Source organism: Anas acuta, chromosome 13, assembly GCF_963932015.1.
Source record: "Anas acuta chromosome 13, bAnaAcu1.1, whole genome shotgun sequence".
NCBI lineage: Eukaryota > Metazoa > Chordata > Aves > Anseriformes > Anatidae > Anas > Anas acuta.
In genome coordinates, this window is record NC_088991.1 from 20,496,142 (window position 1) to 20,566,299 (window position 70,158).

Sequence of the window (70,158 nt, forward strand, 5' to 3'; positions counted from 1 at the left end):
TGTTAAATACTGATTAATTATTAAATTAGCCATTAACTATTAATGGCTGGTTTCATGAGTGTTAACGACAGCCATGTGCAAGGAGATCTGTGTCTGTGGCAAACCTGCTAAACCTCGGGGAATAAATCCTCGATAATCAATATGGCATTCGTTCCATTTGCAATTCTTGTCTCATTTGGTCCGCATTTAGCATGCACTTAAGTGTATTTTATACAAATGTAAAAGCCAGTTTTATGGCTGGTGGAAATTACTGTCTCTCAGCAATAATGGCAGAACCCTTTGCTTGCCTCTGAGGCCCGGGAGGAGCCGCACCTGCAGAAGTTTCCCTGAGCCACAAGTTCTCATCGCATCCCAAGTCTCCGTCCTACCTCTGGTGGCTTCTGTTCCGTTGGTGATGTTTGGAGTGAGCAGGAGCAAAAAAGCTCCTAGCTTTGCTGCTGGCTCATCCATGGCCTTGCCCTCTGCTTCCTCCTTCCTTGGGGTGCACAGCGGGGTGAGAAGCTCCATCACTCTCCCTCCGTCACCTCGTCCCCCCCAGGCTGAGGTTTCAGCCTCTCCAGTGAGGTCATGCTGGGCCCCGAGGGCTCTGAAAACACCCTTGGCTTCCTCGCCCATCCTCTTCCTCCTGCTGGGATGGATCCTGGTGCCCCTGCCCACGCCAGCGAAGGGTAGTGCTTTGTGCTCGCAGCAAGCCTGGCATTGAAAATGTGCTTGCTCATTGCGGTGACCCAAATGTTCCGTCGGTGCTGTTTTTGGGATGCAATAATGCACCACTGGGGAGAAGTAAGGTAGGATTTATTTTTCCCATAAAATGTCCTTATTGCTTTCAGATCAGTAAGATAAGACTATTTCTAAAACCAACAAACTCCAGGCAGCCAGTAAAGAAGCGAATACCTTCCAAAACCACCCTGGGGTCCCCGGGCACCCCGACTCCTGCCCACCTCTGTCCGCTGTCTCTGTCCCTTGTCCCCAGTTTTCTCCCAGTGACTCCCAGGGCAGGATGAGCTGGGAAGGGCAGGCAGAGGTGACCACGAGCTGTCCTCAGAGTGCTGCTGGGCACCTCCAAGGGTGCCGCAAGGGAGGTTGGCCAGGCCTGGAGGTCCGTGGTAGAGGCAGAGCAGAGAAGCAGCAGGTCCCTGTGCCCTCCCAGGGGACACGGAAAGAGCGGAGGGGATGTGGAAGGGGAGCAGAAAGGGACACGGGGCTGGAGCCGGCCCACGGCCAGCCTGCAAAGCCAGCGGCCACAGGCATCTCCGGAGCAAGGCTTTTGAAGCCGTCAGCCTTGCCCCAGGGAAGAGGTTTTGGCCTGGGGAGTGTTATTTTGACTGGTGCCTTTGCACGGTCCCAAAAAAGCAGCACGGCTTTTCAAGATGCCCTCAGAGGAGAACCATTGCTGCTCGAGAGAGAAAGAGGCTTGGATTATTTTCTCATGTCAATTAACGGGGCTTTCCAAAGGAAACCCAGGCTCCTCTGAATCCAGAGCACGGGACCCCGGCCAGGCTGCTCCCCCCGAAGAGCTGGAGCTGGAGGGAGAAATCAAGGCTCTTTGGCCAGCGAGCGGCTGGGCTGAAGCCAGCAAATAAAATAGTCATAACGAGGCCTTTTGAGATAAGTTTGGAGGCTTGGTTTTCTTCTTCTTTTTTTTTTTTTTTTTTTTTGGTCTGTTAGGGAAAGCACTTGGCCCAGGGGAAGCAGCAGCAGACTGCGAGCGGCATCGCGCTGCGGGCACCCCAAAAGTGCATTTTGTCCCCCCAGCAGCCGGTGCACTCCAGTGGCCGCAGGAGCACGGAGCCTTGCTCTTGCTCCAACAGCCCCCTGGGGTAAATTCTTGGGGACGTCCCCAGGGATGCACCAAGGTCCTTCAAACGTGGTGATTTTGGAGATACCCCCCTGGCAGGGTTGTGCTGCTCTCCCCAGGCGCGCTGGCCGTGCCTCTGTTGTGCAAGCCTTCCTGCCCAGGACTGAGCGCAGTGCTGTCCTCGGTGACTCGGGGCCATCCGCAGATGCTGTCAGGAAGATGTTTTCAAGCAGGACGCAGATGCCAGCTGGCACGGGGATGGCACAGAGGCTGGCCACAGGCAGGGATTTCTGGCCCCAGCTCCATGGCACGGTCCCGCTCCAACGGGTGATGCCGTGGGTCTTCCTCACCTGGCTGAGCAGGACGGAGCTTGTGCTGAAGGTCTTCCCAAGGAGGCTCCACAGCCTCGTTAACAGCTTGATCCAAATCCCTCCCGGAGCATCGGCTGGGGTTTGGCCCAGGGCAGCTCGAGGTGGGGAAGGGAGGTTTGCAGCAGGGCTGTGTTGAGGGGGGTGTCCGTGTCTTCTGGCGTGCTCTTCACCCCGCTGTCCTCAATGCTATGTGACAAGGAGCAGGATGGGCACTGTCACATGCAGCTGCGGTGGCTTCTCCCTGGTGCAGCACGGCGAGCTCACTGCTCAGCTCCTTGGGAAGGAAAGCAGGGTGCTCGCTGTGCCCACAGCACCGGAGACACAGGATTCCTGCTCCGAGGGAGCAACAGCCCCCAGTGCACCCCCTCAGCTGGCTTTTCACCTTTCACAGGCTCCCTGCACCCTTCGCCCTCCCCATCCGTTCCCTAGCACCCCTCTCCTTGGGTCGTGCTGCCTGTGGGGCTGCCGAGCAGCAGCAGCAGATGAGGCACGGCCCTGAGAAGCGGGATGCCCCCCCCCGGCCCCCATCTGCACGGGAGGAAGCGGAGATGCTGCAGAGCTCCGGAGATCAGAGGGACCACGGGAGGGCTGCAAACCCACCCACGGCGCCGGGGCCGCCGCAGCTGACGCCCGTCCTTCGGGGAGCCTGGGTGCCCCCCCTCTGCGATGGGTGTGAACCCCCCCAGCCCCTTGCTCCTCCACCCGGGGCCTCTGAGGCCGTGTCCTCGCCATCCCGTGGGTTTCTGGGGGGCTGCGGGCAGGGGCTGAGCTGGGAGCCCCCCACACCGGGGGGGCTGTGCCGGTGTCTCCCAGCCTGGCGCTGCAGGGGACGCGCTGCGGTCAGCTCTGGTGACTCCCCGCGGTGTGAAATGCGGCACCGGCGCGAGAAGAAAGGCATCCCGGCTGGCAGCAGCAACCCTCACTTGAAAGACGATGACCCCGTTTAGGGTTTCAGAACAAATGGAGCGACAGATAGGCTCAAATCAGGCTCTCCGAACCCTCTTCCTGCCCCTGCCGCCCATCTGAGCGAAACCTCTGATCTCTCTCCAATTCCCTGCATAGCGCTGGGGGCCGGGACCGTGAAACCACGCCGGGGGCGGCAGGGCTTTGCAGCCTCCTGCCTGCCCTGCTCGAGGCTTGCTGGGGCCGTGACCGTGGCCCCACAGCACCCTTATGGGACGAGGGCAGCTGGGAGCTCGCCCAGCCCCTGGGAGAGGGGCGAGGGGGGAAATCCGCACCCAGCAGGAAGGGGAAGAGCGAGGGGAGCATGGGCATGGCCTTGGATGAACAGGGTTCTCCTCCCGCAGCCGAATCCGAAGCCGGGGGCTGGCTATTGGAAGCAGGTGTGCCGCCCCGCCACGCGATGGGAGCCATTAAGGAGAAAGCCTCGAAATAAAATTTATGCCTGTCTCTCCTCACCCCTCTCTCCTGAAACACATTACGCCGCGCTCCTGCCCCGCGCGGGGAGACCCTCTCCGTTTGGCCCCCCCTGGGACATCCCGGGGCTGGAGGGGGGGGTGATGGGCATGGAAATGCACCAGGCTGTCCCGGCGGCCCCCAATTCATCTCCCTGGGAGTCCGTCGGGTTGGGAGGATCCCACGGGGGGGATCCCACCACACCTGGGCTGCTGCTCGCCCCCCGGCCGCCCGCTTGGCAGCAGCCCCTCTCTGGGCGGGGGGAGCTGGGGGGGGGGGGCAGCAGCTCCCCCCATCACCACCGCTTACCCCGAGGTTTATTATTACACAAATGTGAATTCCAGAACCGGCATCTGGGGAGCAGCTGCTGGGAGTTAACCCCTTCTGGGCTGCGAGAAGTGGGGCGGGAGCAGGGCCTGAGCATGGCCCTGGGGGGGTCCTGTGCCAGGGGGGCACGCTGGGACCCCCCCCCGTGTGCTGCAGGGTGCCCCAGCAGTGGGAAAAAAGGGCATTGGCTTCGCAGGGACACGAAGTGTGTATGGATGGCGAGCTGGGTTCCTCCCTCTCTTTCTTTTTTTTTTCTCTCTCTCTTTTTTTTTTCTCTCTCTTTCTCTTTTTTTTTCTTTTTTAATAACACGCACTTCTGTTTCCATTCAGAGGTTTTATGGGGATTTGCTCTGCCTCCTAGGCAAGGCCTGAATTTGCAGTTTGCTTTGGGACACAGCTGCAGGGGATGCTGCGCTTGGCTCCCGAGGAGCAGCCCCGAGATAAGGGGTGAGAAGGGGAGGCCGGGCGCTGCCTCGCGGAGAGGGCTCAGCCGCACGCCGTCGCTCTGGCTAGCACATTTCTGCCTGAAGACGGATGTTTGGGTAACACCCTTGCAAAGAAGACAGCTCCTCACAGCTCCTACCGTCCTGCCAGCCTTTATGGCACCTTTGCAAGGCTTTAGGGGCTGCTCAAAAAGACCGACATTTCTGCCACTGTGAGCGCCCTGCTTGCTAAGCTCTCCCCTGTGCCCCCCAGGGTCACCCACTGGCTGACCTGCCGGGGCTGCCCAAGATGTGGAAACCTCTCCTGGCTCCTGGGAGTGGGGCAGCAGGGACGGGACAGCTCCTTGAGTCCCTCAGTCCCTCCTGAACTGCAGGCTCCCGCTGCGGCTCTGCCCACAGACCCCCTCCAAGCTCCCGACACCAAAGTGGAGCTGACAGGGAGACTTGACAGACAAAATAACAGCAGCCAGAGCAATCACTGTCTCCCGAGGAGGTGTTTATAATGCGAGGAACCCCTGAAGGGATCTGAGCAGGAACGGGAACAGAAGCTCTTTTGCCGGGGCTGAGCTCCTGCCTGCGAGCCGGAGCGTGGAGCCCAGCCAGCCCCGCTCTGCCCACACCGCCCGGGGCAGGGGGAGCGGGGCTGGCAGCAGCTCCTGCAGCTCAGCAGTGCCTGCAGCCTGTGCTGCCGTGCCAAAAAAGCCCCTCCTCGCCTGTCAGGCAAGTGCCTCGTCTCTGCGAGCCCAGCTCCGACTCCTGCCCATTCTCCTCATCCTCTTTGTCCCCTTTTCCTACCCCGAAGCTCTCTCTGCCTGTTTTTCCCAGCCTGCAAGACCTTTGGGGCAGGGGACGAGCCTCCCCCAGGCTCCACGCAGCCGCCCTGTGGTGCAGGGGTTCGGCTCGGATGGATCTCAGCATGCGCCTCAGCTCCGGCAGCGGTGCCCGCGCTGGCGTTCCCCGCAACGAGCTCATCCCGCTAGGCAGCAGGGGCAGGATGACAAATTGTTCTGACTAATAGTCTAAACAATGTGGAACAATGGGAGTCAGGGAGCAGCACGTCAAATATGCAGCGCGCAGGGGGGGCTGGGCTATTTTATTTGATTATCAGATGGGTATTCCAGCGCCGGGCTCCATCGGGAGCAGAACAACGCGTGTCCAACTCAATAACATCTCAGGAGGGGCGGTGGGGGCTGCACGAGCTCCTTCCTGGGTGCAGCTGGGCAGCCTAGCCCCGAGCCAACACCTCTCCCTGGTACATGGGGGCTTTCGTGGCACCGTCCCAGGGAGAGGGGCTGCGAGGGGCTGACCCTGTCCCAGGGCTACCCAAAGGGGCCGTGCAGACAGGGCCCACAGAGGATGTGTTTGAGCACACAGGGCAGGCTTGCTGTCATCTCTCCGAAATTCCTTTGCATTCGGAGGCATTCTGAAAGTCAAAAGCTGTTAGTTTCCCCAGGATGCCCAGGGAGGAATATCGACTGGGTTTGCTCTGATGATATTTCTCTGCACAGCTGTTCGTGCCATCAGCAGCGGGGTTTCTCTTTAAAAAGAAGATATTTTATCCATTAAAAAGAAATCTGTAAGTGATGGATATGTATTCAGCCTAAGCCTGAGTGATGAAATCCTCTCGGAGGTGCAAGGATCCATCTCTCTGCCTGTCCTGACCCCTGCCAGCTCTCGCGGAGGCTGCGCGGCTCTCGGAGAGCCTTGGGGCTGGCAGCAATGTGCAGGGCTCAGGCCAGGAAGTTTTCTCTCCCGAGGCTCCTTTCACTTCCCGTGTCGGAGCAGGGCAGGAATGCTGTGAGAACAACCTCTCAGGAGCTGTTTGGAGACTCGTGCTTCCAGCTGGAGGAGAAAGCGTCGGGTCAGCAGAAGGGGAGGTGGAAGAGCTGCTGGCGGGGAGGAGCGAGCACTGCTCTCTGCCCTCTGCGAGGGGCCCCGCTCCCCCTTGCCCACCCGGAGCAGAGAGCTGCTCGGGCTGTCACCGTGCTGTGTTCCCCTGGATGTGTCCTGGACCCTGGAAATCTGCTGTTCCCGATGTCCTGGGGGCACACGGGCAGCAGGGTGCCTGGGCTGCCTGCCCCAGAGCCGGAGCAGGGCAGGGGGGGTCTGCTCCCAGCACACACCCCCGGGGGTGCAGGAGGTCTGATGCCATGCACAGGCACGGGGGCTTCTTGACTCCCACCACTTCTGCCTCAGAGCCTCACGGAGACCATCTGTGGGATCTAACACCTTCCTCCCCCCACCCCAAAGGGTGCTATTTTATTCCCATCGCCGTAACTTGGCCTTTAAAAGTCTGCTGCTTCGTTCGGGGGATAAATGCAAGTGACCTGAACCTCGCACGTCCCATTGGCACGCAACGCCTCCTTTCTTGTTTTACACTCCTCGAGTTTTCATTTATTTTTGAGCTAGGTCATTGATGTTGTATGGAAGGATGTGCCCTGGAGCTGGCAGGAGCACCAGCTGTGCTCGGCATGCCCTGCTGTTTGCAGTTGTGCCAGAACCGATGGTGACAGTGGCAACAGAAGAGGCTCGGTTTGACCACCACCCCCTCTTGTTTCCACCTCCTAAGAGGCAAAAAGGAAATGCCACGGCTCCTGCCGTTCCTCCTCCCTGGGATGGACTCACCTGGTCGGTAGGAACGCCAGGTAGGGTGGTGGGGAAATACCCAACACCTTCCCCCGTCGCTTACAGCCCCTCCTGCACACACAGCAGGACCTTCACCTCCTGTCTCGCAGGTGTCTGCATGGCTGGGGCAAGGGGAGGAGAAGGCACAGACAAAGGGGGCATGGGAGAAGCAGGAGGAGAGCAGAGAGCCAAATCACAGGGGCAGGAGGGGGATTTTTTTCCCAATTTCTCCACTGAAATTGGGAAGGAGGGCTCAGAGTTCGTCCCTGTCTGCGCCTGATGCAAATCTGCTCGCTGGAGATGTTGGGAGAGCAGAGCATTGTTCCCGATATCACAGGTTTGTGTCGCACACAGGAAGATCCCAGGCACGGGGTGATAATAAACAAATAGGAGGAAAAAAGCCACAAACAAAAGGTCGCAAACATCGGCAGCGTTGGAAAGGGAGCGCTCCCCTCGGAGGCAGGCAGGCAGCGTGGCAGAGCCAAAACGCTTTAAAAACCTCCCTTTTATATGGCATTTGTTCTTCAAAGACATAAGGGCTTGTAAAAAAGCTCTGCCATTTACCTCTGCCTCTGACATGTTAATGGTTGTATTTTTGAGTCATTAAAAATTGAAATGTGTAACACTTTCAGCGGCTGCCAAACCTCTCCACAGCCCAGCTCTCCCCCTTCTGCTCTCCTCCACCAGCCGCCTCTCCCTCTGTTTTCCCCATGTGCTCTCTCCTCTCCTCTCCTCTCCTCTCTCTCTCCCGTCTCTTCCTCCTTCCCCTCCCTGCCTCCTCCTCTTCCTCTGCCCCCCGCCCTGCCTCCCCCTGCCGCTTGCCCCTGGCCCCCTCCCCATCGCTGCTCTGCTGGAGCTCCCCGGCACAGGAAGCCCTTGATAATCTGCTGCTTTAATATTCGCACCTTGCCGCTCCCCTGTTCAGCGGGACTTGGAGAATTCGAAAACGTATTTATCTAGGTACACTGGAGAGCAAGAGAAACAAAGAAACCAGCAGGGCTTTTCTAACGAGGAATGACTAATATGGCCCAGGAGGGCCTGTCTTCTTCCAAGCACTCAATTTTCCCCGGGTTTCGCATCCAAAGATAACATTGGCAATGCCAGTGGCAACGCTGGGGCACCTGCCAGCCCGCAGCTACTGTGGGTACTGTGCTCCCCGCGGGGGCTGCCGGCAGCTGCAGCGAGCCGCTGTTTGTTTTACCTGCTCTGTCTGATGTGACACAACCTGCCGCAGCCCGAGCCATCGCTGCACAGCCCGCAGGAGCAAGGGCTTGGAGAAGCCACCGTTTGGCCGCTGGTGGCCCTGCCCGAGGCTCTGGCACCGCTGAGAATTTCAGGTCCCGAAGCACAGCCTCGGAGCAGCTTCTGACAGCGCGAGGACCACAAAGGAAACGCTTTGGGGTTTTCTCAGGACTGCCCATGACAAAAGCCTTCGTGGTCCTCGGCGTGGCCTCTGTAAGTACCCGCAGCAACCACCACGTGCTGCCCCGGCTGGGTCTGCAGCCTCGGAGGACATCCTTTGGCTGGGATCTCAGCAGGCTCCCAGCGTGGTGGGCACGGTGACCCCCATCTGGACGGGCTAAATGCCTGCTCGCCCCTGGGCTCTTGCTGGAGCCAGGCTCTCTCCCTGCCCCATTTTCCAGCACCCATCTTGCATTGAATGCATTTGAAAAGGTCTGAAGACATCACGCTTTGCCAATTAATTTGGGATTTTTATTGAAAACGAGGAGCTGGGATGAGATTTACTGACTTGAGGTGGGTACAAGGCATCGGTGGATTTCTTTTTCCCCAACAGAGCAGCAAATGTGGTTTAGTGGGCACAGGCAGGAGAGCTGGGTCTAAGAGTTTTGCTTGTGTAGTCTAGAAAAATACAGAGGCTAAGAGGTTTGTACGCTGGGGAGGAAACACCCGGGAATGTAAGGAACTCTTTAAGCAAGAGGACACCGTCAGCATAAAGCTAAATTGGTAGAAACCTGTCACGAGTAAATGTCAGCTAAAAATTAAAGGTTTCTCCTAATCATCAGTTGAGGGAGTTTATAAAATAGCTTTCCAAAGGGGTAATTGAGGGGAGAAATGTAACGAGTTCAAGATGGGAGCCTGACACTTTTCTGAATTTCACTTCGGGATGGAGCTGGATTTGACAGCCCAGCCCCCCGACTAGGTCCCTCTCCAGCCTGCGACCCTCTGCACGTGTGGATGGGGGCTCGGTCCTGTCCTGCAGCCTGCCGCGGTCCCAGGCCCTCCCTGCTGGCCAATCCCTTCCCTGCTGCTCCTCTCCAGCGCACACGGATGCTCTTGCACACAGATGTTCATGCACACGGATGCTCGTGCACACGTGGATGCTTGCACCCATGCACACTTGCACCCACAGACACTGTCACCCCCCACGGCAGACCCTCCTCCTCCTCCCTGCCCCATGGCACAGCAACCACGTGCAGCCCATGCACACCCCCCCACCCCCCGACTCACCTGTCCCCAGCACAGAAGCTTCTCTGCTGGTTAATAAGCTGTGGCATGCCAGACATTGAAAGAATGAAAATTGGCCAATTTTTTAATATTTTAAATCCCATCACATGTGCTTTACAGGTCCGAGCAAAGCGCTTTCTGACGCCTTAGCAAGGAAATGGGAACTATCACTGGGTGTAATCTACCTGAGCTGGATTGCCCCCTGATCCCTGGTGGCTGCAGCTGTGACACCGGGGGTGCTGCCACTGAGCTGGCCGGTGTCCTCCCTGGCAGGAGGGAAGGAAGGGCTGGGAAGGGGTCCCAGAGCCCAGGAGCCCCTGACCTGGTGCGTAGGGCAGAAATGGGGCTGGCCAGGGGTTGTGGGGGCTGGCCAGGGGTTGCTGGAGCTGCCCGGGGTGCAGTGATGTGCAGGCTGTGAGTGCAGCCTGCTTGTATTTGGGTCACCAGAGAAAGCGGTTCCTTCCTGGAGGACTCCTACAATGGGGTGCAAAAAGCACTGGAGAGAGGGAAAGGAGGAGCAGGGGTAGAACAGCAGATGTCTCTGGCCAGCCCTTTTTTTACCGTGTTTTACTCATCCTTCCCCTTCGCTGCTGTTTGCCCCCAGCTCGTTCCCCGTGGAAGGGCTGGGATGCAGGCAGGTGATGCGCAGAAGCAGGAGCGATGCCAGGTGAAACGCAGGAGCCGGGGCACTGCTCCCTCCTCCTGCCCCATCCCAGGAAGGGCTGAGCGAGACAGGCTTCTGTATGGGCTCCTTTTTTTGTTTTAAATCAGGGAAAGGTACTTTTTCTTCTCCCTCTTATTCCACCCTGAGTGTTGTGCTTTACCACTGACAAAGGAGCAGGAATTCCACGCATTTCTTTGGCTGTTTAGCAGAGCTGCTGCCCTACTCTCCCCTGTCAGACACTAATCTCTCCTAATATTTAACAGTCCCAGTAGGCAGCAGGATTTATCCTCTGGCCTTTCTACCTGTCATTTCATCCCTTCTCACTAAGGAGCCCTTTGATTCCCTTCCGAAAAGAGGTGCCAGGGCCAGCGTGATGGATCGGCTCACGCTGGCAGTTAGAGAACCAGCTCCATTTTTCTCTGTTCCAGCTGTCGGGTATTTATCTGGGGCAGCTCGGCACAGCTGGGGAAGGCCCTTGTGCCTCCTTGCAGGGAGCCAGGCGGATGGGCAGGCTCGCTGAGCAGGAAGGTGCCGTGGGTGTTAATGCTCCAGCTCCTACAGCCCTAACCGCAGGCTCGGCGGTTTTAGCTCCCGGGTTGATCTGGATCTAATAGGATCATCCATTCCAGGAGCAGCTCCCCTCCCACCACCTCCAGCAGCCCTCATCCCATCGCTCTGCCCCTGCATCCCGCCCCTCAGCATCCCAGACAGCATCTCCCCAGAGAAAGAGCCCAGAGGATTGGTACCCTCAGAGGGGAGGAGGCTGGTGCTGGGACCTGCACGTAACCCAGCACAGCCCCAGCACCTTTTCCTGCTTCCCATGGTGGGGCTGAGCATTTCTGGGGCCCCCGCCACGCAGCGAGGAGCCCTCTGGGTGCCCTTCCCTTGGTGCAGGGGCTGGAAGTGGTCAGGGGGCTGGAAGGGTCGCCCCCTCCCACCGCCTCCCCGCTCCTTTTCTCACTTTGCTGCTTTCTCTCCTGCCTAAATAGTGGCAACCCCGTCGCTCTGCAGGGCACCATTAAAAGACAGATGATACTGCCAGAGCACAGCTGTCCGAGGCCATGGAAAACACGCTCCGTATAATCTTTCTGAAGGGGCATGTGTTTAACATTGACCTGGTTACTCAGCCCGCAGCCGGGCCTCTCCCATATGCACATGCCATTTCAGACAGGAACAGCGGGGCTAAATTGGGCAGCCGGAGTGCTGACTCGGCTACCTTGCAGGCCGGTCCCTGCCTCCTGCCGCCTCCGTCCGTGCTGGAGCAGGAGGAGGAGCAGCAGCCAGATAAATCCTGCTCACTGGCAATCTCCTGGTACGGCGCGAGGAGCAGTCGGACAATAATTGCTATTAATAATTGCAATAATCTCCAGGTGCTAAAACTGTACGAGACTTTCCGGGTTGGAAGGGGAGCTGGAAGGACCCTGAGGGTCTCCCTTCTGCGGGGGGAGCCCGGCTCCTGCTGGGATGCTCCTGCGATGCTCTTCGCCCCACAGACCCCATGCAGGGCAGGGGAAAGCTGACCCACAGCGCTTGTCCTTGTGCCCTCCCTGGCCCCTGCAGCTCTGCTCCCCAGCTCACCCGCCGAAGGTTCCTGCAGGTGGGTGGGGGGCTTAAGGAAAAGAAAATCCACAAAAGCAGAGGCAGCAACACGTCTGCACTGCCAGGCTGGCTCTTTTTCTCCTGCACTCTGCCGTGATGCATTTCTCCCTGCCCGGGTGCCAGCCTGTCACAGAGACCTGGGTGCCACCTGCTGCAGGGCAGCAAGTGTGTCATTTCCCATTAATGCCACTTCCCTCAAGTGCTCATCTCTCTCTGCTTTATTTATCCCCTAGCCAGAAGGGGACTTTTCTTCCAATCTTCTCTGCAAATGCAAATAAACCAAGGAGAAAGACACGAGCAGGACCTGTCCCCCTGGCCGCCCACACAAACATCTGATCGCAACCCCCAGTGCAGCCCAGCGCAGCCCTGAGCTGGGCACCCCAATGTGGTTCTCCAGGGGTGACAAAAAATAAAAAATGAGTGGCAGAGGCAGGGACAAGTCCTCTGCTCCCAGTCTGCTTCCTGCAGGAGGGGGATGCTGTGTGCACACCCCACATATCGAGGGTTTCTGTTTGTTCCCCATGAGGGACCCGGGCAGGTGCAGGCAGGACAGACGTCCCCATCACTCCCCTTCTCCCCAGCTGCACATCTCTGTCCTCTCCAACGCAGCCACCACCGGTGCCTGTATTTTGGTCACAGCTCGGTGTGATGGGAACATAGCCACGGGGAAAAACATTTGCAATTTAAGCATCTGTCTGCAGCTATTTCACTACGCTGCCCAGGGGCTGGGGAGGACGGTGCCCGTGCTGCAGCACGCGGCCGCCAGGAAGCATTTGGACACAGCCGGGGCTGCCGGGAGGAGGTGAATAATCATTACTTTTGTCCAAAGCCCAGCGCCGTGGCTGCTGCCGTTGCACGCCGATCAGATGGAAATCCGCGTGCAGACAGCTGGCGAGCCACACCACACACGCTCCGGCCGCCGTGGGCTTAGCAGCCTGAGAGGGCCCCTTCGAAAAAGTCATTAGCGAGGCTTTCAGGGAAGGAGCGTGCACCGCAGTGTCAAGGCACCGAGCTTGTTTAAACAGAGCCAGCGCGAAAGGAAAAGCTCCCCGGGGGCCCCGTGGGAAGGTTTCCGGGAAGCCGAGGGAGGTGCCTCTGCTCCAAGCCCCCGCTGCCTGCCCGGCGCTGCCGTCCCGACCTGCTGCAGGCGGAGAGAGCTGCACAGGAGGCAGCTGCTGCTCCTCAGCCCAGCCCCACCACCTTTCCCAGCAAAGGACACGCTGCTGTCATTGCCCAAGGGCTGGGGCTGTGGTTTGGGTGGGCATCGCTCAAACCCAACACTCTGAAATTTTCCCCAAGCAGACCTGGTGTGAATACAGCCTTGTGAGCTGAAGCCCACCATTATTGGATCCATGTTTTCCACTAAAACTACCCCCCTGGCCCAAGGAATAGGGCAATTCCTATGCACAGCTTGTGAAACCGTGGTGCATCGCCGGAGGGTGTCCTGCTGGGACTGCCAGGGTGCCCCAGGACATTTTGGGGGCTGGTGGATGACAGCGAGGCCACCGTGCCAAACACAGGTCTGGGGCTCTGCGGTGATGGTGACTGGGTCCGACCCCAGCCCTGCACCTCAGTTTCCCCATCTGAAAATTAGGGATAAATGAGATCCTGAAAAGGTAGTGATTGGAATTAATTACTGTTTGCAAAGTGCTTTGAGGTCCTTGGGTGGAAAGCACCAGCAGGGCGTAATGGTAATGGCACGGTGCAATTGGCCCGGAGGGCTTTGGTGCGTTGGACAGGAAGGGATTACTGACTGGAGTTAGCAACAGACCCACGCCTGCACGTGAGGGCTCATTACACAGTTACACATCCTCACAGTGATTGCCTGGAACACGTTTTGTCTGCCGCAGCTTCCACCTGCCGTGGCCGTGCCACCGCCAGTGCCCTGGGCAGGGGCTTCCTCCCCCTGTGCCCCACGCACGCAGCCCTGCAGCACCTCCTGGGGGGGCCGTGGCAGGAGGTGAGGACCCACCAGGAGACCCCCAGATCTCCTCGCCCAGCTTCCATCGGACCCACCCCTGCAGAGCTGCATCCCTCTCACCACCCGCTCCTGCCCCATCCCCTTCACCAGGCTTCCCTGCCTGCTGCCCCTGCCCTCCCCTGCCGCTGCCCGAGCCGTGATGGATGCGATTAATATATGCTTGGAGAGCAGTCGATCCTTCCGTGCTTGCTTTCAGCCTCTGATCATTAATGCCTCCATATGGGCACCATTTCTCCTTGTCACGCCGCAGCTGTATCTGGAGGCAGAGGGAAGCAAGCCCGCTTCCCAGCGGCCAGACGCCGAAGAGGCACGGCCCCGAAGGTTTCCCCACCTTTGGGAAAGGTCAGAATATAAAGAGCTGTTGCCAGGAGGTCCTCGGGTGCAGAGCAGGAATGGAGATCGCTGCTCGGCTGCTGCTGGGTCTGCCGGGGAGGGTTTTTGTAGCCTTCTTCTGCCTGGTTCTGAACTCTCGCCACTCGGCTCTCTTCCCCGCCATCGCCCTCCTGCTCCCTCCCTCCCACTCATTTCATTTTTTTGAAGGGCCTCAATTTCTTTTCAGCTTTATTCCTCATTAAAAATAAATACCGTTGCTATAATTTACAGTGAGTTTAATTAGAAATGAGTTACGTGATCTAAGCGTTAGGATTTAATTGCTCGTTCCTAAAACAATTTTCTCATCTGAAATGTCCCCAGTTAATGATCATTCATTAAGCGGGACTGGAGTCCCTGAAGTGGCGCTGGAAGGGCTGCGGATCACCGCCGATCGCCCCCAGCCTGGCACCAGGGCACGGGGGTCCCGGCGGTCAGCCCTTGCCCCGAGGGGCTTGGCAGAGACGAAGCCCCCACCCTGTGTGCTGTGAGGGCTGTGGCGAGCAGCTCCCACCACAGATTTTGTGATGGCAGGGGGGCAGGAGATGCTTTTCACGAGGAATGTTGATTAATCAAAATGGAAACTTTTACGGGAAGCATGCAGCGATGTCAACCAAGCTGTTTTGTGCTTTACTTGCTCATTTTTATTCCAAAAATGTCTAATCAAAACCACATCTGGAGGCAGAAACCCTTTGCTTGCCCCCAGCCTGTGCCTGGGCAGCAGGGCTCTGGTGGAGCTGGGTGGGCACCGGCCTGGGTACCCCTGTGGGGCTGCAGCTGGTGGGCACGGGGCAGCAGGGATGGGAAAGGACAGCACAGGACAGGATGGGACAGGACGGGATGGGAGCTCTCTCTCCTGCTTCTCAGTTTTGACCAGAAGTTCCTGAAAAGAGTTAAACTGAAACTAGCACATTCCTGCAAAGAGACTTTGTTTTGACACATCAGCATTTTTTCCATAAAAAAAAAATAAAAATAAAAACAACAAAGCCAACCCTAACCCTCTCCGCTTGGTTGCAAAAGTCCAGCCCCGCTTCTGCTCTGGGCTTTTGGGGGTAGCAAGAGGCAGCGAGAGCTTGGCCACGGGGATGGATCCTGCAGGGATGGATCCTGCAGTGCAGGGCAGGACCCCCACAGACCACCCAAGCCTCAGCCCTGGGGGAGGCAGCAGCCCATGCTGCACACAGCCAGCAGACCATGTGGGCACCTTCCTCTCCCCATGGTTGCACTGGAAGCAGCCTCGTTGTTTTCCTATTCACACCTCCCTGGGACTGCTCCGTGCAGCTCTGCTCTGTCTCTCTTCTTCCTCTCCCCAGCCCCCTCTTTCTGCCTGCATTCCTGGAGCAAGAGCTTTCGTTCCCCGTTCCCTGTCCCAGGGCTTTATTTACATACACATATTTATCTACCCGCAAAGCAAGGAAACCTGAGCAACGACTTTGGAAGAGGCAGATGATAAGTAACAGCTCCTTCCTCCCGGCTGGGACCCCCAGCCCGTGGGAGCCCCACGGAGAGGGGTGGCACCCCCCGGACACACATGGCACCCCACGGGAGGACATGGCCACCTGGTAGCTCGTAATCAGCCACCAATGCTTCCCCGGGTGCCGAACATACCAAGGCAGGCATCTCTTCCCAAGGAAGTATAAGACGGGGAAGAGCAGGATTTGAGGAGAGAGACGTGAGCATGAGTCAGCCCCGGGTAACCTTGAACGCATTAACAGATGGCTGGGACCCAACGAACAACGTTTGCAAAAGCACCACCGTTCAATCAACAAACCTTGTTTTCTGCGGAAAAAAAAAAAGAAAAAAAAAAAAAAAAAAAGAATGTTAAAAGGAAGCCGCAAGGCCGGGGCGGAGGGGTGTCTGATTGCAGAGCAGGGGCGGCCGCTTCCAGCATCTGTCAGTGCACGGCTTTCAGGAATGTATATATATAAATAAATGCAATGAAAAGGTCCCCAGTTCCAGTGAAAGGAAATGATTTCCTTCTCAAGTGATTATGGGCACCATTATGCAAATAGTAGCCAGGCCAACAAAGCGGCCTCATACGGAAAGGGAAATAGAGCCAGCAAAAGCAGCTCTGGGATCTCCAGGCAGGGGAGAGCAAGATATTACCCATGTAATAACACCGCCGGCGAGTGGTGTGGTGCTGTCCACACGAGGGGTGGGAGCCATGAAAGAAGCTATCAAGGCACTTGTGATGTGTGAGAGTGGTTTTCTTGACAGCGGTGGGAAAAAGAAGAAAGGAAATTAAAGAGGGGAAAAGGGGGAATAAGAAGAAAGAGGAAAGGAAAGGAAAATGGAAAAGAGGAGAAAAAGGAAATAAAAAGGAAAAGGGGAAATGAAGGGAAAGGGGAAAAAAAGGAAAATGAAAGGAAAAAGGGAAAAGGAAAAAAGGAAAAGAAAAAAAGGAAAAGGGAAATGGAAAGGGAAAAAAGGAAAAGACTGGTGCCTGAGCACAAGCACCAGGCCCCAGTTTCTCTCTGCTCGCCCAGCCCCGTGCTCACCGGTGGTTTCCCAGCAAGGACAGGAGAAGCCCAGACCTGCACCGTGCAAGCCCAAAGCTGGGTTTGGGGCTGTGCTGCCCAGGCTGGCCCGGCACAGCCGCTCGGCGCTTCCCAGCTCAGCACTGCCACAGTGGCAGGAGCTGCCCCCGCCCCGCGGAGCTGGGCTGTATCCCTTTCTTGTCTCCTTTGCAAGCATTTAGCGGTAGCAGATAAATAAACCGACATCAATCATCTGTGCATAGCAGCACGATCACCTTACGGGACTCATTTCCTCTCAAAATACACAAGTTTAAATTCTATTTAGCTTTCCTTAAATTTTAATGTCTACTTTTGACATAAATATTTTAGCAGTCGGGGAGGGAAAAAGTGGAAACGGGTTAGAGGAGATACCCGGAGCTTCCCCTCGGGCTGCAGAGCGCGAGAAGCCACCTCTGCTCTCCATGAAGGGCAGATACCCGGGCTGTGGCCGGCCCCGCAGCCCCTCCTGGAGCTGGGGCTGGTGTGCAGCCCCCCACCAGTGTTTGGGTGCTGCATCAGCTGCAGGGCACCGTGGGGAAGTGATTGGGGAGCAGGGAAGGTGCCTAAGGCACGGCACTGCTTAGGGAGCGAGGACTGACCAAGGGCACGATGAGTATTTCCAAACCCAGCCATGGACCTGCAGGATGCCACCAGCTGCTCTGAGCCCAGTTAGCACCCATCAGTGGGGGGTGGCAGGCGCTGCAGGTGGTCCTGGGGAGGGGGTGCTGCTGAGAGCCCCCCACCATACCCCAAGGGCTGCCGGTGCTGGGGCCAGCACCCCGGTGCTGCTGCGCTCTGCCTGGCCGGGTGCTCCATCTCTGTCAGCTCTGTCGGAGCTGATACGTGCTGGCTTGCCTTCAGCATTAAGCAAATCAGTTTGGCTCGTTATTTCTGCAAGACCTTTAAAACAGAACGACCTCTGACTGCAAAAAGTCAGCCAAAGGGTGAGCTCCTTGCCAGGCACGGCAGGGTTAGGGAGGCTCTGCCTGCACGCAGCCGCCAGCGAGGTGGGCAGCAGCACTCTGCCCATGGCCAGCAGCCCCTCTGTGCCACAGGGATGTGCTCTGAACAGTGGCATCTGCAAACAAGCCTACGTGTGAGCTGCAACGCCTCTGCCACAGGCCTGCGCCTCCCCTGCCCTGTTTATGCGGAGCTCTGTAAACTCATCCCAGAGATTCCCGGGGTGCAGTCAGATGGCTTCTGTAGGTCATCAGCAGTTTGTTTCCTCGTGGAAATTTACATTCCCTGAAAGAAAACGTATGGATAGGAAGAGGAAAATGCCCCCAACCTCCTTCCCTCTTCCCCTCATGGAGACGGGGCGCTTTGCTGTTTTGGAGATGGCGCTGTTTGGCTCAGGGGCGCAGGCTGCAGCATCACCGGTGGCAATTTTGGGCAGGATCCGGTGGTGTCTGGAGCTGGGGACTGCTTCATGGCTTAGGGCTTGCTCCCTGGGGCCCCAAACCCAGCCCAGCAGATGCATGAGGGAGAGGAGCAGCTCCAGCAGCCCCCGCTGCAGGCAGCAGCACCCCACGGCACGACAAGGCTTGCCTTGGGACTGCCGTGTGCGCACAGCCCGGGCTCTCCATCACGCGGTACCACATGTGGTTATCTACGGGGGAAAACAGGTGCAGCGTGCTATCGAACCCATATGGTAACCGTTTAGCCTCACTTTGCTGCAGGATGAATTATGGCAGAAGGAGAAAGGCAGAGAGTCAGACCCAGCCAGGGCTGCCGGTTTGGAGATTCTGAAAATCAACCGGTTCTGGCCCCAAAACTGGTCACACCCTGGCCTGCTCCTGCTGTTCCAGGGACGTTACCTCCCCTAGCCCTGAGGAACGCCAACCTTGTCCTCCTACAGACACCATGAGGGCACAGCACAGCCCCTGCTGGGCGCAGGACCTGGGGGGCAGCAGGCAGGCAGGTTGGGAAGAGGTAGGCTCCATGGGGGCAGCAGGGGGGGCTCTGCTTTGGCTCCCCCTTCCCACCTCTGGAGCACAGCCCCTGCTTGCTGCGATCTCCCCCGGTCCTGCTACTGTGCATTTGCTGGCTGGGGAAACGACCGCCTGAAAGAGAAGCACTGTGGTTTACCTGGGAGAGGGAGATCAATCCTGCAGCTTGCGGAGACCTCCAGCTGGAGGCCATCAATCCCTCTGTCAGAAGGAACTCCTGCTTGTGCTGCTGGAGTGAGCGATGGACTGACCAGTCCCTGTGTTGGTCATGGTGCATAAATAAAGCACTCTGTCAGCCACGCTGAAGGAGCTGATGGGCAGCGCCAGGCTTGACAGGCCAGGACAGATTATCCCTCCGAGCTATTAGCAAATTTAGGGATGGGGCTCGTCTCGGCACGGCCCCTCACGCCGGGCACCAATGTAATAACAAACGTTGTCCATCACCAGCAAACCATCTTGACCTCTCCCGAAGAGCCACCAGGATCCTGTTGTTCACGTATTCCTCCACGTTATTAGTTCCAGCCTGGTCTGGGTCTTTTTAACCCTTGGCCTCATGGGCTTACCTTCATCTCAGAGGAGTTTATGGAATGAGATACATGCCCTTGCCCTTTCCAGCCCGGAGAAAGCTCCTCATGACATGACAGAAATCCAAGAAATCAACAACTCCGGAGGTTTGTAATAAGTCTGAATCCTTCCTAAACCCAGACACTCAGCACGAAGAGGGGTCAGTGAACCCCGAGCTCCTTCCCCTCTGCCTCCTGCCATCAGTCTCTGGGTGGATGATATGAAGCAGATGAGGCTCTCCTGGGACACCCAGCTGCTCTGAAGGTATTTCCATGGCTTGTGTCTCTGAAGCATGTGCTGGAGGCCGGGGAGCATCTCAGGGGTGTGCCCTGGGGAGGGGAAATTGCAAGGGTCACCTACATGCACACATGTGTGCAGGCATGTTTGTGTCCTGGCACACACCTGTGTCTGTGCAGGAAGGGTCCAAGCTCCTTCTGCCCCTCTTGGAAGACCCTCGGAGTCAGCAACCACCCCCTGCAGGAGGAAAAGGCACGGAAAAAGTGTTTAATCCTGCTGGGGACCCAGCGCAGCGGGCCTGGCTGCACGAGAGGGGCCCTGGGAGCGGGAGGGAGCCGGAGCAGCAGATGCATCCATCTTCCCTCCTTCCAGCCTGCAGGTAAAATAAACACAGCTTCAAAAACACCCGTGCAACACCACTTTACTTGCTTCTGCAAATCCCGGCTCTGACACTCTCCCTTTCTCTGTCACACACGCTTCCTCCCTGTCCTCCCCGATTTGGCCTCACATCTCTCACTCCTTCGCCTCTCCCGTGGAGCAGCCGGGGTGTGCAGGGGCTGGTGAGGACGGAAACGCCGTGGAGCTGCCCGGGGAGCGGGCTGCCAAGCCCCATAAATAAAAGAACCCTGTTTGCTTTCTCCTTGTCCAGCCCTGTGCAAATATTTACTGCCCCCATGACCCGCGGAGGCAGCAGCGGCCGGGGATGGGGACGGGAAGCGGCGGCTCTGCACGGGGCTGCTGCTGCGGGAAGCATCTGCCCTGCTCCGGGGACTGGCAGCCTTTGTACTGCTCCAGCAATTAGCAGAGCGTCTGCAAACCTTGCCAGCTGCTTGAGGACCTCATCCTGAGTTCGTCAGGTTCTTTCTTAATGGCCTTATGGTGTGCTTTCCCAGGGCCAGAGGCAGAGGTGCGGGGTGGGGAGGTGAGCAGCAGCACGCATCCTGCTCGTCCTCTCCCCAGGCTTTGCCGAGGTTTTACGAGCAGCACATGCAGCACTTAGGGCTGGGAAACCGGGGGCCTGGGGAGCTAGTAAAGCGTGTGTTAGCTCTCCAGGCAGCCAAAACGTGGTACCTGTGAATGATTCACATCCCTCGTGCTGCAGGGTGAGAAAAGTCTGTCAAAAGCAGAATAATGGCTCACAGGAGGAGATGCCCGCTGAATTGTCGGTCCGGGAGGCTCTCGGTTTCACCCAGGGCTCTGCACATCTCTTTCCCTTGCTTGCTCAGTTGGTGTCTCTCCCAGTCGCTCTGGGCATGTGTTTCCCCTCCTGCCATGCCTGCTGGCCGCTGGCCTGCTTTTTAATTCAAAGCTAAGCCTGCACATCTGCTCGGATATACGGGGAGCCTGCAGCTCCGGGTGCCCACCTAGAGCAGTGCCAGGCTCCCAAACACCTGCAGGCACCCCGTGCCATGGAGCTTCTCCCACCAACAATTGGGAAAGCCCACAGCAGGCAGGAGAGCAGAGCTGCCCTTGCCTTCGCTTTCCCTGGCATCACCCCACGGTGGGTGTATAGCTCCAGGGTGATGATGGAAGGGAAAGTGTTAACCGCCCCCCTCCAGCAGCTGCAATCAACTGGTCTGACTGGGATTTGCTGGTGGCAGGGCTGGGCCAGCTGCAGGCCATATAAATACTGCAGGGAGGGGGCCATGGCTTGGTTTGGATGCTGGTCAGCTGCAGGTGGGTTGTTGGGGCCAGAGCCATCTGGAGATGAGTGTGGTTCAGATGGTACCAGGGGAGGGGTGGCAATGATGTTTCTCTCCCGGTAAGTCAGCCTGCTCTTGGTCTTTTTCTTCAGGGTTATTGTGTTATGTGTGTCCCCCTGTGGGCTCTCTATGAGGGAGCCAGGAATGCGTGGCAATATGAAACGTCCTCCTTGCCCTTTTAGTGTCCCAGGTGCCTGCAGGCTCCATATCCAGCCAGACCTGTGGCTGAACAGATTCACTAACAGCTTTCTTTTGTAATATCTCAGCTTGGAGGAGTTAATTATCTCCAAATATTGAAAAGGGCAGATGGATTTTGTAGGCTTTACTTGGCTGTGTAATTTTGGTGCCCCAGAGATGCCGCGTGGTCTGGCTGCGCTGAGTGACACGCCGTCGCGCCCGGGCGCAAATGTCACTTGAGTATATCACCTCCTTCCCCGCCTGCTCTGCCCACCGAGGAGAGCTGCCTCTGCCAGGCTGTGCCGAGACTGCTAATGCTGTGCCAGCCATCTGAGGACGTGCTGGAGGCCGCCTTGTGAACCTCCACGCTGTGCTTGTAGCCAAGGCAGAGCTGCAAATCCAGTGCTCCTGGCTCGAGCCTGCGTGCAAATGTCAGGGCAGGATTCTCTGCACATCCTGCGTGTGGAGGCAGCGAGAGGCCCGTGCATCCCCGGGGGATGATGAGGAGCCCTTGCTCCAGCTGGCTGGAAGGCGGCCCCTCTCAGCCCCTCTTTCATCACTCCCCTTCCTCGAACCTCCTCTCTGGGGTTTCGGAGAGCTGTGCTAATGCTCTGGCAGAGAAATGAGGGGTGGGGTGTGAAGCTTTTCTGTCCCGGGGGGTTGTTCCACCCCTCTGGATCTGCTGCGTGTGTGCTGGAGGTGGGCTCAGCCCCTCTCCCTGCCTTAGTGGCTCAGGAACCCACCTGTGTCTGTTTGCACGGGCCTGGCTGCATCCGGGGACAGGGTTTTTGGTGTGATGCTCATGCCGGGGATAAACTCTCCTTGATTTTTACGTCTCCTCCATCTCCTTGTGCCTTGTTTCAAGCAGCGAAAGTTAAATGTGCCATCACATTATCAGCATGCTCAGCCCAGAAACTAAATAGAGATGTTCCTGGTGAACTCACTTTAATCTCCGTTTGTTTGCCAAGCAAAGCAATCTCCCCATGCAGTTATGGCTCTCAGAAGCTGTCGAGGTGGAGGTGACTGCTAAAAAGGAGACAGGCGCAGATTTTTTTGTGCTTGGGTTTAATGCAGGAGGTGAACTTTCTGGGACCTTTGCAACACTTCACTTCTGTTTATAGGTAAAGGTTGACTTCTATGTTTGGGGGATCTGGGTCAAATAGCTAGCGGGGCTGTCTTCCAGGCTTTCCCAATTGTTGGAGTTGATTGAATTGGACTGGGGAGGGCAGTGACCACAATGCTTCCCTCCGAGCCTCCAGCTGGTTTGACTTGCAATGCAAATGCTTTCTCCTGTCACCTCCTAATGATCCTTTTTCCCCTTGCGGGTGTATAATTTCCCCTAGAAGTCTCCAGTGAATGGTTTCCATCACAGTTATTTGTCCCTCTCTTTTCAAGTCTGTGGCAACTTCTATAGAATTGCAGACCTGGCATGATTTGGGGGGGGAGTAGATTGAATTGCAGTATTTCATCTCTGGCTGTCAAGCGAGCCTGCATTACCTTCTGTGGGGCTGACAGCAAGGAGGCATCAAACCTGCTGTAATCAGGAAAATGAGCTGACGGTGGCCCGCTTTGCAGAGCTCCCTGCTCCGAGCCTGGGCTCTGGCCGAGCCGTGCGGCTCCTGGGCCGGCGGAGAGGGGACGGAGGAGGAGAAAGGAATGCTTGGCTCAGCACAAGGAGGGAGGAAGGGAGAGCAAATGCTCTGCTGGGGGATGCTATTGGAAAGACATCATAGAGGAGGAGTTCATAAATCCGTGGGGCTTCTCACGGCCGAGGCTCGATTCATCTGAACATCAAAGGAGGGGAAAAAGCCCCTCTGTGAGAGGCTGCGGGAGTTGGGGGGAGAGGGGGGCAGCTGAGGCACTGGGGCCCTGCACCTCATCCTGAAACAAAGTGCTTTGAAACCCCTCGTAGCCAGCAGTGGAAAAAAACATCACCTGCAGGATGTGCCGATGTGTGTCTGGGGCCTGATCCACGTCCCAGACGATGGCAGATGATGTTGTGGTGCTGGCTGGAAACGCTGACAGCATCGGTGTGCTTTGTGCAGTGCTCACCTGGGGCTGTGCGTGCGAAGGTGCAAACCCAGCCTGCTGGCTGCAGAGGCAGGGCTCTGGAGGAACAGCCCTGGCCTTTCTCACAGCCTTTGGGTTGCCAGAGTGCTTCCCCCAGGCTCTCCCCAGTTTTGGTACTTGCTGTGAGCATCACCTGCCCCACGAGCAGCTCAGCAGGAGCACAGCCACCTAAAGCTGTGCCTGGGTTGTGAGATGCTCCTTATCCCAGGACATCCTCGTGCTGTGTCAGTTCTGTTTTCCAGTGCATCATGCAGGACAGCACATCTCTGCCATCCTCTGTGGCCCTGCAGGAGGCAGGGGCTGGGAGGAGGTGGCCGGGCTCCTGCCTTGGGCTGGTGTCAGCTCTGCTGATGGGAGAGGGCAGCCTTGACAGGCGATAAAGCACGTGCCGTGTTTATTGACCGCTGCTTCTGCAGGGGAACTAAACCTTTCCTCCCTGGGGGACTGTAAGGCTGATTGATACTTAGGCAGCCTCTTGCTGTGCGTTTTTCTCCTCTCTGACAGCATTCCTGGAGCAGGCGGTGTGGGCAGGGGAACTGCTACACAGAACGGCTGCTTGCCCTGAGCTCCAGTCCTGGCACAGGAACCCCTGCTGTGTTTTGGACAGGAGGGGACTGGTTTTCGCTCCTGGGGGAAGGAGCAGCTGGGTCTGTGCAGCAAAGTGTGGGTCCTGCAATGGGCATGGAGCCACAGGGGCTGTGTACCCCCTCCTCACAGTTACGTGGGTCAGGATGTGCTGTGACACCTGCACAGGGACTGGATTTCTGATAGCTCCAACTCCTTGGGACATAGGTGCAATGGGATGGAAAAGCCCCATTGCTTTTATGGAGACTTTTCCATTTTCACATGGCTGGATCTAGAGATGACGGCTTTAGGGGTACATGTAGTGCAGCTCCCATAGCACTGCCCTAAATCCTAAAGGGAAGGGCTGAGCAGTGGGTGTGGAAGCTGTGCAGTGCCTCTGGTGTCCCTCCGCAGATAAAGGATGGGAAAGGATTCCCATTTCTGCCGGGACATGGTGCCCCATCATCCTGCTGGGGTGGGAGGCAGGGTGTGAACCCAGGGCTCAAACCACTTTGTGTTAATGGTGCTGGTGGAAGAAAACTGTCTGAGCACAGGGCAAGCTGCTGGAGATGTATTGGGAAGGGTCCACCTGGAATATATAGAGCTTGGGTTAAAGCAGGAGGAACTTGTAATCCTTGAGGTTCTCCCTCCAGCATCACAAAACCTCCCAAATGTGCTGCTGGGGACCACACGAGCCATTGCTGATGTGACTTCTGCCCAGGCCCCAGCCTTTGGGTGCTGGAGTTTCTGCTGCCCCACGAGCTGCAGCGAGATGCACGGAGCCTAACACATCTCCCAGCAGTTTCTCTTTGCTCCTCTTCTACTTTGCCAAAGTAGGGGAAGTAGTGCTGGAGGAGAAGGCTGTATAAATCAACCTGCTTTATTGCCATGCACTGTTAAACTGCTGCTGCATTTCACCCTGGAGATGGCTGCATTTCAGTGCAGGATGAATTGATTTCTGTATACCAAAGGTCAAATCCTGAGCTTCTGACTTAGTCCTTTCTTAGTCCGTACAAAGGCAAAATCCCCATTGAAGCAAGAATTTGGATATCAGCTGCTCTATAAATAACACAGAAGTAAGTGAGAACTAAGCCAGGCTCTGAAGCTCACGAAGTGCTTGGGGATCCTCGGGAATGGATGGTCCTGGGTAACTTCTGATTTCGGCAGCAAAGGGAAGAACAGAGGCTTGGATCACAAAGTGGGAAGGCTTTTTCCTTTTCAGCTCTTCTGCAGCCTGACTTCCTCGCTTTGACAGAGGAATCCCTGAGAAGTGCAGCCTTGCTCTGAGCCATTTGGTCTCATCACCTCGCAGGAGCTTTTTGGTGCCGGGAGGATTCAAACGGGCAGGCGTGCAGTAGGCAAGCGGATGAAATGTCTCGCGTTCCCCTGCACTTTGTTTCTCTCTATCCAGCTCTTTTTCCGAGTTTGGCTTTCTTTTCCCCAAGGGAGGCAGTTAGCTTAATGAGGTAGCGTTCCTCTGATTGTTTCTGGAGATGCAGGCGGTGCCCCATCTCCACTCCCTGCCTCGCTCGGATCCTGCCAGATAAATCATGCTGATTTAAAATTGATCGTTCTGGGATGTGGAAGAAAGTGGAGTGGGCGGATTTACCCCATTAGGGTGCATTGATCACCATTACTGCGTGTAATCAGGGTTAATCTCAGGATTAATTGGGGGGATTTGCTGATGGAAACGATTGGCAATTTGTGTTAGTTACTGCTCTATTCGCCTCTAATGGCTTAATCAGATTACAAATTAAAAGTGGCTTCTTCCAGAGAATCTCCCTGGACTTCAGCGGCAACAGCCAGAGCAAGAGGAGAGAGGCGCATCCAGAGCATATGGTTTGCAGCTCCGAGCTAAATTACCCGGACAGGAGGATGGATGGAGAGCCGTGTCTTGCTGGGCTGTGGAGGCTGCAGCAGCTCTGGTGCCTCCTCTGCCTGCGGTACCTGAGCTGGGAACGGCAAATGCATGGTGGTGATGTGCTTTGTTCGGGCATTTCTCTGGGCAGGGGGGAAACCCACCCTTAGCCTGGCTTCTGTGTGCTGTAGAGGCACTTCTGGAGTGGCATGGGGGGGCTCTGCGGGCTGGGACCAGCAGAAGCAGCACTTGGGCTCTTTCAAAACAGGGAAAAACTTTAGGAGGGAACGGGCAGAATTTCAACTCGGAGCAAACCATTAAAATAACAGTGATTCTGCAGCAAATAAATTAAGGCTGATGAGCTGAGACTGGTAAAACTAATGATAGGAAGGAGTCCTGTCCTGGAAAGAGATTTGTCTAGTGGGAACTGAGCTGAAAGCATCTGAACTCTATTAGCTCCGTCGATTATAAAGCCAGCAGGGTCTGCCCATGAGCATCTCTGCTGCAGGATGCGGGAGAGGAGTCCTGCGGCAGTGCCATTCATCTCACCCAGGGAGCCAGCACCCACTGGCCAGGCCAGAAACGGGAAGAATTAGGTACTGTCAAGCCCAGCTCTTCTGCGGGAAGGCACAAAATACATCTTTTGGAAGTGTGCTACCATCCGTTTACCTCAACAGATGGGGCTGGTTATAAGTGGGGAGGGCTCAGTCTCACCTCATTCCTAATCTGGGCTGATATCGATTGAGTTTTGGATATGTGACAGTCAGGCACAAGTGTTGGAGATTTATTTATTCAGCTATTTATAAAGACATTAGCAAACGTGAAGGAAGAAAAGAAAGTGGATGTTTCAAGTGGCTGCTGACAAGTTAGAGCAGTTTAATAAATCACTCGCAATAAACTCCTTTACGTGCGGAGAGCAACACCATGGACTTCTTTAATAAGCCATTCATGATGGAACAGGCAACACTTACAGAACAGAAATTCATTTGTGGGGCTTGTTGGTGCGCTCTGCCTGTTCCCTGCTGTAAATTGCTTGCCAGGTACGTCTGCGTCTGTGCGCGCTGGTGAGACTGTGTAAATCTTAGGTCTGCAGCTCCCGGGGAGGGCATCTCTGCCAGGAGCTGCTCCTCATCAATTAAAAGCGGAGCAGGAAGGGGTAGCTCATTCCTTGCTGACACTCCCCTGTTTTTCCACAACCACCTTATCTCCCATCGAGCCAGCTGAGACGAAGCCCTTTGCAAGGGAGTGTATCAGGCAGCCACGTACTTTAGCTGTTGCTGTAAAACACATCTCATTTAGGATTAGGTAATGGCACTCCCTGCTTTTAGCATATCCAGCAGAGGCAGCTGCTGCTTGTCATTTTTTCCAAGCCTTTGAAAAGCAGCAGCTCAAGCTGCGGCAGGGCACGGCTGGCCAAAGGACTGGCGTTTGTGGAGGGAAGAGGTAAATACCAGGGATGGACTCCAGCGAGCCAAAAGGCGTGCTTGGCCTCAGGAGGAGAGGGGTGCTGGAGGCAGGACGCTGCCCGCTGTGTTTCAGCAGGTCTGTGGCCGTGCTGAGCAGCAGTGTGGCTGCAGCTCAGTCCCAGAAATGCCCCCGAAATCTGGCTGGATGCTGGCGGAGGTGAGCACGGCTGCGGCAGGGTCACGGTGCCTGCTGCATCAGAGAGCTCAGGAGAAAGCCTGGCCTTCTGGTGCCTATTGTATCCAGGGGGGAAAAGAAGGAAAACTTTCTTTATTTTTTGTCTTCATACTTGGCTTAGACTGGGGGATCAACAACGTGCTTTGTGCACGCCAGGCTTTTAAATGGACCTGATGCAGGCTTCGGAAATGTCAGGCATTGTTCTGTCTATCCTGGAGCATTTGTATGAAAAGGTGAAAAAACCCTGTTCAAATAGAGGCGAGACTATCTGACTTGACTTTGAACACTGCTTTTGTTATTGTGCTCCTCAGGCTATGTGGTGTTTTATGAAGGCTTTGCAAGAAATTGCAATAAATATCTTCTGTTTCTAATGTACATGCCTTCTTAAATGCAAACAAAAAGGGAGGAGGAGGTCAGTGGTCATTCCTTATATTTGTTTGCTTGCAGATGAAGTATTCCAGGGACAAAGCACAACCAGGATCTGTGGAAATGGATATTATTTCCTGGGTGGAAAGAATAATAAATTCTAAACCAAACAAAACCCCTACATCAGTGTTTTTTTAGCATCTACATGCTGGCATATGGCGTGTACAAGAACGACACCTTTCGCTCCTCACAGCGTTGGCTTCGAGGAGATACAACTGTGTCTGAGCCGTTCTCCTCTGCCAGGTGCAATTCCTGAAGCCCCTTGGCAGGAGCTAGTGGGGCTGCTCTGTTATTTGTTTTTTACTGTTTCTTTATTAAAAAGCTCCAGACGCGGGCAGGCTTGCTTTGTTCCGCGCTTTATTGGTGCCTCTGCTCCCCGGTCTGATAAATGGATTGTCTGAGGCTTGAACTGGGTGCTCTGTTTGACTTCCCTGCTTCCGTGCATTTTTTCCACGGCTTTAATCTTTCAATCTCTCTCACAGCCAGCCAGGTAACTTGCCACCACACGCTGGTGGTTGCCCACTGCTAACCTGTGCCTGGAGGCTCCTTGCCACGCAATTAACAGAGCCAAGGACGTGTGGCTGGGGAGGCAGCTGGAGATGGCTCTCCTGGAGAAGAGGGCTTGCTGGGTGCTGGGGACACCTCCAAGCCAGTGACTTTCTCTGCTTCAAGATGTTCCAAAATAGCTCCTTGCAGCTTGAAGCACTGGTTATGTCAGGAGGGAGGCTGTTTTCCAGGACAGCAGCTTGGCTCATATGTGCCAGGAAGGCACCTCCTGGCCAAGAGCACCCCTCTGACATCCCAGCAGTGCTGTGAGCTCCCTGGGGGAGCTTCACCCTCCTCTAATTCACAGCAGCCCATGGCTTTTACTGGGTCAGAAGCTGCCTTTCTTCTGTGCCCCTGCTGCTGTCCACTGTTCTTGGAGAGGTGGGGAGCAGGGCTCAGCACCAGCTCCTGCTGCCACAGCTTTGCTTCCCCAGCCAAAAGAGCCCTTGGCTGCCCACTTAGTGGGCAAGACACACGTTTTTATGGTTGTGATTATCGCTCTGTGTTCCTCTCTCCCTTTTGGAGGTTTAAGAGAAAGCATTCAGAAAACAGTTTTGGTGCTTGGCAAGGCGGCTGGAGACCCCATCTGTTGCTTCTTACATTGTTAAGCTGCTCTTTGCTTCCCATGCCAGCCTGGTTTCTGTTAAATGAAGCCTCACCAGGTCACGAGAGCCAAGCAGCTCCTAAATTAGCGAAGACATTAATCAGGTCCCATTTGGATTAGTGCAGGGTGTCTACACCCTCACCCTCCCCTCCATAAATTAAGCAGGTTTTATATCTTCAAGGCTCCTCTGGAATCGTGTCCTCTCTGCCCTCCACCCCCTTCTCAATTGCTGGTGACAAGTATACACAGCTTAATTGGTTGGCATGGAAAAGGGCTGACATTAATTGGCTGTGTTTGGCACGCAGACTTCCCATCTTGCAGCGCCTCCCAGGGATCTTATCAATCCCATCTCCGAGACCAGCAGCTCCGAAGCTCGGCTGCCAGCTAGATGGGTTTTGATTCTTCGCTCCTGATGATTGAGATTTTGCTTGGCTTCCTGGCACTCTGGCTGGGGAAGAGCAGTTTTCACACTGCAGCTGGCAGCTCCTGCGCTCGGTGCACGAGGGCGGAGGGGATCTGCAGGCATCGCCTCCCACTGCTCCGCAGGGCAGGTGGTGAGTGGGCACCAGCCTTCTGCCCTGCACCTCTCCCTTCCTGGGTGTCCACCTGAATTTCAACGTAATGCACCCTATATACTTCCATGGGGTTAGAAAATGAGCTGTAGATTAACATTTTTGGAAGCTGAGGATGTATGTGGGGATGTATATGTTGGGTCTCTGACAAGTTTCAGTATGTGGTTAACTTATTTTAAAGGACAAATTCAGTAGTTCCTTACCCTGATTCCCTGATTTTTTTTTTTTTATCCCTCCCCTTACCTGATTAATTCTTAGCCCATCTTCATAATTAACAGTGTGAAAGACAGCAGCTGTCCCTCCTCTCCAAACAATCTTTTTACCATCGGGGAATGATACTTGTACTGGGATGAACAGGAACTTTCTGGTAGCTCTAACTATAAAAATAATTTGATGCTTTTTTTATTACCTGGTTATGACTGCCTGCTTTCACTGTATTTACTTAATAGGGTCCTAAATAGCCATGGATCCCTCCTTGGTGCAATCAGCAGTGCTGTATCAGTATTGGTGTCTGCACTTAATGGTGTTTAAAGCGTTCAAGTAGGATTACAAAGCAAAACGATTGCCCAGCGGAGGGCTCCGGCAGCAGGGCTGGGAGGGCGAGCAGCTGGGGGTGGTGGTTGGTGTGCCTCTGCATGTGATTGCGCTGCAGTTTTCCATTGATTGCCTCTTGGAAGTGATAAAATTCTTTAATTTAAGCATGCACAATCTTCCCTTCCATTGTTCTTCAAACAGAACTTGGACTTTATTAAGATTTGGGGCTGAAAATGAAAGTCAGCAAAAAAAGAAGGTCCCGAAGGTGAGGTGGCCACCTTCAGACACCTGCAGTGCTCATTACCTCTGGCTCCCGGTGGGACAGGCACCGAACTGCCCTGATTTCCAGGGAGAAAAGGCCAGGAGAAAACAGGCCTGCTGACACCACATGAGTCGGTGGCAGATCTGGAACAAAACCTTTAACGGGCTAAGAGTTGAAGATAATTAGGCTTCTACAAGTTCTGTGAACAGGGGTGGTTGGAGTGCAGAGAGCAAGCAAGCTCTTAGCAGCTAATTAAAGCTGGGGCACGACTCGTCCTTAGAAGCTGTGGAGGAGATGGATGTTAAAGGCCCAGCCAGAAGCAAAGGTTCATTTCAAGGGTTAATTTCGTTCTGCCATGCCACATGCAAGACCTTCATAGACAGTCTGGCCCTGAGGAGTGGGGATTACCATGGGGTTAGTGAATTCTCAGAGATGGGGCACCCTCCTTTGCACTGCCATGTTCTCACCTGATGCCCTCTCCTTAGGTTGTTTCTGCAGCCCTCTCCGGGCTTTCCCTGAGGATCTGCCACCTCAACACACCTTCACTTCAGGGAGCTTAACAATATTCAGCCGAAGCTCTTCGTTAACATGATCCCTGGCTCTCAGCAGCGTGTACCAGGAGCCTTTTTCCCTGCAGTGTTTATGCACTTTAGCTATTTGCAGGATGTTGTCATCTCTCCCCTTGGTTGCTGCTTGCTTGAAGTAGGCAGATGCTGCACTTAAAATACTTCTGTCTGGATTCCCCCAGCCTCTGGATCATTACAGCCTCCCCTTAAACTCTTCTCAGTGTATCAATATCTTTTCTAGTAATTACATGCTTAAAGAGCATGCAATAGCCCCGGTTTTAATACACCCTCTCCAGCCCAGTATAAACACACAGCAACTTGTATACAGAAAACAAACCCGAAGCCTTACTCGGAAAGCTTTCCACTCCATCCACAGCTATCTCTCTTGGGGAGTGAATGAGAAAGAGCACATGCTGCGACTGACAGGCTCTCGGCGTCTCTCAGAGCGCTGTTGGACCGCGTTCAACAGCTAATGGCAGCGACGCTGGGGGAAGGACGCGGGGCAGCGAGCCCGGCTCGCCTCCCTGTCTGAGCCCGCCGTGGTCGGAGATCCTCAGAGCAGCCTTTCTGGGGATGCAACATCAAATGGGAATTGATTTCTGGTTTAATAGTCTAAATGCACCGTAGGAACATCTACCGAAGGAAAAAAGTTCTGCCAGCATCTCCCAGTGACCGTGGGCTGACGAGGTGCTGCCCTGGACTGGGGGATTGGAGGACTATGTCTGAAGACCACCAGTTTTCAGTGTTTCAGCACAAATTAAGATGAGCATCCATGAGGTGGTTAATGATGCCTGGTCCTTGCCGTGGGGCTGTGCTGGCCCACGAAGGCTGCCCCTGTTTTCTCATGGCCAGGGCTGGTGGGTGCTGACAGCATCATTCCCTGAAGGTGTGAAGAAGCCAGGCTTGCTGGTTCCACCTTGTCATCCACCAGCGTGGGGAGATGGGCTGTGGAGCCTGCCAGGCCCTCCCGTGCTGGGCATCCCTCATCTGTCAGAGGGAAATGCAGCTGAAAAGTGTCACTGCATGGTGCTGGTGGGCCAGGGACACCCCAGAGCCCGAGGAGCAAATGGTCCTTTGGAAATGGCCTCGGGACGGGCTTGTCCCAGGGCTGCCAGCCTGCCACATCCAGCACTCATTTCCTGGCTGAGGGAAGGAGAGAACAGCACCAGGGAAATATCCCCGGTGTCAGGTGCTTGCAAATACTGGGGTTTGCTGGTGCGTGCCCTGCTGGAGGGCTGTTCTTCACTGAGATAACATTGTTTTTTACCAAGGGTTTCAGTTTCCTCTAAGCATAACTCACTTTGCTGTTAAGACCTGAATCTCTGCTGATAAAGGAAGACTGAGCTCACAAGAATATAAAGTTTCCAGAGGGTAATTGGAGAACCTCCTCCCTGCCTTGCACTTCCCATCAGCAGGGCCTGCTCCTGCGAGGTGTCTCGCTCAGAGCACAGCGAGGCAGGGACCCCAGCAGAGCATCCTGTTTGCAGGGGGCAGCTGCGGGCAATGATTTTTCCAGGACTGCAATGCTGTTCCAACAGAGGCCAGCATCTCTGAAATCCCAGGGGATGCTCTGTGGTTTCACATCACTCAGGTTTTCACGCTGAGGAATGGGACCTCGGGGTGACTCCTTCCTCCTTTGGCACACACAAAGAGCTCTCTTGCTGTAAGAAATGCCTTTTCATATGGCATTCCTTCTTAACGTAGTTCTTCACCTTTGCCCTAAATTAAAGTGTGATCTAAATGACAGATACTATCTGTTTTTATTGTACTACTCATTTTTCCTTAATCAGATATTAACCTTCATGGCTTTTGCAATGCGGAGGCATTATTGCAGGTGAGTGACCAGTCCCAAGCATTTCATAAGTCTGGCTAATCTGAGAAGAAAATGGGCCCAGCAGGAGAACTGCCCACGAGGAAGGAGATGAACCAGGGGGTGGAGAGGGAAGGAGAGATCTGAGGGTGTGACTGTGCTGCCTTTGTCCATCTGACACAGACAAACCCATCTTTTTCTCTCTCAAATCTTTCTTTTGGAGTAACAAATTCTTGCCCTTTTCATACATGTGCAGCAGGTGAAACACACGGAAACAGGCTGCTAAAGGCAGAAAAAAATTAGTTAATTTTTGGGTCAAACTGTTCACTTTGTAACCAAAGTTTCAGAGTGGCTTTTTTTTTTTTTTTGGAAGATTTGTGTTGATCTGGGGAGGGGAGGCAAGTCTCCCCCTCCCCATCAACTCTTGCAATTAGGGAGCTTTTTATTCTGTGTGCTGGTAATGTGGGGCCATCTGTATTGGCTCCAGCAGGTCCCGTTCCCCAGCTCCTGTGCTTAATTGCACTTCCATTGGCAACTTGAGCAGTCCCTGCATGTGTTTCAAATGAACTCCCCACTTCAGGCTGGTTTTACAGATCACCTTTTGTGATTGGCAATTAAAACCCTTTTCAGTGGAGGGAGAACTACTGCCTGACTTTCAGCTTGTATCTCCCTCCTTCGGCTTGCTCTTTCACATTTTCTAATATTCGCTCAGGTCCTTATCTATTGCACAGGCCCTGCCGAGGAGCTGTTTGTCTCCCCTGATGGGGAGCGTGCCTTTTGGGAGAGCAGCTGGGTTTTCCCTGCAGAACAGGACATCTCCAGCTGCGCAGCAGATCTGCCCGGCTCTTAGGTGCTCGTGGGGAACAGAGGCGGAGGTAAGCACAAAAAGGGATGGAGAGCAAAGGAGGGCAGGCTGAGCCCAGTGGTAAATCCATCCCCTGAAGCTGCAGCACAAACAGGAAATGATCTCTTAACGCTGTGCACCTGCATCTCCAGGAACAACATCCAAAAGGGGCCCAAGCCCGCAGCAGGGTCCAGAGGAATGGCGCTCTCGAGTCCAACGCAGGGATTTTTAAGACTCCTTGGCCAGCTCCAGTCCTCGCTCAGCTTCTGGTTCCTGCCTTGCGCCTCTGCCAGATGCGTGCTCCTTTCCCTCCCCTGCAGTAAAGGATTTCTGTGCTGTGGAAAAGCACCGAGGTGGCAGCTCTGGGAGCTGGGGGCTGGCGGTGCCTGGCTGCCCGGCACAGCAGCACCGCCGTGTTTCATGCAAGGCTGGTGTGTGGGGACAGCGATGCTGCTGAGGGCTTTCAGCAGCCAGATGACCTGGAACCATCAGCACGGTGAGCTCACAGCTCCCGGCTATCCGCTGCCAAAGCTCCTCATCGGAAAAAAAAAGTGCGCTCAGATGAAAATGCGCTTATCCCGAGGCTGGGACGGCTGCGCCCAGCCCTGTGTGGAGCCGCCCCGGCTTAGCTGGGAGCCATCGGCCGGGATGGGAATGTCAACGGGACCGAAACCAGTGGGACAGATCTCCTGCCCGGCCAGGAATCCGGTCGGGCTGCTGCGAGGCGGGTGGGTGTCAGCACCCACACTCATTAAGCGCAGGCGAGGCTGTCACCTGGCCGAGCTGCCTCCCGAAGCACAGGTCCTACCAGGTCTGCTGGCTCTTCCATTCGGCTGTGACATGAGTTAAAGTGTCTTTAAAGATCCAGTGCTGAGGGTTTCCTCTGACCTCGGAGGATCTGACGGGACTTGAAAGGCTGGGAAGCTGCAGCTGAACTCACAGCGGAAGGAAGGTGATTCCTTGTCAGCCAGACTCGCTGGTTCAGAGACAAATACACTCCCCTGTAATCACTGCTTTGCCAGGAGCTTCACCTTTCCTTTGCAGTGCAGGCAGTGTCCACACAAAGCAGAGCCTGACCTTCGGAGGGATGTGGAGCACTCTGGTGTTGCAGCCACTTCCAAGCCAGAGTCCTCCCCCGTGCTGTGAGACCGAGGTCGGGCGGCGTTCCCAAATCCACTGCACTCGCCCTACAGATGTGGAGGAAGAAAGGGGGCAGAGAGCCTCTGGCAGCAAAGACCTAAAGCTTGGAAAAGCCTGAAAGAAATTGCCTGCAGCTGCTTCTGCAGCAGGCTAAAATGCGAGACATGACAGTACTTCTTGGATCGCAGGGGGGTGGGAGAGGTGTTTTCTGGAGGCTTGCCCCCCCTGTCCCATGGGGGCGTCTCACAGGGTGACTGTGGGATTTAGCTCTGTGATGGGGGGATTAGGCGTTCCTCAGCAAAGACGGTTTCACATTCTTTCACCCTGATTTACCACTGGGCGCTCTCCTTCCCTGAACAGAAATCGTCTCGCTCAGCCCCCTTCCAGTTACGGCGTTATAAGGGTTTACAGCCCAGCGTCCTTTTCTAGTGTATTTGCCTTGATTTAATGCTTTGATTTGAAAGTTATTTTTTACAATAAGAGAAAGATGGTCCATGCCAAAAAAAGCAGTTTCATAAAATGCTGAACATGACTTGCATTCTGTAATTGCAAACCTGAGAGACTTGGAGTAATTGACATTTTGGATGTATTGCAGAGTATCGTATTTAATCTTGAAAAGCAGGTTCCAGGCAAAGGAGGCAACTGCCAAACCAAACTCAGACTCCTCGCCGGGTTCCTACCATAACTCATTTTCAAATCCATTCAGCACAGTCCTGAACCCAAATGTTTACGTTTTTGATTTGCTAAGATAATATTCCTGGGTCACCGAAACTGTTTGTCAGGGAGCGTCTCGAAGAGACAGCCGGACTCGGCGATGTGCCGGCCCAAGTCTCGTAGGCGTGCGAGGGCCCTGGTGCTTTCTGGCTCTCCGATGAGCTCCTGGAGAATCACATCTGTCTCCCAGGAATGCAGTTCCCCTGCTGCATGGGATGACTGATATCTTGCCTTGTTGTCCAGTTGCTCTCACATTGCCTGCCCGATGGCGGTGTTGAGGCTCACGGCTCCGTGCCATAAGCGCACGGTGTGCAGGCTCCTGCTCCAGGGCGCTGAGGGGCTGTGCCGGTGGCTTTTGAGCTGCCAGGATATCCATTCGCGAGTGTGTGAAATTGCATAAATGTGGGACCGGACACAAATTAAATTTCACAGGAGTGTGACTCAGTGTATGTGTATTTTTGTCGGTGCATGACTTCAGTGCGTGTGTAATTTTATAAATGTGTAGGATGTGACTGATGCTTGGTAAATGCGTCTAAGGCGGGAGAAGCGTTGCAGAGGCAAGCCAAACTTTCAAGTTAACCCACGGGTTCTCCTTTTCCTTTGTCTACAAGTGCAGCTTCTGTAAAGTATCTGTCCCACATTATCGTGGTTTACAGCCCGGCTATAAACATTTGCTTCTGTTTGAAATGCAACAAATATAAGCGGAAATCTGCTCTCTGCTTTATGCATCCCGGTAAAAGATACCAGTTGAAGTTTTTAAAAAGGCCAGCCCTCTTCTTGCAAACAGAGTGTTTACATTGCCACAGATTCCAGTGGAGCGAATACTAATTTACAACGGTGCAAATGAAAAGAAAGCAGAAAGCCCAGGAATGTAAGAGGGGAATTATACACCCTGACCATGGAAATGAAGACGCAGCCCTGGCACCGCAGCTCTGAAAGCACCGGCTGAGCCGCATTCATAGCGGGCCAAGTTGTGACTCTGACTCTTGTGAGGCCAGCCCTGGAGCTGGTGGTCAGAAAGGTGTCCCCATGGGAGACCTTTGGGGGCCATAAGCGGCTTCTCCTGACACGGCCATCGGCTTCGTGCCGTGCTTGTTTATTGTAGCAGCTCCCAGCATTGTCAGGATCGGGACTGTGCTGAATTTGGTGCTATATGCATGTGCTGGGAATGCTGCCCTTGGCCTCGGGGGGCTCCCAGGCCTCCCCGGGCTGTGAGGGGAAGGGGAAGGAATCCATCCCTTCCTTCTGCGGGGATGGATTTTCCAGCAGCGCTGCCAGCACGGTTTGGGGACGATTTGGGGGTCAAGGCTGGCATCGATGGGGAAGGGGTTATTATTTGCCCAGCTGCACATCTTTATTCATAACGTGCCCATTGTTCTTAACATTTTGCATATTTCATTGTGAGAAATGGGGCGGGAAGGGGGGAAGCAGTCGCCGCATCTCTGGGAGTTCGGCTGCTCTTTTATTTCCTCCAAGGCAGGCTGCCGCGGGAGCCCGTGGCTGTCAGGATGTTCACATCTGTTCCTGATTTGTGGACAATGGAGCACCATCCACTCGCTGCACATGTACGGTCTGTGACAACTTGACAGCCTGCCCAGGAATTCAGACCGAGCGGTTACTATCCAAAGCCATCAGCGTTGTCTGATCCAACATTAGAAGCAGGGAGGGAGGGGTTTGCGATTTCAAAGAGAGGGAAATAAAAGTTGCCTTTTTTTTTCCTTTTTTTTTTTTTTTTTTCCATTGGCACTTGTGATGAGTGGCATTAGAGACTCCCTTTATCTGGCAAGAGGGGGTGTTTGGAGCATGAGCAACAGGAGCTGGTACGCTTCAAAGCTGGCCCTGCCATGGGAGGGGAGGTGGGCAGGAGTGGGTTCAGCCTCTGCAGCTCGTTCTGGAAGAAAATATCTGCTCCTGCAATTATCTGCCTGGCAGGAGGGAGGTTCTCCATCTGCCCCTCTCCATGCTCGGGAGCAATCCAGGGTGGCACATCCTGCCCATGCAGCAAGGCAGGGGGATACAGATTCCTTAGAGTCTGCTGTTCCTCATCTCCTTTGGCTTGGGATGTGATTCCCAAACTGCAGGGTGTGCTGCTCCCCCTTCCCCTTACACCACCCCAGTGCAAGGACAACAAAACGCAAGAGAAATGGAGGGTCTGGCCAAGAGCAGGGCAGAGGAGGTGACAGCTCCGTGTGCGTGCTCTGGGGCTGCCTTCCTGCTCCGCGGCACGCGAGCTGCGTCGCTTCATCTCCTTCTGAGCAGCAATTGGGTGTAAGTAGGTCTGAGCAAGCCTGACAAAATACAAGGGACCTAAATTACATTACCTTGCACACCAGCTCTGAATCTGACCTTGGGGATTAATTAGATAAACAACAATCTTGTACTGTACCTTATATAAATGTACAAGCAAGGCACCATTAAGGATTACCTTGTCACTAACCTAAGCCCTTAGTGATTTAATTAGACAATTAGAGGGTGCTTGGGAATGCTCTCGTAGTAACCAGAGATATTAACACCATTTGTATTTATATTTAATGGCATTGCAGAAGGGATTTTAATTATTCTGAGTCTTACTTGTCTTTAAACTTCCGAGGAGGAAATTCTCCCCTGGCTGTGACAGTCTCGCAGGTGCTGGCGCAAGCATTGGCTTGGGCAGGTCCAAGGGCCGAGCCCCTTTCCGCTGGAAACCAGTGTTGCTCCTGGGAAGAAGGCTTTTTTTGTGAAGACGGGGTGGGATTTACTGGTCCCTAGGTGCGGGCAAGAGGGGAAAACAGCCCCCGGCGTTCTGCCTCCCGAGCAGCAGTAAGTACTGAAGCTGGGTCTGTAATGACTGCGCAGCGGAAAGGTTTGTGCGATGGTGCTTGGGATGGCAAAATCAATGGCGCGCTCAATAACTGTACATGGAAGAGTGATCGGCGTGTTTCGTGGTCCTTGGCAGGCTGTAATGGAGTGGGATGTTTATTGGCACTGCAGCCAAGGTGTTCGATAGGGCCTCCCTCCGTCAGGCAAGGCAAACTCCATCCCGCCCTGGTCCTCTGCAGAGTCCCGGCCACCAGCAGCCACACGGCAGCTCAGTGATAGCCGATGCAATCTGGCAACTGGGGGAAAGCCTTCAGCTCACGGCAGCTCCAACCTAATTTAGGATATGAGCTGGAATCCCCGAAGGAGGGGAGTCTTTGTCTCAGCACGGGGTAGGTCTCAGCCCCTTCTTCATCAATAGCAGCCACGTGCCCTTTCTTCCTGCCTTCCTAAAGATGCCATTCTTGCAATCTCTCTGCCAATAATTGTATTTTCACTGTATTACAGCCCCAGTAATACAATTAAGCCTAAATAATATAGATGAAGTGGAGAGTAATCTGATTTGCTAACTAATGCTTGAGTCAAGTAGATTTTTTTTCCTGTTTTCCTCAATGTACAGTTGACTAAAGCCACAGCCATTCCTCCACTCCCTGCCCTTCAGTGGAACGTGGACGCAGAGGGAGGGGTGATTCATCAGAGGGACGCAGCCAGCCTTCCAAAAAACGAGAGGACATTTGCTTTGGTTTTCTACGTGGAAGGGACTGGAATCCTCCGGGGAGCTATGCATGAGGCAGCGAATGGGATGTCCTCGGATAATCAAAGACAATGAGGAGAAGTGGGGTCAACGATCCGTTCAAGGAAAGCATAAGGCACATGATATATTGAGCAGCTCCGGAGCGCGGTGATTTGACAACAGCCTGCTCCGAGCCATCTGGGCAGGAGGCAGGGTGGGAGAGCTGGGGTGCGAGACGGGCACCGCGGGTGGGCTCGGGGGGCTGCAGGCACCGCCGGCTGCTCGACATGGGCACGCACACAGCCGAGGCATTGGGGTTACGTGGAAGAGGCGCCTTTGCTGGCCTCCAAATGAAAGAAAAATCCTCTTTGGAATCTAAAAGGGGGATGTTCACGTATGGCCTGGTTTTCTGGGAGCTGATTAGCTGGATGGGAGCTCGGTGGGCTGAAGCAGAGGGTTACTGCAGCCATTCAGGGTCAGGACTTTGGTATGTTGTGTCGCTCTTTTCCATTTGCAAAGAGCAAAAATATGAGAGCAGACCTCGAAAAACCTGTGTAAATAAGAAATAAGAAAGGAAAAATAAAACCGCAGGGAACAGCTTCCCCTCGTATGCTTTGCTCTGCCTTTTTTAGGCAAATCTGCTGCTGGCCCATGCAGCCCCCGTCTTCCCGAGCTGTGGGGTCCCAACATGCCAGGACCCCCCCCGTGCCCAGGCGACCACCAGGGGACAATGTAGTTTCATGGCATGGGGACGCACTTTGGAGGCAACCTGCAGCAGTGCCTGGGCTCCACCACCTTGTAGCTGCGCTCTGAAGAGGGCCGCAGTGAAATATTTTGCATATCCTTCTTGTTTATTTATATAATCAAAGAGATATGCTAAGCATTGTGTTTGGAGGAAGGAAAACAACAGTACGTGGCCTTGGGAGGGTGCCCCATGTTCAGGCCCTGCCTGCTCGGAGCAGTTGCTAACAGCCCGTTTATTTGGGGGGGCTATTGCTGTGCCAGCCCAGGTCTCTGGCACATCCAAGCAGCAAGCAGAGGCACGGAGGGAGCTGAAGCAGCAGTCAGTGGTTAGGTGATGGCAGAGGAAATGCCAGGAGATGTTTTGTTCAAGGTAGATGTGTTCCCCAGGCTGCCAGATGATGAAGGATTTTTTGGAAAAATGGTGTCTTTCATGTGGGTTTAGGTCCTCGTTGTGAGGAGTTGGCTAGGATTAAGTGTCCCGTTGGGTAAGAGCCTTAAGAGCAGCCTCCTGGGGGTGCCTGAGCTCTCCTACGGGGGGGGCTGGCTGGAGCCAGCAGTGTACGGGTGGGCAGGGAGGTGGGATGGGGGTTCAGGCACGCTGCCCAGTGCCCCTGCACACCACACCCTGCTCTTCCACCTCCTGCTGCCTCCCAGCCCTTGAGCAAACCCAGAGCCTCGGCAGTGCCACAGGGAGCTGCAGCCCCTCCTTGGAGAGGGCACGGGCACTTCTGAAGCCTCCAAGCAGCGCAGCTGCACCCACTGCCTGTGGCCACCCTCTGGGGGGGCTGCCCCAGCCGTGAGGAAGCCCTCTTTGCTGCTGGAGGGTGGTGATGTCCAGATGAGTGTCTGCTTTGAATTCAAAGTGGAGCTGAGGGCTCCACTTATTAATCCTTTATTCCAGGCTACAAACTGGTTTGTGTTCCCCCTCACCCTGCCATAATCACGAAATGCCCCACAGCAGCATGGGGAGGAGCTGAATTTCAGGCAGGATTGGGACGGGGAGGTTTCACAGCAGCTAGCTTGTTCGTGTCCAGGGCGGAAGGATCTTGCATGGCTCTTGACACAGCCCTGGCCATTGTAACAAAGGAAAGTGCCTAACAGAACTCATATGGTGGATAGCGAGAACAAGGAGGAAGGAGGAAAGGCTTGCCTGGTGAAATGAACAGTTTGTCTATTCAGGAGCCAGTGCCAAGGCATGGAGCCCTTGGGTTTGCACTTGGCATCGGTGGCCAGTGCTGGGAACCTCGGCTGCTGCCAAGTAAAGCCTCCTGTTGATCATGATGGAGCACTCGAAACAATTCTCACCCGAATGCTGCACATGGTGCATTAGGTAAGGCTGCTGGCTGACAAAATGCCCACCAGAGCAAACGTTGGCTCTCCTGCCGAACATGCTTCAGCGATTCCGTGTCTGAGGCTGCGGGAGGAGCCTGCAGAGCGCGGTTCTCACGACAAACCCCGGCCCGGCTGGTTGCACTGGGATTACAGTGCGGCACCGCGGAGGCAGAAACTAACCACTCGTATTTATACATGTGCTGATATTGTTTCTTTCTTCTAACTCCAGGCTGGAGCTGCCTTTTCCTTCCCAGCAGCTGCTCTTGGTGATTTGTACATGGCCGGTGGCCTCAGCTGTCCGCCGCGATGTCACCTGCGGAGCCCAGTGCCCCTCGCTGCGGTGCCAAAGGAGCAGAGCCCGGGGCCGTGCAGCTGGTGGCCGTGGGGGTTCTGCTCTGCCAGCTGGGGACCCGGGGAGCCTCACCAGCTCCGTGCCATGCCGTGCACTCACCCCCGTGCCAAGCTGGCGAGGGAGCTCCCCGGCTCCTGCGCTGCGCTCCCAGCGCGCGGCTGGCGGCACCCTTCGTGCTGTCCTCCAGCCAGGAACAAGCCTCGCCCTCTGCCTCAGCCTCTGTCCCTTCCATCTTTCTCTTGGCAGCTAAGTTGTTAATAAGCTTCCTTTTGCTATGATTCCATCTAAATTACTATTTTAAAACAACTACAGATGTGCTAAATTGGCTCAGCATAATAGGATGAGATGGAGAATAAAGGTTCCCCCAGTGGGCTGTCGCCAGTGCAGGTAATTTATTACCTGGGTGGCTAATTATACGCTTCTCAGCTTTCTAGGGTGAAAACATCTTGATATTTCCTAGTTAAGGAGCCCTGACACAAGTGAAATGACCAGACATGTGAATAGGAAGCATGGTGATTAAGTACCTGAGAGATGAAGAATGCAAAGGAAAAGGCATTCTGCAGCCAGAAAAAATGAACTGTGTGATTTCCCTCCGCACCTGGGGGAGCAGGGAAGGGCTGCACCTCCCCGAACTCCAGCCAACTCCGGCACGCTGTGCACGAAAACTGCAGCTAACTGAATTCCAAGCTGGGAAAAACCTTCTGTAAATGAGAGGAGAAATTGTTCCATGAGCTCTGCATATGCGCTCACGAGCTCCAGGCTGGGGGTGGTGGGGAGGAGGAGAGCTCCCACTCCTCCCCTCTGGCTGCATCCACCCCGCTGTGCAGCAGGACCTCCTTCCCCTGGGGACAGCAGGGGATCCCCAGGACAATGCTTATGTGACCCCCATGTGCCGCCCCATGCCCCATACCCATCATCGTGGCATTTCTATGGCCACTGTCCCCACTGTGGCCCTGGCAGAGCCCTGCCACCCACCGCTCCTCATGCCCCTGCTGCCTTCAGCATCTTCAGGACTACACAGGAAACATTTTCTCCCCCATTTGTGTGTCGAGAAGAGGAGGCAAGAAACTCATATCCAATATCCTCACATTCATTATTTGCCTGATAAAACTTATTGTTTGCATAATTAATGTTTGAGACAAAATATCTTATAAAACTCAGTCCGCTGAGCGCTGTGAAATGGACCGGTTTTCACAGCACTTAAAAGCTATGGCACGAGGCAAATCCCATCTAGAAATAGGACGCGTGGCTGGGCTGCTTGTGTCACCCCACGGCTCCGAGAGGCCACGCGATCCCACACTGTCTGGGGGAGATTTGTAACAGGGAGGAGGGAAAAAAATAATAATAAAAAAAAAAAACTAAAAACCTTGTGACGGAGTTTCTGCTGAGCTGGATGAGCAGGGTGCTGGTGCTCTCCTCGTGGCAGCTGGACTGGGTCCCTGGGCTCTGATCTTCCCGCAAGGCCATGAAAAATCTCCCATAAAGCCAGAACCAGACCTGAAGACCTCTGGGTGCTGCCTGAGCACCCAAACCTTCCCCGTCTGGCAGCGAGGCTGCAGCTGCCTCTGCTCAGAGCCATTTCCCACCCCATTTGCCGGTGCCCTTGGCTCGCCCCCTGCTCGCTGAAGGAAAACTCCCGGGGTTGACCCATAAAGCAGCCAGAGATGAGCACGGTGCGGGCGCTCAGGCGCAAAGCCGAGCAGATATTTCTCATTGCAAGGCTCATGGAGCAGCAGGGACGGGGGTCACCAGCATCTCCCCTGGGGCTGCACCCCCCTGCTCGCAGGAAGCGGCTGCAGCTGCACCCGAGTCATTGCTCCCTGTGACTGTCACTGCCTCACCCCGGGGCCGAGGTCGAGCTTCTTCCAGAAATCCCCTATTTCTGCCTGACCCTCGGGGCTGTGCTGATTCACCATGTGCCTTGCGCCACGGCCCCCGAAACGCGTGGTGAGGAAGGGGAGGTCTGTGGGAAGGCAGAGCTGGCGATAAAAGGGAGAAGCAGAAAGCAAGGTGTTTGCGCTATGAAAGGAACCTCATTCTCGGGGATGAAAGGCAAAAAAAAGTGTGTGCATGTCTTTGGACTCCACAGCATGTCCCAGAGCTCTGGTTTTATGCTTCTTTATCCTTCAACTTCTTCCTTAATGAGAAATTAATTAGCGTTGTAGTTCCTGCCTGGGAACTTGTAAACACGCAGCAGTGGTGCTGTCACCCCCCCTTTCCCTGTCCCGTCCCACCCCCTCCCCGAGGTGTAGTCCAAGATATCTGACAAAAACACTCGAGAACAAAGCTGCCTGGCTAATTCAGGGAATTATCAGGAAGCCTGTAGCAGAGCTGAGATAATGAGCCTTAAATAGCAGCCTGATGGCGCTTCCTCCAGGGGTCTGCAGCAGCTCCCAGGGCTGGGGGGACGTCGGGACCCCGGGTTGGGAGCGATCCTGGGGGAAAGGCCCAGGTGAGGTGGGAGCACGGACACTTCTGCAGCCTCCTGGTGAAGCCTTGGTGCAAAAATTGGAGTCCCTGAGCCCAGCGCTCTGCCCTGGGGTGCCCTGATGGGGAGGGTGGTGGGGACGTGATGCTGCCCCGTGCCCGCTCGCACAGCAGAGGCTCCTGCAGCCCCACTGGCATCTGTGAGCCCTTGGGATGGGAGCCGTGGCTCCCACACCGATATTCCCATGTGCATCACCAGAAACAGACAGAAAACATCACCCTGACAGAAGGCAAAAGCTGTGAAAGGCTCTGCTTAAGGGCAGCAAGGAGCCAGCAGAGGAGGTGGGAACAAGGCTGAGAAGTGAGGGGCGGGTGAATCCCACTGCCCTGCCACCTCACCCGAAGGAGAAAAGCCATGTTTGTGACAGGAGCATTTTTTTTTTTTTCATTAAATGTTATTTTCCATAATGGGGAACATTCAGAAGCCCCGTTTCAGTGCTGACACGTCGCTCCCTGGTGCAGCTGGTTGACAACACAGGAGATCCCTACCCTGGAGGGCAGGCGGCTTCCGCACCGAGGAGAGGAGGGACGAGGCAAGGGAAATCTTCTGATGCAAATGTCAAGCCTTTCCCCTGTGATGCTCAGATGATGGGGCCGAAAGGACTACTGTTTTTTTAATTTCCTCATGGAGGAAATGTACTATTCCGAATATGACTTGTAGCTGCCTCAGGAATGAGTCATTACTTTGTACATAAGCTAAACACTGGAGCATAATCATAAATAAATAAAACTGGCTTCATAAACTGGAAATTAAATATATCCTTTCCTTGTTTGAAATGCGCCGTGATTCATGCTGTCGCTTCCTAGTTTAATTTTTATTTTAAACCAGGTTGTGAAGCCTTGTAGGGCTCTTTGCAGTGCTCTCCTTGTTGTGGGTTTGATTTGTCCTGTGATACTGCTTGAGGAACATTGTTTGTCTCCATGCTTGGTGTTAATAACAAAGCCACCCCCCATGTGCCTTCTCCTTTGCTGTGCAAAGCACAGGTGAGCTTCAGGGCTTTCAGCTGATCAAATCTTTTTTATTTTCTTCTTTTTTTTTTTTTCTCTTTTTTTTCTGGGGCAGTTTCCAGGTGGATCAAGAACACCAGGGACAAGCAGAGACTGCAGTGCCACCACGGTGGGTCTGTCATCTTAAGGAGACCACACGGAGCTGCCCAAAGCGCAGAGCTTCCACCCTGCCTGGCTTTAAGCATCAAGCCCAGAAGCACAAATCCTGTGTGTGCACGGAGAGGTGAGGATGAGCCTTGTGCCTCAGGCTCTGTCCCCTCTTCCAAGGCACTAAACTGCAGGGCGAGGGGCTGCTGGGTCACGTCCTCACCCCTGCAGCAGTTGGGGACAGTTTCTGCTCCTAATCCTCCCCCAGCCACCTCCGGCTCCTGGGTGTCTGGCCGTGGCTGCAGGGCCGGTGCTTAGCGCAGCTCGGGAAGGCTCGCTGGGTGAGGAGGTCAGCGCAGGCATCTGGGGTCAGCGCAGGGTTACCCAGCTCTTCGTTTAGGTGAGAAAAAATAAGTCTGCCTCTCTCCTCCCCTGAGCTCCCGGGAGGCAGGGGTAGGGGAGAGGGGCTGGGCAATGTGGGTCTGCAAACAGCTGCTGCTTCCAGGACGGGATGTCCCACACGCTGCAGGACGCACGGGGCTCAGGCTGAGCATGGCCTTCCCAGTCCAGCACCCCTAAAACTGATGGATTTGCTCCTACTTGTGCTATTCCTATGCCTTACTCCAAACCACAACGCACTGGATTCATCTGTTCCCTAAAGCTGAGCCTACCGAGACCAGACCTGCTCTCTGATTTCCACTGTGCCAAGAAACCCCAGAGACCTCGGTGCATCACGGTCCAAGTCGCGTCCCTAAGTTAAATACCTGCAGTTGCCTGTTTTGGCAGAGCTCAGCTGCGAGACCTGCTCCCTGTGAAAGCCAGGCTGGAGCATGTAAAACAGGAACGTTAACTATTTTTCCAGCTGTCTGCAGCTCATGAACTGTAAAACACACACTAATGTTACACCTCCACACCTTGCCAAGGAGATGCCAGGGACATTATTTTTTTTTTTTTTCCTTCACTCTGGTTTCTAGAAGTTGGAGGAAGTCTCTGACACCGTGATGCTCCTGCAGGAGCACACACATGTCTGTAGCAGGGACCAGGCTGCAGGGTATTCCCTGTGTTGCTCCAGCCCCAGGCAGGACGAGGCAGGGGAGCCCTTCCCCACCAGTGGCTCCATCTGGTGCCTCTTTCTGGTCATGAGCCTTCGGATGGGGAGGCGAGGCAGCCCCAGGTCCCGGTGTCCCGTGTGCCCCCGCAGCACCTGACGGGTCAGAGGGGCAGAAGGCAGCAGGCAGAAGCTGCACCCGCTCCGGACAGCAAGGAGCACGAGCTGCCCGGCCAGCCTGAAACCAATTTGTGTCTATCTTTGAACCTGATTCCTCCCTAAGCCTGTTTTGGCTCTGTTTGTTTGGAATAGGCCCGAATCTAAAGGGAAAAGCAGACAAACCAGACTAAACATCAAATATTAAATAGCAACTGCTAATATGACAGCCATTAAACACAAGCACTCTCCTGCCTCTGGAGCAGCTGGAGGCTGGGCTGCACACCCACCTCTGGATCCCCGCACTGCCGAAATCGAAGTCAGGCTGCACGTGTATATATCAAATTGCTGGAATGAAGAAGAACTCCAGTTTCCTGCTGCCAATCTTTCTGGCACTCAGTCTTCTGCGTCTGCTCTGAGCCCAGGGAGGAGGAGACGATGTCCTCTCCCCTTTGGAGCCATGGGGAAAGGGAAGCACGCAGCTGCCCCGCTCGCTGCCTCTGCACAGGCGCTCAGCAGAGGTTGGCAGGGAGGTCTCTCCCCTTATCCTGCTGGAAAATTAAAGAAATCTTATTTTGTTTTGGGACGAATCCAACAGCCTTTGAAGTCCTGGGAGAGATCTGCTGGCCAGGCAAATCCTTCCCTCCTCTCTCTCCCAGCATTTCAAAGCCACAGCGCTGGGAGCAGTCCAAGGAGAGGTCTGCTGCACCGCCGGGGTGGAGGGGAGCCCACGCAGAGCTCCCGGGCTCAGGGCACTGCTTTCTGCAGTACTGTGGTGATGGCAGGGGCCGGGAGGTCACCGTGGAGGAAATACCCCAAAGCTGTGTGCAAGATAAGCCCTCGCCCACACTCCTCTTTGCTTGCTGCCCACGCTCTGCTTCACCCACACCTGAGCTGGCCCTTACACTTCTCAGGGAGAAATTGGGCAGAGGTGGGTACCCGGGGATCTCAGGTGTCTGTCTGAGCTGGGAACAGTGCAGGAATGAGAGGCAGAGGGACCCTGGGCCACCCCGGCACATCCCTGAGCAAAATCCCCGTCACGTTGTCAGCGGGCACTTGTGGTCATGGCACAGCGTGGCCCTGGGTCCCGCTCCTTATCTCCCGTGCTCCTCCTCTTTCCTTGAGCCACTTCTTTATCACATTTTGAGCATACCTTCCACTTGACTTAACGCTAACATATGTACAGTCGACATTTCAGTAATGCCTTACAAATTAGCTAGGGCCGATGGAGAGATTACCTGCTGCCTCCAGTCTCTCCCCAGCACCTCCACGCCTGGCCCAGCAGCTGCTGGAGCTGGGGCTTCACGCCGGGGTGGGGAGCTGCCCCCCTGGTGCAGCCCCAGCCCTGGGGTGCCCAGAGCCCCCTTTTCTCCTCTCCTCTTGGCCAGAAGGACTTGCTGGGTGCCGCAGCACTCTCAGGCAGCCCCAGGGGTTGGTGCTTTAGGGAAAATCCAGCAGCCGGTGATGCCCCACAGCACCCAGGGGCTGGGGTGGGAGCAGGATAGGGTCCTGCCACCCTCCCCAGTGCCCCCCCTGCAGAAGGGGCTCTGGTGGGGGCAGGAATCGGGCGGCACCCCAGGGCTCCCCAGCAGCGCCGGCTGCAGCCTGTATTTGCAGCTTATAAACAAAGGGAGGCGAAGGCAGACGGGCTGCACGTTCACTGAAGTGCTTTCAGGAGGAAATCTTCAGCCGCTCCACATGCCGGCTTGCCGGTTCTGTTTTCACTGCCCCAGCAGTGCAGCCTTCTGGATGGAGAGGCTTCAAGTCCTCCTGGAGGCGTTCCCATTGCCCGGCAATTCCCCTCGACGCGTTTTACTGTGGATTTCTTTGTTCTGAGATTTTACGTTTCCTGCAGCCCTCTCGAGTTCCTGAGCACGGGCCACTCGGCGGCTGCGGTGCTTGATCCATGCTTCTCTGCCACTTAGCGCAGGGAAGTGCTCAGAGGGCGTATTTCTGTGCAGGAGACGGTGAAAAATGAGGCTATGCAAAAACGAGGCGATGCTTTATGATGTTCCCGTGCGGAGGGGCCCTGCACCGATCACCGCGAGCGGCTGAGTTATTGCGGCTGGAAGGCACCGCCACCAGCTCACCTGCTGCCTCTCACCCCCTGCATCAGGCGGGTAAACCATCCCTGGCAGACGTGTGCTTAGCCTTATCCTTGAATATCTCTGGGGAGAGCGATTCAACAGCCTCCCTGAGCAGCCTGTTCCACGTCTGAACCCTAGTTAGAGTTATAAAGGTTTCCCTCATGTTTAACTTTAATTTTCTCTACTGCAACATAACACCATTATTACTGGTTTGAGCTCCTTGATGGCTCTTTTTCCCCTAAGCCCCCATTTAGGAGAGACGGGGAAGGAGTTAGATGAACTGACTTACAGCTCGGTTACAACACACTCCCAGCCAATTCCATTTAATACGAGTTAAGGTAGGCAGAGTTTATGGGATCATATCAGGTTTAAATGGACTTAGGCAGTGCTCAAATGTCCTCTGGTGACACGAGTGGGTTTCAAAGCTGGTGCCCTCCTTGTGCCTGCCACCACGCCAGGCACAGCACAGCTGCCTGACCCCCTCGGGACCCCTTTTTCCCCCCCCCGGCTCTCGGGGAGCCCCCAGCCCTGCCTCAGAAGGGTGGGAAGGGGCTGGTGGGTGGCACTGCCATGTCCCCGTGGGAAGCTGAGCAACCCACACCAAGCTCAGGGGGCACCCTCCGTCCCCTGTGGCACAGGAGGAGCTCCCAGACTCCCATCAGTGTGGGCAGGACCTTGATGCTTCCAGCACCGTGGTTCCCTTCCAGTCCTTCAGCATCAGTATGTGGGCGACCTCCCCATTCCCCAGTCCCCACTGCACCCCATGTCACAGCCACCCCATAACCCATGGGACCGGGGGAGACCTTGGAGCATCCCGAGTTTGGGTTTGGTCATTCCTCCTCCGTGAATCATCTGCGGAGCGTGATTTTAATCAAAGTAATTCTTTATTTTATTTTATTTTTTACTGAGTGATTGCAGACAGTAAGGTTTATCTGCTCGGGGCCCATTTGTAAGCACTTTGCCCCCACGCTCGGCGGTGGAGGCTCAGGCAGCCTTGCAGGGCCACGCTGCGCTGCTCTGGCGCCTGCGGATGAACGCGAGTTGCTGAGTGAGGTTAGTAGTGCATATACTTGTGCTTATCAACCCAAAATGTGTTTCCCATGGATATTCCGTAATATTTACTTAAATCGAGCTGTTTCTGCTAAGGTTGCTGGCAGTGAGCGCAATCGCCAGAGTTTTCACGGGTAACAAAGACAAAACAGGACGCGGGGCAGGGTCTGAGCGGATTGTTTGAGGACTCGAGTACATGCAATATTTGTTTTGTGGTATTTATCTAATTTAGTTTACAATGTGGGGATTTTTTATTTATTTATTTGATTTATTTCTAAAGCGAGTCGTCCCCGTCCTGCCCCTCCTCCCCCCCCTTCCCCTCCCCAGCCTTGTAAAGCCTGTGGTTCTATCTGGGATTCCAGTTACAAACTTTTACTGTTTTGCTTCAGCCATGATTTCTTTTATAAAAGTGTGGTTAGGCTATTTTTACTCGAGAAAAAGAGTCGGTTTTCCCCCGTTTTCTTTTTGCTGATAAATTGCAAATGGATGAAAGAAATTTGCTCAGGCTTTCCCCGCAGATTTTCTCCTTTGGGCAGAGATTAAACATGGGGAATTTCAGCCTAAAATGCAAATGCTTTGGACATTTATGAGGGTGGGAAAACAGGGGCTGATTATGAGAGCTGCTTTGCGACTTTATAGGGGTGCTACTGGCAGCTGCTGCTGCCCGGCTGCGAGCTGGGGGCCGGCAGGGCCGGGTGCTCACAACGGGGTCCTGGTGGCACTGGGGTGCCCTTGGGAGCCCCCCGAGACCCCAACAGGGGGGGAGGAGAGAGGGTGAGCACCATGCCTTGGGGAAGGGGGCTGAGTGGCTGCAGCAGGGCCTGTGCCGGGGGCTGTTTAGTGGTTGTAGTGCTGGCAACGGCTGCTGCAAGGCCGGGGAGAGCTGCAGACCTGTGCCGTGGGGCTGCGGGGTGCTGGGAGCCCCCCTGGCCCAGCGCAGAGCCCGAGGACGCTGCTGATGGGCTCCGCGCGGAGCAGGAGTGGGCTCCCGATTAAGGCTCCGCAGGGGAAATCCCCGCAGAGTCTGACAGCAGATTTGCACTGTGAAAAATTTACATCTCCTGCTGAGAACTCAATTTTCAGAGGAGATAATCAAATGTGACCTGTGTAACAGAGCGATAGTTTTACAGGATGTTTTCTCTTCTTCCTTTTTTTTTTTTTTTTCTTATTTGTTTATTTTTTTTTGTTGTTTGCTCCTCTCTCTTGAGTTCCGTTTGGCGTCTTTGGCAGTTCCCAGCTCTTGTATTTTGACAAGGATTCTCAAACCACTTGTAAACGCTTCCAAGCGAGGAGGAGGTGGAAACCACGGTGTCTAACTGCAGTCAGTAACACGACTTCGGGAGGCGGTGGGAAGGAGCCGAACCCAGCTTTCCTCACCTCTTTATCACCAAGAAAATATTGGAGGCTGGGTTCTGCAGTCCCGGAGGTTATCGGGGGTTGGTGTGCAGGAGGGGGAGAGGGGAAGATGGGAGGAAGGGATGGAACAGCACCAAAATGGTGCCGGCCTCCACCGGCTGCTGGTGGAGAAGTGTGGGAGAAGCGTGTTGCTGGAGAAGGTGATGCTGGCAAAACAGCGGTGCCCTTCTTCCACCTGCCTGCTCTCCTAAGCCCTCGCCTGTCAATCAGCCCCTTATTTACATGAATACGAAATCCGGCTGGAGATTCTTAAATAAAACAAGAACCCGCACCTTTCTGTAGCGAAACATATTATAGCCGTTTGTCACAGCATCATCCAGTAGGTATTAATTCCCAAATCATTTTATGACATGTTTTATCAGAAGTTATTAAAGAAGGTAGCTGCACCGGGCAATCATTTGATAAACTGCACCATAATTTAACATGCTCCACCGTCATATTAGTGGGGAACAAGATTTATTTTCTCCGTGTGACTTTAATTATGGATAACACCAGCCGGGGATTGAGCTGGCTGCATCGCTAAGGTTAATGGTGTCTCCTGCGGAGCACTTTGGGGTGATGCTTGGGGTCTGCCCAGAGCTGCTGATGGACCTGTGGGTGGCAGAGCTGGCTCCAGCTCAGCAGTGAGCTGCACAGCTCATCTGTGACCCCTGAGCAGCTGACCAGAGGGTCCACCACCACTTTTTCCAGATCTTCAGCCCTGTGTTAGAGGACCTGGGGGTTCATGGGCAAGTCAGCAACAGAGCGTGGATATCTGCCCACGCAGAGGGTACCTGCAGGAAAAGGGTGCTCAAAGGGAAACCGAGGCCATGGCGTACACGCAGCATTGGGGTGGAATAAAGTCAGCCCCACCTCCCTGCAGGCCATCAGGGAATGGAGCATCAGGGAAGCAGAAAAACCTTAAGAAACAACCTAAGGGCTTCCAAAAAACCTAATTTTTCCCTCCCACTGGGGAAGTTAACGACACTCCTGGCGAATATCACCCCTAGGCTGGGAACTTGTCAGAGATCCTCGTGTTCCCCCGACTGCTGTGTGGTTGCTCTTTTTCACGTATTTCCTTCTGGCTCTGGAAATCATCTTTTAATTCCTCCCCCCTTTTTGTTGTTCCCTGGTCCCAGAGGAACAGAGTCCAAGCCCCTGGACCACCTGAGGGCTCCGTCCTGCTGCCACCTCCCCAGGGAGAACTTGAGGTGTTCAGGGACCTGGTCCCCCAGCAGCAGGAGAGCCAAACGTGTCCCTGCTGCTGGGCTGGGGGTGCTGGGGACGTGGCATGGTGAGGGGTCAGGTACACGGCGAGCACCACGGCAGGATGCTGAGAAAAAACAGGCAGATGTGTGATCCTGCTGGGTCCCCTCTGCCACTGCCACCCCGAGCTTCCCTCTTCCAGGATCACTGAAAACAGGGAGAAAAAATCCCTCCTGAAATTCCAAATCACCAAACTGTTCAGGGCAGGGAAGGGGTAAGAAGTGCAGGAGGGAAGAGATGCTAAAACACGTTGGGCTGATGTCATTTCTTTTAGTCAGGAACAGGAGAAACACAATCCAGTTCTCTTCCCCCACAACAGAACAAAGGGGAAAGTCCCCAAGGGGAGATTAAAAAAAAATAATGAAAAAACACAAAAAAACACAGAAAAACAAAACACAAAATGAAGAGAGGAACAAAAAGAAAGAGAAAATAAAAGAAAAAGAAGGCCCAGCCCCTCCTCCTCCCCGAAGTATCCCCTCTGCTGCGTGTAACAGCTTCTCCCTTCCCGCGGCTCCCAGCACCAGCCAGCCCTGCAGCACCATAAAAAAGAGTTTGTGGCGTGTTCAATCGATTATTCCTCCTAATGCACTGTTTTTGGAGACAGGTAATTTATTTCAGACTCTACATGTCTACATACAAAAAAAAAAAAAAAAAAGAAAGAAAAAAAGAAAGCAATCCCCTTCTTTTCCTTTCCTCCCTCTTTTATTGACGGACTCCTTTTGCCCTGTGCCCCCACCCCCCCGCTCCCCCTGCCCCTCTGAAGCCCCCTCAGACGCAGGCGTTTCCCAGTGAAAGGTGCAGCCATTCCCACAGTGAAACCCAAGGCAGGTAATGACTTTCTCACCCCATCCATACTGCTCCAGAGACCGCTGCCTCACCAGCTGCATCCCTTTATTTTGGAGAGGCGAGGGGGAGGGGGGCGTGCCAGCCCCCTCTGCTTCCCTCTCCTCCGAGGCCTCCCCATAAAAAAAAAATAAAAAAAAAGAAAGAAAGAAGGAAGGAGGAAGATATAAAGGGAGCAAGTGTTTGCAGAGATAGGGTTTCCACGAGGCGGGGGCCTGGGCTGGCTGTGCAGGATGGAGCTGGCTGCTGGGACGGGCAGGGAGCTGGGCTGGGTGCTGCCCAGGACACGAGTTATGGGATTCCACCTGGGTGTACTGTGCCCCAGAGTGCTTCCATCCCAAGCTCTGGTCTCCTGGAAAAGAGGAAATTATCCATCACTTAGAGCTTTGTTGTGAAAAGCCCAGACGGGTGCCGTGGGCTGGGGACCCCGAGCGGGCACGGTGCAGGGAGAGGAGCGGAGCCGCGGCGGGCCGGCAGGCTGGGAGCTGTTGTTTCCAATTAGGGGGAGTGGGAGAGATTTTTATCTCATAATGAAAAAAGCATTATGAGGGGAAATAATAAATATCAGGGAACAGGGAAGGAAGAGGGAGGGGAATTTACTGACAAATGTAAGCTCTGCCAGCCACCAGCCCCACGCTGCTGGGGCTCCTCGGTGAAACCTTAAGCCTGCTCTGCTGAAACAATCACCCCTGTCCCAAATGGAGGGGAATTCGGCTCAGCTTTGGGGTTCTGGGGTGGGATGCAAGGATGGGCAGGGCCCGGCCTGTGTCCTCGGTGGGTTCAGCTGCACATCAGCCCCAGGAGGCAGCATCAGGGCGCTGAGCTTCAGGTGTTGGGCTGGGTGAGCTGGCTCTGGGCGCTGCAGGGATTTCAAGCACGAGCACGTTTGCTAACCGGGGAATCCAGGGGCAGCAGGGACAGGGGGAATGGTTTGTTCATGAACCCTTAGGTATGTTTTGGAGGTTTTGGAGAAAGGACAGAGCCAGCCCGGGCTCCCTCCCTGCTCTTGCTACTCCCACCACCCGCCTGTCCTCCTCCCGGCAGCTCCACCAGGATCAAAGCCTGCCTCAGCTTTTTCCATCTGCCCTTCTATCAGCCGGCCCCCTCGGCCAGGTGGCTTTCCCAGCCCTCAGATGCTATCTGCAGCCTCCCAGAAGAAATGCAATAAAGCTGGGCCAGGGGAGCCATCGGAAAGCAAGTCCCTGGGCACACCTCACCGGGTGTCCCAGAAGGAGCACGGTGACAAAACCCAGCGGGGCAGGGCTGTCACCAGGGTGAGCTGTGCCATCCCTCTGCCTGTGCACCGTGCTGCCACGGGTGGCTTTTTTTTTTTTTTTTTTCCCCATTTTTCTGCAGCTGAGCCCTCCCCAGCAGGCTGCCCGGGGGCTCTGACCCATGCCAGCAGTACATGGAGCTGTTGGCATCTCATCGGGAGCTCGGTGGCTCTTTGGGTTTGCTGGCGAGCAAACAACCTGCTCCGTGCGGCCGTTTCCATGTTAAGCTGCTGAAGTTTTGGTAAATATATGGCCGTGCATCAGGCACTTGCAAGACAAACCATCTCGCTGGGAATTTGGAGGAGAACAACAAAAATGATTAAGCGGCTGAAGGGATTGACTTATGAAGAGAGATTAAAAGAGCTAAATCTGTCTAGCTAGGCTCCCCGACATCCGTGGCAAGATCCGATAACTATCTACAAGAATATGAGGGGCATAAATCACAGCTCGGGGGATTTGTGTGGGGCAGCCCTGGGAGATTAACTGGGAGCAACAGCCAGGAGTAGAGCATAGGAAAAGCATCGCCTGGAGGAGAGCTGCTGAGGACTCCTGGGCTGCAGAAGGGGGCAGGAGCAAAGTGCAGGGGCAGGTCCTGCACCCAGCCTGCTGGTAGCACCAGCAGGGACCTGAGGTACCTTTAATTAGCATGATAAGTCATTAAGGAGATGATGGCAGTGTTACCATCGGAAGGGCAGGACCCACAGCAGCCCTAGCTGGAAGGAGGGGTGGTGCAGCCTGGGTGGTTTGGTGAGGCTTGGTGGCAACCTGGCTTTGAATGCCTTGGGAGCCACGAGAGCTGCTGATGGGATTCCTGACCCAGTCCGTGTCCTAAAGCAAACTTGAGCACCCCTTGCTGGGACCTCAGGGGAGGCGAGGAGGAGCTGAGGGTCCGGTTCTGCCTCTGGTGACACGTGGATTGCTCCCAGCATTTGTCATCCTTTGGCCAAGGCACCAGCCCTGCGCTGGCTGAAATCAGTGGGAGCTCCTTTCAACCAGCAGCGCAGTCTGCGTCGGTGTAGGGCTAAGAGAATAATTCACACTGAATAATTCACTCTAGACTTCCCTACTCCCAGCAGTTCATAATTCCTCATGTGAGGCAGTGTTTGCATTTGCCGAAATGAGGAGAGCTGCGCGGGTTACCTGTGGCTGCATCTCCAGGATGCATCCATACACGAAACCCGGCACCTGCGGGAACCGGCGGGGGGAGGAGGGCTCTCTGCCTTTGTTTATTTTCTCTAACATTTGTATATAACAGAAGCAGAAATGAGGCAAGGGAGAGCTACCCAGCAGTGCTCAGAAAGATGAATTTCCCATCCCTGGTGCGGAGCAGGGCAGCGTTCAGCCCAGGCTGCAGCACCTCCTCCCCCAGGACCGGTGCCAAGCCCCCGTCCTGCCCGTGGTCCCCGTCCTGCTCCGGGCCACCAGCTCGGCCCCATGGACAGAGCAGCTCTTCAAACAGGGCATTTCCCCTTCTGATTTCCCAGGAGGAGCTCCCAGGTCTCTCGTTTCTCTCCCGAGCAGCCCAGACTTTGGCTTACACTTGCAAATGACAAATTATGCCTTTGCCTCTAATTCCAGCTTCCCTGGCATCCTCAATTGAAGCAGCCCTCTGCAGAAAGCAGCAGGTTCCTCGCAGCCAGCGGGAGGTAGGCTTTTCCTCTTCTCTCCTCTCCCTCCCCCCGCCTTAATTGCAGCCCAACATGGGCTTTCGAGGTGTATTAAACATACAAATTATTCTGCAAAGCCTCATGAAGTGCTAGTTACCAAGGCCTCTAATGGGAAATGACAGTGCAACCAGAGAAGCCGTTAACGTCAGAGCATTGTCTGAGATCGCTCTGGCAACACGGGCGTTTTGCAGGCGTGGTACAGGGCCAGGGCCACTGCAGCCACCCCGGGACCTCGGGGCCGGGTCCCCTCGGCGTGGGCACCGCTGCCAGAGGCATTGTGCTGGCCCCCGGGGAGGACGAGAGGCTCTTGGCGCAAGGCTCCCCCGCCTGCACCTGCGATATTGTGCTCCTGGCTGGAACGATGCTGATGGATTGGAGAGAGTTCAGAGGAGAACCAGGAACATAATCAAGGAGCTGGAGGGCATGATTTATATGGCAAGTTTAAAAGGGCTGCATAATAGCAACAATAATAAGCGCTCACAGCACAGTGTTTTTCATCTTTGCACTCAAAAGAAGCTAACATACACTACCCAACTGCATTAACAACTTAACTACCTCTAGCCAGGCCAGCCGATAGTGGGAGGGATATGAGAACCATCTGCAAGTCTCCTCGGAGCACAAATGCCAAGGCGGGGGGAGTTGTTTAGGTTAGCTCAAGGGGCTACAGAGTGATACAAAGGCTTGGAAATGAGAAAAGGAAAACGTAGGCTGAGCATCAGGAATGTGTTGCTGGCGCGGTGCAGTGACCAGGGACTGGGGGTGTCCTGGAGCATCAGGGACAGCCTGGCTGGCGGTGGCGTGGCTCTCCAGGAGGACGGCTGTGCTGGGGGCTGCTGGAGAGAGACAGGAGGGGTTTGGGGATCTCCATCAGCCATGGGCGAGATGCTGAGGGCTGGCAAACTGCAACCACAGCTGGAGCACAGAGAGGAAACCCTTCCTTGGGAGGTGCCCCAGGTCTCCGAGGCCTTTCAGTCTGCACTGAGAGGAGCAGAAAGGCACAAGAATATTCAGGGAAATAAACACAGAGGTAAGAAGCAGGCTGTGCCATCCCGCCAGCCCCCCGGGGTATTTCCAGAGATACCAGCATGCTCTGGCCACCTGCCCCGGCTGGCCTTGTCCCCAGATTGTGTCCTTTTGTCCCCAGGCTGTGCCAGCCACATCCCTCCCCTCTGCAGCAGGGCTGCGCCAGCTGCGGGCAGGGATTTATCGCTCCGTTCCCCGCGCTCTCCCAGGAGGAGGATGAAGCCCTGCGGTCTAAATATAGGGCAGTGGATCAAAGGTGAAGGCGCTGGGAGGGGTGGATGGCTGCAGGGAAAATCTGTTCTCTGTGTCTCCACCATGGGCGGCTGCTTTCCTGGTGGCGGTGGAAGCGGACACGGAAAGTTCCTACCAACAATAATCCAACAAAGGAGAGGGAAATAATAATAATAAAAAAGCCTCGTTTTGCAAGCTCACTCATTTTTTGCAGCTCAGAGGACTGCAAGGGAAAGATAAATGCGGATCCAGCCAGAGGGGACCAGGGCACGGCTCAAGTCTGCGGGAAGATTTAGGGCCTTGAAGTCCAAAGGCAGGGCTTGATCGTCACACGAGGAAAGAAAAATCTCTGGGAGTGGATATCATGTTAAACAATGTGTTGTAATAAGTGTTTTATGCTTTAGAGGAGGAGAGAGAACAGTGAAATCCCCCGTAAGAGCTAATTACTGCAAATTCCTTTTCAATAAAACAAGACACAAAAAAAAATCCCCTCTTAATGGAAAAATCCATTTAACGCTCAGATGAGGTAACTGCAGCTCGCCTCCTCACTGCAAGTCCAAGAGGTTTTCCTCCTGGCTCCCCCAGCGGGGCCAGACCCCGGCCGGGGCAGGAGCAGGTGCGCAGCCGAGGTGCTGGGGCTGGCGGGGAGGGCACCCCGGGGACCGGCGGCTTCCCGGCGCTCACAGCAGAGGTGATGCCGAGGCCAGGTGGGACCCCAATTTCTGGCCATGGGCAGACACCATCAGGAGCTGGGTGGCAGCGGGGGGTTTGCCGGCACGGTGCGCCCGCGAGCAGCGGCACCCCAGGAGCCCCTCACGGCCCCCGACACCGCACTCCGAGTCCAACCCAATTAAAGTGAAGTAAGGAATTGAATTAAGAGTGGGTTTGCCTCTGTCCCTGATGCTCTGCTTTTCCCCGCGACTTGAAATGGGGCCAGTTTGGTGGATTTCTTGCACATGGGAGCAATATATTGAATTACATATATGTCCAGCGCTTAGGAGAGATACATTTCTTTTCCACATGTTCGTGCAGCTGCGTGACCCCAGGAAACCCAACAGTGGGGTCTGTCTTCGGAGACAAATAGGGATTGTTTTGTGTGCGTGTAAATGCCTCCCTCCCCCCTGCCTCTCCCAGCCTCTGTGTGTGTGTGTGTGTGTGCATGGGGGGACCACTCCCCGCCAAACACACTCGCATCCCTCTCAAGCCAAAGAGCACAAACACAAGCTATTTATTCGCCCAAAACCCACAGGGTGGAAATGCAGCTTTGGTGGAGTCTCGGTGCCCCTTGGGCTGGGAGGATGCTGCTGGGACAAAGCCTCAGCCTGGCAGGCCTGCTGGGCACCACCATGGTTGGATTTGTGGGGCAGAGGATGCTCCCCAGCAGCGTGCCCCATCCGTCCCTCCCAGAGAACCCACGGGAGCAGGATCTGCCCCAGTGGAAAAGGGAGAAGCAGCCCATCTTGTATGAATCAACTTGGGAGTGACTGTGGCGCGTTTCAGCTGCTGGCATTCAAAGGGACCTGTCCTTTTCATCCCCTGTGCTGTCACTCAGCAGCCCGCAGGCCGTCCAGAAAGGAAGGAGGCTTTGTTGATAAGATCTGGGGCTTGCGAGAAAATAAAAGCAGAGGGTGGAATGGATTTCTTTCTTCTTTTTTTTTTTTTTTTTTTTTTTGGTTATAAAGAAAAATGTAGGGTAAAGCAAAATGTTTGCAGGGTAGGAACCTGTTTGATGTGGAACTCTGCTCCCCAAACACATTGTTCCCCGAGCAGCACGCCCAGCTGCTTACCGCAGCCGGGGCCTGCAGGGGCTGCCGAGCATCTCCGCGAGCACATCTCCCCCACACTGGCTGCAGGCAGCCCCCAGGGCTGGTCCTTGAACCTCCCCAGAAACCAAACGCTGATGGCCTTGGGTGATGCAAGGTCGGAGCTCACACATGCCCACGGGTCCTGCTCCCAGCTCCCCAGGGGCACAGAGCTCTGGCTGAAGCCCTTTGGCCCCACGGGGATCTAACACAGTGCTCTGATGTCCCCAAGTCCCCTGCTGTCCCCCTGAGCCCAGGGGGTGTCCCGGTCCCCCCAACCTGTGCCAGCAAGGGCAAGGCAGGGAGGTAAGGGCTCGGGGCCAGGAGAAGTGAAGCTGCTCTGAGCCCCGGGGATGGCCTGAGGCTATGGGATTAGCTGCGGGGCTGTGCTGCTCAGCAAAGGAGGAGCCTGGCCGGCCCTGTTATCGCTGGCACAGGGCTTGTAGTGCTTGTCTATAAATAGGAGTTTTAAAGCAAGGCAATTAATCATGGTGCACGCTACTGTCTGGATGGGCTTACAGTGGTTTAACAGCGTGGAGAGGAGTCCAGCGTCTGCTGCGAGATTTACAGGTCCAGCCTACACAGGCAGACACGAGTTTAAGGCTCCTTTCAAGTGTCGCTTTGAGGATGGAGTTGGGGTTATTCCGGTTTAAGGCGCTACCGAGCCTCCGCCGAGCCGCATTAGCTGACCGTGCACGTGCCGAGCCCATGGCAGCCCCGCAAAGGCACCGCGACCGGCCGCCCCTGCAGCTCACCTGTTTGATCCGGCCTCTGCAGCAGGCTCAGAGCCCGCGCAGGACTCGTTGTCATCGCTAAGCTGATGAGCAGCAGGATTATAAGCAGCGGTAGCTTGCAGAGATCCGCCCTGCCCTCACTAAGCCCAGACAGCCATGGGGGGGATCCAACCCTCGGCTTTCCACCATCACCGTGCTGCTCCCGAACCCCGCAGCCCACCAATATGCTCTTCTTTTTTTCCTCCGAGCAAGGACAGGGGCAGTCCCTGACCCTAACTGGAGGAGCAGCAGCGTTTTCTCCTCTGCTCAGCAGTCCTCCTGCTGCCTGCAGGGCCAGCTTTGTCCCTGCAAGGGCAGAAGCCAGTCCTGCAAAACGTCCTTTGCTGCAACCAAGCAGACCGAGCATTTCGGCATCTGCGTGCGGGGGAAGGTGTAAGCACACCGAGGGTGCCTTTCGGGGAGCTGGGGGAGCCGCCGTCTCCCCGAGGAGCCTGGGGGGCAGCCTCTCCCTCCGGCCGTGCTGGGGGAAGCCGTGCTGGGCCCGTCCTGGTGGGAAGCCACTTGGAGCTGCTGGTACAGGGAGGGCCATATTGGTTTCAGTCTGTTCTGCAAAACACTAACCAGCATGTGCAATCTGTGAGCCCCCTGCTCGACGAGAAATGCTAATTGTGTGAGAAGGACCTGCCAACAGCCCACAGTATTCAGCGTGAAGGGGGTTTATTAGTATTATTACCATTGTTCTGGCAGCTGCAGAACAGCCAGCCTGCTCCGTGATGGCCGAGCAAGCGCGCGCGGTGCAGCGGAGCCGCTCTCCGTGCCAGGCGGCCACAGGGGCAGTGACGGGAGGGGACAGGGACCAGAGCATCCCCCCCGCATCTCCCCTGCTCTCCCTGGCCTGTGTGGTAGGCGAGGGCTGGGCACGGCTTGTCTGCCTGGGAGAAAAGCAAGAGGGCTGGAACTGTCAGGTCTGCGTGAAATGTGGAGAGCAGCGCAGGGTGCCCGTGGCAAGGGAAGGGCGAGCGAAGCAGCCACAGGGCCACGGGGTGGTCGGTGATGGTGCACAGCCCCCAGAGCCTGGCTGGGACATGGAGCCCCACATCAGGGGCTGGGGACTCAGCCAGTGCCTGATGGGGTTTGCACTGTCAGAGAAAGGGAGGAAAGGGGAAGGAGGATGGATAAACGGAGGAAGGTTTTTCCTTGTCGAGCCCTGAAGCCAAGCCTGGGCACTGCCAGGTGAAGAGAGGCACCCAGCTTCTGGTAGTGCCACCAAGCCAAAAAAAAAGCTGAAGAGGGAGAAATGGTGACTGGGGCTCATTGAAAAGCAAAGCCAAAACTCCATGTGGTGCAAAAATAAGGTTGCCTTTCTGCCTGGTTTCTGTTTTGCTTTGCAGAGGACAATCAGGGCTCTGCTCTGCAGGGCTGTCCCGAGCTCTCACCAGTGGGGCTGGGAAGAGCAGGGATGTTGGCAGAGGCAGTGGTCTCCTTTTTCTTCTGACATTGCTAATTTACAGAAAAGCAACCAGATAAAGTTTGATAACTTTGGAAAGAGAAAGGGAAAGAGAAAGACAGAGGGAGAGAGATGTCCCAGGCAGCCAGCTCCTAATACTCCCCCTCCTGTTGCAGGGAATAAATGAAGTGCTCTTCATTCCCCGCTCGTCTGCCACCCTCCACTGAGTCTGTCATGGACTCATCTGTGTATAAATTAGCTTTTCACAGTAATGCCGTGTAAAATTATTTCTGTCATCCTTTTATCTGACCAGTTTATCTCGTCAGCTTGTCAGTCTTAATTCTGCAGCCTTGCTCTCCTCTGCCCGGCGGATGGGAGCCACCTGAGCTGCCTGGGCTGCTGGTGGCGGCACCGAGCCCCCCTGCCCTGCACCCACAGCTGGTGGGGTGGCGGCGTGTCCCCTGGGTGCTGAGCACCCCCCTGCCCAGAGCTGGCTGCACAAAGGCTGCCGTTTCCAGGCCGTTATTCACCGTGCAGAATGAGGCAGTGACATTTATCGGGACTGGCACGCGGGAGGTGACCCACTGCTTGGAGCCGAAGCCGGGCAGCGCGCGGTCACATCACTTACGTGGTATTTTCCCCTGACAGTAACGCTTTTGCATTCCGGCTTCTGCTGCGCAGGCTTATGGAAAAAGCATTTAAAATCTATTGTCTGGGACTCTTTGTGCTCGCTTGCACGAGCACTGCTGGAAAGGCAGCCCGAAAGGGATGCAGCTGGATTGCATTAATTAGGGATTCCAGATGAACAGTCACCCAGGCCCTTTTCCCACCTTGAGCTCCTGCAGCAGATGGGCGGTCCCGAGGGGGAAGGGAGAAGGTGTGCGTGCCCACGGGGCCAGCCACCCCTCACCCTCACCACTGCGGGACCTCCTCCAAGCCCTGCGGAGCAGCTGGGCACCCAAACCCTGCCCCAGCCTCACGGATGCTCCTCTCACACCTCCTCCAGAAGCACCCCTGATCCCTTCTGCCTGCCCAGGACACCCTCTCTGCTCCATCCCCCCATCCCCAGCATCCTTTCCCCTCCCTTTTCCACATTTCTCTGCTCTCTAGGAAGGATGGATGCCTTTATTTATGACAAAGAGAGCAACACACCTCTCTTGTCCTCCAAGCTGAAGGGATAACGTGGGCACCCAGCCCCATCCAGCTCCTGCCCAGCCTGCTCACCGATGGCTGGGGACCCATCCAAAGGACCAGGATCGCCCCCGCCTCGCCCTCCGCACCTCCTGCCTCCCGCTCCCTCCCAGGCTACGCTGAGCTTTGATTTTTAACAGTTGGTTGTGACTACTGGTTCCCCACATTTTTATCTGTTCTCTTTTTCTCAAAGAAATATTGTGGGTTGTAATTCTGTCTGCTACATCTTGTGAATATTTCTGGACTCTGAAGTTTCCCAGCTCCAGATGTTCTGGCCAGACCAGAGGAAAAAAAAAACAAAAAACCTCAGCATTAATAAAAACCTTTTGAAAATAAAAAGTTGTATTGCGCAGTAGTGACATCATATCCGTGAAATATGACTTGATGATGTCACAGCTGTGAAATGAAGGATGATTGTCTCTTTTTGGCACAGGCTGGCTGTTTGGGCCAGACCTGTTAAATAAATGCACATGTACTATAAATACGGATATTAAACCCAGAAGTTGTGAACACTGCCTTGCGGTCACCTGGGTCAAGGAACCTGCTAGGAGGGATGCTGGCGGGGAGCAGTCCCATGCCCGTTATCAGCCTCCTGCCCTGAGCATCCTCCCAGCCCCACCAGCCTGCCCACAGCCCCTGCACCGCCTGCGTATGGAGTGCTGTGTCCCTCACCTTCAAGTTCCACAAAGGCTCAGGAAGGGACTTTTTCCCCCTGTTCTCCACGCACAAACAATAGGATGGCTGACCAGGAGTGCCACAGTTTTGGTGTGCTCAAAGCATCCATCCCCACTGGCTGCTGGGGACAGGCAGGTGGGACATTTTTCCATTGGAGATGAACCGTGATGAACTATGGATTTAACCCACCTCTGCTGGAGATGACCACATCTTCAGAGGCCATATATCAACAACAGTGTGAATTTTGCTGTGTTTCCCAGTCAGACCTCTACACGGCTGCTTCTGGTAGCCTGCCACCAGCAGTGGCCAGCTCCTGCAGCCCTGCTGGAGCCAAGCATCCCCTCTCCATAACTCACACGGCCGCCCGTGCCAGGCATCGCTGGAAAATCCTCCCCTTCCTGACCCTCTGACAAACAACTTGCCCCTTAAAGAGTGCAGATTCAGTTACCCTCCTCGTTACCTTAACAAGACTGGCTGCAAACATTACTGCCTTGGCTATCTTCTCTTATACAATATATTTAAGCCATTCGAAGCAACAGTCCATAAAATATCTGCACTGAATTGCCCAGCCTTCATAATCTTGGAACTACCTGGCACTGCAGTGATGCAGTATCTATTACATGCACGCTTTCCTCATCCGCACATATATTTTACATGTGTGTGCAATCCCCGTTATGAAGAAACATGTTGCTATGCCATGGAAAAGGTCTATTTTTTCCATATGGGCTGTGCTGACAGTGTCAAGCCTCTAGTTTAAGCTCACAGCATGCTTTTTTAATTTGTCCTTTCCTCTTTCCCTTTTAGTCCCATTGTTCACAGAGAAGTTTGTACTACTAAGAATGTGCAAAGCAGGAGGGTGCTGTCTGCCAAGGTGTCGATAATTGATAGCCTGAGTGATGGGAAGCTAGCTGGGAATTTTATGATGACTTTTGATGATGCTGGAAAACGCTGCTCGATAGAAACAGAAACATTTATTTGTTTATTCTCTGGGATGGAGTGGATTTGGATGGGCCATAGCAGTTACAAACATTGGAGAAAAAAATCTGCCTTTGCATTTTCCAGGAGGATTTTTTTTTTTTGATACTTTGAAAATGAAAATTCCCCGACCTTCCCACTTAACATGGACTTATGACTCCAAACAGATGCCCATCAAAACAACAAAAAAACACAAAACAAAACAAAACAAAACAAAAAAGTAGCAGAAGAAAGGCAAAGGTTACAACAGAGATGAAAGCTTGGGACCAGCCTGCACTGGTGCTGTTTTCATTTACTTAAGTCAATGAAAATGGTATTGTTCCTTTTTAGCCCAGTTTGGATTTTTTCTTTTTCTAATCTGAATTTTCACCAGGCAGAAAGCTGTTTCTCTGACAGCCTTAATCAGAAATAAAAGATTTGATCATGCAGGGAGACAGAATATCAATTTCAGAAACACAGATGAGAGATGGATGCAAGTACTCGTGTGCCGGGAAGCCTGGTAAATTCAAAGGACGGTGCGGGGCAGCACCCCCGTGAACCTAAACAGGGACAGAGCACTGGGGAACCTTCTGGCAATGAGAAGGAGTCTTCAAAAGACAACGTTTGATTCTAGACTGTACAAAACAGGAGAAAACTCAGGCAGGAAAACAGAGCAATGATGCCCCCAAAAGCCTCTCCATCCTGCGTGCTGTGGGGGCAGCATCAGGCACCTCAGCCCTGGTCTGGGGGGCGAGAAGGGGGCTGCGGGCTCCCCCCTCCAGCTATTTGGCAGGGCTGGGGAAGGAAATTCAACTGCATTCGCTGCCTCCGAGGCGGTGGCGGGCAGCCAGCTGCAGACATGTGGCACAGGGACGGGAAGAGCAGCGGGGAACCCCAACCAGCGCCGGCCGCAGCCCGAGCGGCGATGGGGCCATCGTCTGCGGCTGCGGTGCTCGCGCTGCTGCGGGCTAGAAACCTGCAGAAATCGGCTTTTTCCCCCCCCGGTATTTGTATATTATTATACGAGACTGAAGGAGGCTCAGAAATACCCCGCAGGATCCCTTTCTTGGGCTATTAGTGCATGTTGCAGCCAGTCAGAGGTGGAAAAAGGCAGAGGGAGAACCTGCCCAAAGCCAGCTCCCCGCCTGCAGGCACCGTGAGCGATGCAGGGCTCGCACCCACAACGATGGCAGCTCTTCCTGTCACAAACCGGGCTGGAACTGGGCTGAATATTCCCCTGGGATGGAGAAGGGAAGCCCAGCACACCTCTGCTGCTGTGCAGAGAGCATGGGGTTCTCCCACAGTGCCCAGTATTGCCCCAGCATTTCCTCCAATCCAGCCAGGGCAGCCGCCCCCTCCCACACCTCCACTGACCAGAAATTTCTCCGCTGTGCTTGGAAAAAGAAGAATTTGCTTGAATCATGTCCTGGGACTTGGTTTTCCAGGGCTGACTCATTCACTGGAAGGAAAGCGGGGTGTCTGAAACCAGGGGATATTCTGCAGGCTTCAGAAAGGAAATCCGGCTGGTCCCAAAGTCAGTTTGATCCATCGGTCACCTCGGTGCGGAGCAGAAAGAGAGGGGCAGGAGCCACGGGGAGCAAGGGACGGGCTGCCCCCAGCACCCAGGCCTGCTGTGCTCTGCAAGGGGCACGTGTTTGGGCACGGTGGGCAGGGGCAGGGAGAGAGCAGGGACACAGGTGTCTACCGAGTCCATCACCTTGACGTCTGAACTTTGCTGTTAATTAGCATATATTAGCTTGTAATGGCACCAGCAAAGTCAGAGCACAGCGACCTCAGCACCAGCTAATTCCTGACAAAGGAAGAGAATCTGGGGGCACCTGGAGCACAGCTCAGCATTGTGGCCCTTTCCCAGCCATGATTAATCCCCAGGAAATGTTCTGTGGTCAGGCCATTACCACTTAAATCTGTGGACGAAAATGAATCAGAGCAGTGTATGACTGTGGGAAAATTGTCACCAAACTTGGATGGTTTTGCTTTGTTTCACCACAAAATTATTAACGAAGCATTGCGAGGGAGAGGGATCTCTGCCTGCAACCTGCCATTAACCCCTCAGCGGACCCCGTCGGCTGCTAGTAGCGGCGTTCACGGGAGAGCAATTCCGGACTTCGGCTCTTGGCTGCGTGGAAATTCTCTAAATCAAGACAGAGAGGCTGAGCTGTGAGTTTTACTGATGATGGCTGCCCCGTCTGGGTGTCTGCCTTGGCTGAACTCCTGCAGTCCTCTCCCAGCCCGCTCCGAGCTGTACACAAAGCCTGGTGTGGATTCTCCATCCTCCTCCCGCATCCCTGCCGGGCCTCTTCTGTCCCCCCCAGGCTGTGGGGTTTGTCCCCAGGGAGGTTTTTGGGGCTTGCCAGGAGCAGCAGCTTCCCCGAGCTGCCCGAGGTGGCTGCCATCCCCTCCAGCCCAGCAGAAGCACCGCTGTCAGCGCCGAGCCCCGTGAGTGCTTTATGGGGTGGCTGCTTGGAGAGCATCCTTCTCGGGGCTGGACCACGCGGTGAAGCAGGACGTGTAATGAGATTCTTGGCAGCGTTGTCTGCCTCTTGCAAACGCCTTCTGGAGCGGCTTGCCAGACAGATACACAAGTGCAACCTCCCTCTGCCGCTCTACAGTGAAAGAAGGCTTTGTGGAGCCACCACAACCAAATCCCTCTTGTGGGAGGGCAGGCAGCAGCAGGCAGCCCGAAGGCAGAGCCACCGGTGCCACCTCCTCCAGCGGGGCCGGGGACAAGCGGCAGACACAGGAGAATTGACGTGAAGGAGGCTTCTGGGGCTGGGGAAGGAGCCGCAGCGCTGCATCTGCCGGAGCAGCGGGCTCAGGGACTGCAGGGCACGGGGGGGATTTAACTGAGTAACTCATTTCTTATCCACGTATGTGCATAAAAGAAGTGTTTGAGGTAGAAGGAGGCAGGAGTGCATGTGCATAGCCCCAGCTCTGAAATTTCATCTCAAAGCAAAAGCATATATGTACATATTTTGAAGCCTATTCATTTAAAATAATAAAAAAGAGCCCTGAAAGAGGAGCAAATTCTTCGGCTAATAGGATCCACAGGGAAGCGAAAGGAACCTAACAGCTCTGCAGCAAGAGCAGCGCAGCACCGGCTTGTAGGGCCGTGGGCTGGGGAGGGAGGGGACGCGAGGAATGAGGGCTCAGAAACCCAAAGTGCCTGAAAAATGATGTCAGGTGTCACCGGGTCCCCGAAAGGCCACAGGTCGCTGCCGTGTTGTGTTGTCCTGGTGACAGCAGGAGCCTGATGGGTTCTTGCTGCTCTCACACCCGTGGCAAACAGGAGCCATCAATCCCAATTCATTAGGAAGGGAGACGTGCGACTCGCCCCTCGTGTCATCAGCCGGCATGGAGAATGGGCAGCGGTGGTGCAAACCCGCACATCCTATGGCACAGCCTGGGCAGGCAGGAGGGGGATCGTAAGAGGAGGAATAAAATAGAGTGGTTTTAATTTTTCAAGGAACCAGCCCATTTCTGTGGGTGAGAAGGGGGCTGGAATGCCTCAGTAATCCTATACAGTGCCAGGCCTGCTGCGCCCCAGCTCCGCGAGGCAACACGTGGAAAAAATACTGAGGCTTTTCACAGATGAGTATAGGTTTCCTAAGCTGCACGGCACACAAGCATAACAAAAATGGGGCAGGGTTTCCCCAAGCTCCCTTCAGAACTGGCTGTGATAGCTAACTGTTGTATTTATAATGCCTCCTGTTGCACTGCGTGGTTTAAATCGATTTCAATAAACTCAAATTTAACTACTATCCCACTGCTGGTTTTACTCTTCCTCGCCGACTCTATTCTCGCCCGCTATCTCTGTACAAATGTACGTACCCACATTTGGATTTATAGGTACGTGTGGTGCATGCAGCTGTGGTTTCGGTGCCGCACGCTGCTGCCTTCAGTGTGAGCAGCACAGCACGGGCTGTGCTGACGGCGTTTGCCCATCAGCGGTGAGGCTCAGGGCATTTCCCAGGAAATGGGATCTGCAATTTACCCTTCTGGTAAGAGACTCTGAGCTGCGCTGGGAGAAATTGTGGAAATATTCAGATTTAGGCTTATCTCAAACCAGAAGGGTGAATTGCAGATCCCACCCTGGCCGGAGGAGGATGCTCCGTTGCTGCTCGCCCCATGCGGAGACGAGCCTGGGTGTGTATAGAGCCCTGGTGGGCTGCAGCCAGCCTGGTCCTGGCAAGATAAAGGTCACAAAGCAGATTAGCCGAAATGGAGCTTTTTAAAAACAAGCTTAATTTGGGGACCTATTTTGAAGCCAATGAGGCAGCGACGAGCTTAAGCTTTTCTGTTATCGGGAGCCACAATTAGGGCTTTGCCTGCAAAACCCCAGCCCAGCTCTGAACAAGCCCTAGTCACCTCCCACACAAATTTAACATTTCCTTTCTCCATCAGTTTCTATCTCAAGAACAAAATTGGCCAGAGCTGCAATGAAGGGAGGAAATCCTGAGACCTTAGGCTATGTTTGTACATGGAAATCGATCTCCTCCTGGGCTGGGACTGTGATTCATCCAGGCTATGGAGGAGTAAAACCAGCGTTTTGTACCCAATTAGCACAGGAAAATCCTGGTCAAGTTTGGGGTTTTGCATTTTTTTGGTCATTCAAGGCTCTGTAAAACCAGCGCCTTGTCCTGTCATGTTGAGGTCATGTTCTTCGCAAGCTAGGAAGGGAATCGAAACGGAGCGTGGCAGTGCATTATTGGGCAACCCCCCGGAGGGCAGCACCCAGCTCCTGCTGGGACACAGCATCCCCAGAGATCTGCGTGTCCTTTGGGAGCGGCGGGTCATCCGTCACCCAGCTCACTTCGGCGGGGTCCCCTGGCACCAGGGAGACCTTGCTCAGCACCCTGCCCTTGCAGGGCCATCCCCTGGGTGCTGCACAGCACCACCACCCACCTGTGCTGCAGCCAGCACTGCGCCACGCTCTGCCTTACCCTGTGTTGTCTCAGCACAACGCGCTAAAAATGGATCCTGCAGCCATGGCAATAAAGGAAGAGCCATTTCCCTGCTGATTAGCTTAGGCTGTAATTATAGTTACGTTGTTGGTTTAGGATCCCTATAAACTGGGCCTTGCTAGCGTACACAAGGAGGTAGCAGTAATTTACAGAAGCCCAAACTGGGCCAATTCAGTTTGCAGCTGAGTACCGCAGCCTTGGCTGGGGCACCGCAGTGCTCAGAGGCTCTGCTCTGGGCTCCAGGGTTTACAGAGTCCTGCGTGGTGCTGTCCACAGCTGTCTCCACATTTCTGCCCTCCTCCCTTGCTCTCTTTTTCTTGAGCAAAAAATATGTGACGTAATGTAGGACTTTCTTTTTTTCTTTTTTTTTTTTTTTGCATTGCTTTATTTTGACTAAGCATATGCATGTTGGATGTTCACATTAGGGAAAAAAAAAAAAAGAAAAAAGAAAAAAAGAAAAAAAAGCAAGTCTACCTTACACTTGTGGATCGAGGTGAGGTTTATACTCATCTTTAATTCTGGGAGAGCATTGGCTTGCCTCTCAAGAAGCTCCATCTCCTGCATTAATAAGAACTGCGTTGCCAGGGGCCACGTCTGAGGAGCACCTCTGGAGGCCTGGGTCTAATAAATATCCCTTGAATTAAGAAGATTAACAAAGCAGCCTTATAATGCAGGGCAGTCAAGTGGTGCTGTTGGTTTAACTCAAAATTAACAGCACAACCTACCAGCTCTTCTCCTCCACCCCGCTGACAAAAGCTGTGAACTTCTGAGGCTGCCACAAGAGTTACAAACACTTCGGTGCTGGTGTTCGGGCGTTTGGCTGCTGCCAGCCCAGCGCCCGACTCATGCTCTTTCTCCGACCACATGCAACAAATCCCTCATTTTACCTTTCCCATTTTTTTTTTTAATTCATGATTTCCTGAAGGAACTGAACAGAGCTCGTAGTAACAGGCGCTCAGTGGGGAGCTCTGGGGCTGGATCCAGGTCTCTGATCCAGGTCAGCAGCGAGATGCGTTTTGTCACACTGCAAATCAGCTGGGGCACCAGGACTCTCCCTGCAAGAGGATAGAAGAGGAATAGAGTAGGAATAGAAGAGGAATAGAAGAGGAATAGCATTCCTCCTCCCGGGAGGATGACAGCATGCACCATTAACATCTGTGGCGTCTTTCCCCGGATCTAGCACTTGCAGCACACGCGACCAAAAGCCTTTTGCTGCACGCCTCGCCCAGCTCTGAGCAGCCACCCGCCCTCTTTCTGCCTCGAATCCCTGCTAAGCCTCCCTGCTGGAGGATGGAGGGTGAAGCCCTGATTTCACTGTGCTTGCAGCAGGCCAGAGCCAGGGGATCGTGGTGCTGGGCTGCCCAGCGCATCCCTTCCCTGGCTCCCCTGCTGCTGGCTCAGCGTCTGGCACAGGCTTTTCTATCTTTGGTCATTTTGG

General features: G+C 54.7%; 1 long non-coding RNA gene across 2 annotated transcripts; it reads left to right on the forward strand.

Annotated features, from left to right (window-relative positions):
* Positions 1–20,971: 20,971 nt before the first annotated feature.
* On the forward strand, positions 20,972–36,619 carry LOC137863716 (uncharacterized). 2 transcript variants are annotated; one of them, XR_011101068.1, is made up of 2 exons: positions 20,972–21,087; positions 30,781–36,619. It is a non-coding gene; the product is annotated as an uncharacterized lncRNA (long non-coding RNA). The 2 variants fall into 2 exon arrangements; XR_011101069.1 differs by having other exon boundaries at positions 20,976–21,087; positions 30,222–36,619.
* Positions 36,620–70,158: the final 33,539 nt, after the last annotated feature.